The sequence below is a fragment of the Triturus cristatus genome, chromosome 1_1, assembly GCF_964204655.1.
Source record: "Triturus cristatus chromosome 1_1, aTriCri1.1, whole genome shotgun sequence".
NCBI lineage: Eukaryota > Metazoa > Chordata > Amphibia > Caudata > Salamandridae > Triturus > Triturus cristatus.
The window spans coordinates 138,647,363-138,709,366 of NC_140579.1; the positions used below are offsets into that span (position 1 = coordinate 138,647,363).

At 45.7% G+C, this 62,004-nt stretch overlaps 1 protein-coding gene across 4 annotated transcripts; it reads left to right on the plus strand.

Annotated features, from left to right (window-relative positions):
- The first annotated feature begins 24,801 nt into the window (after positions 1–24,801).
- SLC39A7 (solute carrier family 39 member 7) lies at positions 24,802–60,661 on the plus strand. Of its 4 annotated transcripts, none has more exons than XM_085620222.1 (8): positions 24,802–24,821; positions 46,727–47,202; positions 49,742–49,910; positions 50,393–50,473; positions 50,820–50,954; positions 53,205–53,348; positions 53,793–53,989; positions 58,321–60,661. In XM_085620222.1, exons 2-8 carry the CDS (start codon positions 46,729–46,731, stop codon positions 58,570–58,572), a joined length of 1,452 nt encoding a protein of 483 aa, XP_085476348.1. In that variant the 5' UTR covers positions 24,802–24,821; positions 46,727–46,728; the 3' UTR covers positions 58,573–60,661. The 4 variants fall into 4 exon arrangements, with proteins under 4 accessions (XP_085476348.1, XP_085476132.1, XP_085476202.1 ...); XM_085620006.1 differs by lacking the exon at positions 24,802–24,821 and adding an exon at positions 43,090–43,236; XM_085620076.1 differs by lacking the exon at positions 24,802–24,821 and adding an exon at positions 43,115–43,244.
- Positions 60,662–62,004: the final 1,343 nt, after the last annotated feature.

Here is a 62,004-nt window from a genome sequence, read left to right on the forward strand (position 1 = left end):
ATGACTGCTAAAAATAGAGCCGTACTGCCTCCTGCCTCTCTGTGCCATAGTTGTTGCTGGAGGCACTGAAAGACACTGCTTGAGGGCCTTGAGAGTGACCACATGACATACATGCTCTAACTACGATGTAAAAAAATATATAGCATCAGTTGCCTTACCTTTAACACTGGTGTTTGCTGGGTTGTAGCCGGGGTCGGGTGAGAGAGCAGCAAAGGAGGTTGGGGTCCTCTTGTTGTTTGCTGGAAAATTGCCCCAAAATGCGGTAATGTTTCAGGTTGTCAGGTGCTGAAAATGAAAAGATAACAATTTATTTTTGAAACAGTAGGGTAATGAAACAAAGACTGTGGGGAAAAAACATAACGCTCCAATTTTTTCCTAGACATCAGATGAATCTATTGGAGGCTTTGAAAATAAGGAGAAAGTGACTGCCAGGGAAAGAGGTCCCATCACTGCCCTAGAAACAGTTACCAGATTAGAAGGAATGAATTGAGTGCAAAAACCTGCATCCTCTGAGGTCCAGACATCATTCTCATTGTAAGGTCCCTGAAGAGGCAAGTCTGAGTCTGACCCCTAGGTACCAAATATTTAACCTTTGCAGCGGGTGTCATAACTCTGCAGGACGGTCTGTTCTGTGACCTCATCACTTCTCTAGAAAAGTGGCTAGGGATAATGGGGAGATACCCAATCTAGTTAGTAGAGCAAACAAACACACAGAGGAAACAGACAGGGCAACCCTAGTCTTTGTGCTTCTGAAAAGCTGTGCTCTCAGTGTCAATGGGAAATAGGCACATTTTGATTGGTGTCTTGTTTTTTTACACCACTTTTTCCCATACATCAAAAGTGTTCCACCAGAATCAGTAACAAAGCAGGCAATTGGACACTGAAAGAGAATGCAGATCCAGGGAGGCTCCAACACAGAAGGGTGTAGAGTCTGGGACATCTAACGTAGTGCAGTTGAAGTGAGTGATGTGTGTTCTGACAGCAGTGAGTGATGTGGACAGTGAGCCTGATGTCTGGGATGTGCCTTCCGTGACTGATATGAGCACCGTGAGCGATGTCAATGGAGTGCGGGATGTGATGATGTCATTGATGCATGTGAGGGGTGTGAATGTTGTGAGTACTGTGAGTGATGTGAAATAAGTGAGCGTTGTGAACTATGTGTGTAATTTGAGTGATATAACTTATGAGACTAATGATACTGGAGTGATGTAAACTTCGAAAGCCAACCCAATACAGCTGACCCCATCAACTGGTTCACACCCACGAACTCAAATGCCGAACGCCGCTCACCCACTGGGAATCTCTCACCACTCTATATGCTATTGCCATCATGAACTACGTGTACTCTGGGGCACCCACCGACGCATGCCCCCATCACGTCTTCAACAACACCAGCATGACAATAGTTGACGAGCTCAGGAAGGTCCTGAACACATCCATCACTGTGGCCTTGTTCCCTGAGGAATAGAAACCTGCTGATTTAAGGCCCCTCCTGAAGAAACCATCAGCAGACCCGACATGTTTTAAGTGCAGTAACTCAATCACTCAACAAAAGACATTATCGCAAACTTCATACAACAGTGTCATATTTTTAATGTACTACAAATAATCATATTTGATGCCACATGTAACACCTGATATCAACTTGATTGGTGTGCGATATAAATACAGTCGAAGACTGCATAGTTTGTTAAAGCACTTTTAGTATCCCATATTTTATATTTACTTGCATTTGAGGAAAGCATATGCTTATTATTTCATAACATACAAATGAGTTAATGCTTATAAACGCACTCAGAACACATATAATCGTTCCCTGGGTTAAACCTATACACACATCTACATAGTTATGCTGGCTGTAATTCACTCTACCTGTAGCCGCTGTAATGCTGCGGCCTGCTGTCTTCTCATACCTAGAATGCTGGCTGTAATTCACTCTACCTGTAGCCGCTGTAATGCTGCGGCCTGCTCTGTCTTCAAGTACCTAAAAGGCAGTAATTCGCTCTGCCTGTAGCTGCTGTGATGCTGTGTCTTGCTGTATCTGCTGCCTGCACTGCTGTAACATGCTGTTTCTTCAGAGACCTGCATTGCTGAATGTGTTCTACTGCGGAGATGTGCGAGGCTGCCGCCTGCCCCTTGCAGTCACCTGCATGGGTTGGAAAGGGCCTGTCGTTTTCAGCCGGTAGGGGCCTGTGACATGCAGGCTTGTACCACCCGACGCATCCACACACTGTACCGACCGTGTTGCTCCTTAGGGGGCCTCTGATCCTAAGATGTTCTTTGCCTTTAGGGCACCTGTGAAGTGTACCTTGTACAAAGATTAGTTCCTTTCAAATTGCTTTCTGATTGCCGCTGGAGTTTCACATCAATGCACTGTGTTCGACAAAATGTCTGTCTGTTTTCCACAATCATTCTGACCTGACCTTTCTCTGGCATCCGAACCATGTACAGCCTCGGTGTATGTAATGCAGTGACTCACTTTCTGGAAAGCAATCTCTGATAGCAATCTGCTGCTGTCAAAACTGAGCCCGGACAAAATTGCTTCCAAAGCGAGAACATGGTAAAATCCACACTTTTGTTTAACCCACCAGCAGAGCAGTATTTTGTTTTAATCCAAAATCTGCTCTTTGGGATGCCCAAACCTTTCTAAATCACACAAAGTCCAGAAAGGTGGTGGCTACCTACAGCTTTTGATGGACAGCCAATGAGGATAGGCGTAACTCAAGGACTGCTAATTGGTTGAGAGGTTGGCCAATGTGAATTGCTTAAATAGTATGTTGTTTAAGTATCCTGACTGGCCACCCTATCAACCAATCAGAATAGGGTAGTGTGATAGAAATATTTTTGCTTGTAGCTGAGAGGCAAACAAAAAAGTTGTAGGAGGGGCTGTCCCCCAATTATGTGCAGGCTGATGCCACTCATCGCACAGTTTGTGCACTGCTGCAGAATACAAAGTGCTGTTGTGGTTTTTTTCAGTCTTCTGTAAGAAATCTGCTTTTGCACCAAAATTTGCTTCCAATTACAACCGACTGAAAGAAATTAATTTCACCTAGGCCTAAATAAAAAAGGCCACCTAATTTCTTAATTAGAGCATCAACACTGCCACCTCTTGAATAAATTTACAGTAAATTGGTAAACATTGCAAGGCCTGTAAATTTAGTGAAAAGATAATCACCTATCAAGGTAGACCTAACGATCCTAGACCAACACGTAAGATCAAGTTGCTTCTCAACTGCAATTCGGACTTTACTGTTTATTGCCTTACCTGTCCATGCCCTAAACGTTATATAGGAAGAACCATACACCCTACTAAAAAACGTATCCTTGAACATATGCAGGCGATAACAAACAAGCATCCCGCACACCCGGGCCCCATTTATCAAGCACCGGTGCATTACTGATTTATTTAGGGAAGAGTAGGCATTGATGAAATCAACCGTTAGATATATGTTTTGCAAACCACCACATTGGGTATGGAGCCTTACCTAACCCTGGTGAAAAACAATAGGGATGGATATTTGCTAATACGATTCATATTCAATCTGCTGCACCTGACTTTAGCCTTCTCAAGAGGCTGTTATGATTTCAAATCATTGGGTCCCTGCAGTTGCCATAATAGATCCCCGCAGGACAACTGCACTTTATGATGAGTTGCAATTATTTTATGGAATTTAGGAAGAGGTGTGGTGCAACGGCTAGGGTGGCTGACACCTGAGCACAGGGCTCGCGGTTTGATCGCCGGCGGCAGATTAGCCAGCACCATGTGACTCTGGGCAATAGCTCGCTTAATATTCCCAACGGCCCCTAGCGTCTTAAGACCCTTAGGGTTGATTAGTTAGCGCTTCACAAATCCGGGTTTATGTTTATGTTTAGGAGATTTTTTTATAGTCCCTTTATTTAAAGGTAGAGCGTTTTAACAAGTTCGCCCCCCTCTTTTATATTTGCGTATATTTCCAGATGAATTTGTCCTCGAATTGTTGTACACTTTCTAAAAGCCGCAGTCTCTATACGGGGCATACTAAGTTTGATGCATGTGGCCCCTAATGACTCAAATGGGACTTTCTGTAACATGGGAATGAGAAAAATAGGCTATCATTTAGGGTGAAAATCAAATGAAGACTTTTATAAAGGCGTTTGTGCAGGCCTTTTTTAATCCATTTCAAAGTCCACCTTCCCTTCTCGGCCCCATATTCACCTCCCTTCTACCAGACACTTAGCACAACTAACCTCTCCTACTAATGATTTATCTATATGCTGCATTTCAATTCACACCTCTTCCAAATGGAGACGGTTCAACTTCCCTGACACCTGCAGGCACTTAGAGCAGAGATACAGCCCGCTCTCGTCCTCTTGACAACTGCTTTGCATCTCAGTGGACGCCATATTGATCCCGTGGGTGGATGTCAGCTTCAATTCCATCAAACACTGCAACGCGAACCACAATGCAGTCATGCCTGCGGCAACATTATGCATCATTCTCTACCTTTCCAGTACGCTGTACGAGTACATTTTCAATTTATTTACAGCATGCGTTTATCCTTCCCTGCCTGACAGGACATGCAGTGGAAAGTTTCTTTTTTAACCAGTCATCAAATGTTACCTTACCTATTGGGGGGAACTAATGAAGGTCCTGCCGGGCAAGCAGTAGCCACACACACCGTCCCTCACGACCACGAGGCTGGGCTCAGGCGTCGCGCACGAGTCGAGAGTGAAGTGAACCCGACCGTTACCGGATCCGAGCAGCACGCTTACCTTACGTCACGCGCTCGGCATCCAATATGGATTGCCCCTGCGGTGACCGGCCAATCCTGGCGCAGTGGCGCTGCATGCAGCGCCAGGATTGGCTTGGAGGGCACAGTGACTGCTCGCCCTGTCGCCCTTTTGCTGCCAGCGCTGCCGCCAGCAGGTCCTGCACCCCCGTCCCCCCCCCCCCACTAGCTAATGGGGCCGGCCTGGGTGCGCATGCTCGGGCAAGTTGCTGCCCGAAGCATACATGCGGGGGAAAATAAAACGTTTTTTTAAAGACCTGTCAATCCACACCAGCCAGCCCGGCCCGCCCCCCCCCCCCTGCACACTCCCGATAAAGTCGGGTGCTGCCCGGCGCCGCCTGAATAATTTTGGTGCTGCGCAGTAAATGGTAAATTTCGTAAAAGTTTAAAACATTTATTTTAATTATTTAACGCGGGTCCAAGCAGCAGGGCTGGTGGGGCTACGCCCCTATGCCCCAATGGACGCACCGCGGCTGCCAAATAGGTCTGTCCGCACAGTTTAGCAAGCACCCCCTCAGCAGCCAGAGGCCATCACAGGTGAGTGTTGTGCTCCATGCCTCCATTGAATGATACCTTGTGACCCATGTGTGTCCTGTACCAGACTCTGATCCCAGGGTATGGATGGCTGGAGTTAGTTCAACACTCAGGCATAGTTTGACATTTCCACACACATATGTTGTTGAATAATGCAAAATGACAGGAACGTCTCATGACCAAAGTAATATATTTATTTGCGGTGGGGTACGTGTTTTGGTAGATGAAATTAGGTGCTCTACCGGGGGAATAGAATCCAAAGTTCACAGGGGGAGATGGTATCCTTGGCATTGGAAGTCATCAGAGTCCAGGGCACAGTGTTGGTCATCATTGGTCAGACTGTGACCAGCAAGTCCATGTGGCAGAGAATGTCATTGGATGAGGTGCTGCTGTTGCGCCAGAGGGCCAGGTGCCAGGCCAGGTGACCTGGGAGATGTGGATGGTCCGCTGACTCACGGTCTTTTCCGTGGACGACCCACCTTCCTCCGGGGACCCTCAGATGCAGGCCGTGACGATGTTTGGGATGCTCCGTCAGACGAATCCTCCTCCTCCTCCTCCCTCTCTGTGTCTGGTGCTGGTTTACGCCTGGTGGCACAGGGAGGGTTGCCCATGCTTTGGGCGATCTGACGGAGTGATTGGCTCATGTCCTTGTGCACCGCCAGGAGCTCAGCCAGTCTTGCCTCCATCCGTCCTTGGTGTTGTTGATGACTGGCATGATGCTCGACCTGCAGGTTCTTTATCTCATCGAGGGTCCCCTGCATCTCTGAGAGTCTCGACACGACCTGGTTGATGCCTCTGGTGTCACGCCGGTATGTGTCCAGGATGTTGCGTATGTGTGACATACCGGTGTCCTGAGCTGGCTGTTCAGGTTCGCGCTTCCGCCTGCCTCCACTCCCACCACCCCTGCCCACTTGAGCCTGGCCTGCCCTTGTGGGCACATCGGGTCTACGGGACCCCTGAGGGATGGCATTTGCAGGGTTGCCTGCCTCCTCCTGGGTGCCCGGAGAACCTTGTCCCTCCTGGTCAGACTGGCTCTGTTGTTCAGTGCGAGCAGGGCTCCTGGGTGTGTCCTGGGATGTGGCAGGAATGGGGGGGGTGGTTGGCACAGATGTACCTGATGCAGGTGCTGCAGGGGCTTGGGCACCAGAGGGTCCAGGGTGGTCGGGGTCATCCACGGAGTGGTGAGAGTCGTTGCTGCCAGTGGGATCATATTCACGCGGAGCCTGGGACTGTGATTCTTCCCCCCCAGTGTTGGGGGGAGATCGACGACGTTGCCCTGTGTGTGAGAGAGAGACAATGTTAATGGTGTTTCATGCGACATCTATGTTTCATACATATTCAAGTTGACACAGTTCCTCCAGGTAGTTGGATGTGCCTAGCATTCCTCTCAATGTCCACTTGGGGATGGGTATGTTGCGGGGGACAGATTGGGATGTTCTCCTGAGTGTTTGACCTGTAGATTGTTGGCTATGATGCTTATTTGGCTATGGATTGGTCTTGTTGTGTCACATGTCCATTGTGGGAGTGTGTAAATCCGTTGCCTGCCCCGGGGGTGTGTGCTTGTGTTAGGGGGGGTGTGACCGGGCGTGTTGTTGTGTGTAGTGTGAGTTGTCATTGGGTCTCCCAGGTGATGTGTCTGTCCCCTCATGGTGCATGCTGGCATGACAGTGATTGTGAGTTCCTGTGCTAGATACCTGTGCTTGTGGAGTTGGTGTTTGAGTGTACAGTCGTCCCAGGAGGGCCTTGTGCTGCATACAGCAGGGCCAAGTGTCAGCTACCTTGTCAGTACTTTGCCAGTCCCTGTGCATTGTGCATGGGTATGTACCTATGCCATATGGGCTGAGGGCTCATTTTCACAATGTGTTGTGTGAGGCCCACCCTCCCAGCCTCCCGGACATCCAGTCTTGTGTTTGTGGTTGTTGTAGCCTTGGACATGGCCTTGCCCTGATTTGTGAAGGATGCATGGAGACGTAAGTGGCATGAGCGTGGTTTTTGAGTGTGGTTGTGTGCGGTGAGTGCTTGGGGGAAGTTGCGTGCATTTGGTGTATATGTGGTGTGGACCCCATTGCCCCCATGTTACATAAGTTGTTTGTGTACTCACCAGGCTCTGCGACTCCTTCGACTTCGTGTACTCCCACCGGCGGTAGCAGGGCCATCACCTTCTCCTCCCAGGGATGGTAGTGTATGGGTCTGCGGGGCGGCCCACCTCCAGTGATGTTACTCTGGGCATATTCTTCGTTCATTTTCCTCTTGACCGCCCTGCGCAGATCGTACCACCTGGCTTGGCATTCATGCCTGGTCCTTCGGATGGACGCAACAGCATTCACCTTATCGACAATCCTCTGCCACATTGCAGATTTTTCAGCTATGCTGGTCTGTCTGACCAATGTTCCAAACAGCTGTGGCTCGACTCTGATGACTTCGTTGACAAGGAGGTCCAGCTCTGCCGTTGTGAACTTTGGATTCTTGTCTGTGGGCATGGTGTGGGGTGTGGGTGTGGGTGTGGCTGGTTGTGGGTGTGTGGGTGTGAATGTGACGGTGTGTGTGTGAATGTGAAGAGGGGGATGTTTGTGAAGGAGGTTGTGTGAAGGTGTGTGAGTGAAGGTGTAGTGAAGGTATCAGTAATGTAGAGTTGTTTCTCTGTGGGGTCTGGCAGCAGTGGGTCTGTTGCAAAGGCTCATGGGTTGTGTGTGTGGGCCCTTTTTATTGGTCCATTTTTGGGTGTGGCTGTGTTTGAATTTTGGTGGGTGTGTTATAAGAGGTGGTTGTGATTTGGTCCTCTGTTTGCCTGTTTGGATGTGCCAGGTCAGTCATTGAGATGTATTTTGTCATGTAGACGTGTTTTGTGGTGTTGTGCGAGTCAAATTGACCCTCCTTGTGCTGTTTTACAGTGTCCTGGTTCTGTAAGAGTCTTTTTGGCGTAGGTACGGTCCGTACATACGCGATGCTGGGTGAGGGTGCTGGGGTACGGTGTTGGAGTGCGGCGCGTACATGCGGTGGGGGTGCGGTGCGTACACGTGCGGGCCTGGGGTACGGCGCGTACATGCGGAGGTACGGCGCATACATGCGGGGGGGTAAGGCGTGTACATGGGGGTACGGCGCGTACAGGTGCGGGCCTGGGGTACGGCGCGTACATGCGGGGGTACTGCGCGTACATGCGGAGGCACGGCACGTACATGGGGGGGTACGGCGCGTACAGTTCCGGGGCTGGGTACAGTGCGGACAGGGGGGGTAAGGCACGTACATGGAGGGGTACGGTGCGTACATGCGGAGGTACGATGCGTACATGCGGAGGTACGGCGCGTACATGGGGGGGTACGGCGCGTACATGCGGGGGTACGGCACGTACATGCGGAGGTACTGCGCGTACATGGGGGGGTACGCGCGTACATGGGGGTACGGCGCGTACAGTTGCGGGGCTGGGGTACAGTGCGGACAGGGGGGTAAGGCGCGTACATGGGGGGGTATGGCGCGTACATGCGGGGGTACGGCGCGTACATGCAGAGGTACGACACGTTCATGGGGGGGTACGGGGCGTACATGGGGGGGTACGGCACGTACAGTTGCGGGCTGGGGTACAGTGCGGACAGGGGGGTAAGGCGTGTACATGGGGGGGTACAGCGCGTACATGCGGGGGTACGGCGCATACATGCGGAGGTACGGTGCGTACATGGGGGGTACGGCGCATACATGGGGGGTACGCTGCGTACAGTTGCGGGGCTGGGGTACAGTGCGGACAGGGTGGTGTATGCTACTGACATATTGGGGGGTGGGGGGGCTGTACGGCTCGTACACGGGCATAAGTTTACCCATGTACATGTGTGCTACTGCGTTGGCTCCGTACGGGCCATTTTACGTGCGATTGTGTATTCGGACGGACGGTCGGGATCGTACTTGCGCGCTCGGAATTGTGTTTTACGATTTGCACGTAAAAATGTCCGGCTCACTCTCGTACACTTTTCCCGACGATATTCGGACGTAAAAACTTTCCGACACACTCTCGTACACTTTTCCCGACGCTATTCGTAGTTATTTTTCACGTACGAATCGTACTTGGCCGTTTGTACGGTACTTGTACGACTCGTACGTAAAAAAATACGGATACGGGTCGAAGGCAAATTATTTTTAACGGATCGGAATCGGCACCTGAGTAGTGCGATGACTCGATAGTTAGCTGGATTTGTTCGATCACCCCCTTGTAAATTGGATTTAATATGGAACCGTGCCAGCTAGATGGATACTCTTCAGTAATTCTATTTCATTAAATAACATTGAAAGTTGTGTCCCCCACAATTTTATTTCTCCTTTGAATATTGCTTGGGGGATGCCGTTTGGACCCAGTGTTCCATTGCTTCCTCCTCTCTTTATTGTATCAATTGTGTCTTTGACTGCACATTTTTGATCAGTTTTTTCTTTGAGTTGGTTCTGCTGTTGCTGTGGCCATTTTACCTATCTTGTTTTCAATAATTATTTGGTATTCCATTGGCTGCGTTTGAGATGATTCTAACATGACTTTCCCTTCAAATTTTTTTTTTAAGAAGTCTGTCCAGTTCTCCTCTTGCTCATTGTGGTCATACAAGGTTTTGGTTGGCCTATTCAGGTTGTTTATTAGGTCCCAGACAGTACTGGTTTTGGTTTGTTTTGTGTTGAATACTATTTTAGTCCAGTTTGCCTCGCACAATGTCTTTTTCTCTTCCCAGGGAAGTTTTTAGTATTCCTTTCTCAGCTGGCTTACTTTTTCCCATCCCTGTTGGTCTGTGTCCATACTTTTATTATTCCTGACAGCCTTTCACAGTTCTTGTTTTAGTGTTTCCAATTTGTGTGAAATTACTTTCATTCCCTGTTTTTCTCCTTTGGCTGTTTGTAAGTAGTGATGTCAATTTAGATGTGAAGTCTGTCCAGGCACTTATGAAATCATTGTTTTTTTAAATTATTGTTAGTCATTGCTTGATTCATTATTGTGTGATTCAACTCTTGTAGTGATGAATTTGTCCACCTCAGGCGTTAAATGTTTGTTGTGTGCCATTCAGTGCTGGGTTATTTGGATGTCTTCCAGGATGTACACCAAAGGATATGTGCTGTTGACGAATGTATGGCGTTACAACGCATACATTTACAACGCATGCCTTTACAACGCAGTTTTTACATTGCAACATCATTTACAACGCATTATTTTACATCGCATGCCATTACATCGCATTTTTTAAAACTGCCTTAACAACGCATTCCATTACATCGCATTATACCATTATAACACATACCATTACAATGCATACCATTACATCGCATTTAAGGTAAGTGTTGGATAGTGTAGGGGTAAAAATTACTATTCTAACTCCAGTGAGTGCAACAGTAGGGTAAGTGTCGGAGAGTGTAGGGGTAAAAATTACTATTCTAACTCCAGTGAGTGCAACAGTAGGGTAAGTGTCGGAGAGTGTAGGGGTAAAAATTACTATTCTAACTCCAGTGAGTGCAACAGTCGGATAAGTGTTGGATAGTGTAAAGGTACTATGCGTTGTAATGGTATGCGTTGTAATGACTTGCGATGTAATGCCTGCATGTAGTGACATGCGTTGTAATGACATGCGTTGTACTGACATGTGATGTAATGGTTGCATTGTAATGACAGGCGATGTTAAGGATGTTGTGATATAATGACTGCATTGTAAAGGAAGTGCGATGTAATGACTGCATTGTAAAGGTTGTTTCCCGCTGTTGACTATGGTCACTCTGCATCGAAAAGTTGATGAAAAACTGGACTACGTGCGGCATCTGGGGTAGGGAGATGATTGTGTAATCCAGTATTGATTGAACATGTGTACTGTGGAATGTGAATTTTGGCAGAGAATCCTCCATAGTTCTCACGTTAATGACTTGCATTCCTAGGTACTCTAATGTTGTCACGAGTTCCCCACCTGTCTGATCCGGATGGTATGCTGGCAGCTGGAATTGCAATGGGACTTCCCAATATATATTGTCAGATGTTAGTTTATCATCTTCATCCAGTGTGTGAATCAGATTGGAGTTGAAATCACCTGTTGGAATGATGTACCATAGGGGCTGCGTGTTTCTTACCTCTGCGATTGTTGATATTAGCAACGAATTTAGTGCTTTTTTTTTATTGGTGCTTGGATGTATGCATATGTTGATCAATAGTACTGTTCACGCTGTGCGAGAGTTTGATTCGTTGCAAGCCGGGGTCTGGAGATATTAATTGCTTGGATTTAATGTCGGGTGATGTAGACACATAAACTGCCAGACCTCCTTTTGGGCGGCCGTTACACTCTGTATTTTTTTGCTTCTATGAAGTAGTGAGTGTAGCCTTTCAGGGGCAGGTTGTCCAAGGCCCATGTCTCTTGGAGCGCAATTATATCGTATGTTTCCCAGTCTTGTGGCAGTAGACCATCCTCTAGCAGTTTCTTGGCTCCCGCTATGTTCCATGATAGGAGATTATAGTTTTTCCTTCTTTATCTTTATTGGTGTCGTCTCCCTGGCTCATTCTGTCTTGTGTACGTTTAGTGTAGTGGCTAACCAGTGCCACTGTGAATCGGTGTGGTCAGTGTGCATATCGGGGTTGTTCGTCTTAGATACTAGATTGGGGCGCCTTCCCAGCACGTCCTGCAGCACTGAATAGACCTGAATTTTCCTCAGTGTTTTTTTTTATTGAATAGTACTGTTTTTTGAGAGTGCACTTTTGCCATTAGGGGTTGGGGGGTAGCATTTCTTAAGTTGTCTTGTTAGTTTTATGCCCCATCTATCGAAATATTGTGATTTAATATCAATTGTACTATGTCTTCTGACTTCCATGTAGTTAAGGTATGTTCACGGCGTGTGCAGTCCAAATTAGGGAGGAATTCCACTGATAAGAGATCTGTTGATTCTCTGTGTTTCAGTTCTAATATTTCAGCCATCAGTTTTTAATATGTACCCTCTGTTTTGAATGTCATGTCCACCTTGTGATGTATATAGTGGTGTAAAGATAATTTGGCGTGTATCCTTGTTCTTTAGGAGGGGGGTGTTCCCAATCCAGTGATTGTGTTGGGCAGCTTCTAATATAATTTGTGTTTCATCAGTGTGTGTATCTTCCTTAAGGGTTGTATGTAACCTAGATTTAATTGCTTGCAAATTCATGGTGCTCTTCCCTTTTGTTTGAATATTTGTCGCCTTGAGCGATTCCCATTGCACTGTTCATCGGAGGATTTATGATTCTAGAGCACTGAATGTGGCGGCCTGGGTTGCTTTTTTTCCCCTTCTCCACCATTTTTGGTCCGATGTGTATGGTTGTCTTTGGTGGGACTGAATGCTGTATATTCCACGTTCCCGGGACTGTTACCTTGACCTCCGTGACTGTTTGCACTGCTTTGTAGGTACTGACATGATGTTATTGGCAAGTTTGTGTGCCGCTACTGACTTCCCTTTTATTTTTTGTTGATCTTGTTTCTTTTATTGCTGTTTTGCAATCATCATTGGTATTAGCTGTTGTTATTCTACTGTTTAGTACACTTCTTTACTGTGCTTGTGGTGTTGGGCTATCTGTACCTGATTCTTCTGTTATGTCTATTTCGTCTGGACTCTGCTCACTGAAACTTTCGCCATCTACTGTGCTGTCATCCTGAGCAGCGGGCGCGCTGTGTGCCGCCCTGTTTTTGGAGGATTTTTTGAAGATGGGGTATGGTCTTTGTACAAGTTGGTTAATTGCTTGACTTGTTTTTTTCCTTGCTTTCCTATCATGTTTTTTTTGTCTTCTTGATTGCCTATCAGTTTTTCGGTTATGGGTGTTGCCACCTTTTGCTATGAGATCTTCCTTTGTTGGTCCTCAATTCAGTGGTGTTTTGCGGCTGTTAGTGCGTCGGGTTTGCCGTTTGTCCCTGCCCCTGAGGTTCCACCCTCACTAGATTCTTGTAGTATCTTTCCCTGTTTTTCGTTGTCTTTACTTACCACTTTTAGTTATTGCTGTGTTCGCTAGGTGAGCTTTTTTATACATATTATTTCTTCCACGATTGCTGGTAGGGAGCTTAGTTTGTCCACGATGGGTCCACATTGGCAAGTTGCTTGTTTTGAGCTGCAAGTAGCTTGAACTAGGTTTGTGAGTTTTTCTAATTTGGCGTTAATTCCTCAAATGTGTGAGTTCTTTATCCTCCTTTCTGTTGTTGTTTCTAATACTGTTGTTTCTTCTAACATGTATTTTCCCCATGTCTAGACGCTCTAGTTCCATCCTGATGTCAGCCGATAAATGGGCTGATGCCCTGGAGTTGGTTCACTCATCCGATGATTCCATGTCGGCTTTAGTAGAGTAGATTCTAATTGTACTTGCGTTTTGGTTTGCTGAGCTTTTTGTTCTAGGTTCCTGATTGATCATTTTTTCATCCATTACTTCAAGGAGTTCCCTGTTACCCGAGAGGGATAAGGAGCTTAGCCACCTAGTGGGTATTCCTGCCTGGTCAGGGATCGCGGAAAGACCACAATCGCGAGAAGTAATCCTTTTACAAGAGACATCGCTGGAAAGGATAGAACCTCCCCTTTCCAGCGTTGATGCCTCTCCGGCACCTCTACTCCGCTGCAGGCAGGAGTTGGGGACAAGTTGCCAAGGACTTGTGGCCGCAGCATTCAATGATACTCTCCCACAGCCGTCCAGCAGGCCAATGACGCAGCTGAACCATACAGCGTGCTGATGTCATTTATCAAGGACGGGCTGATGCAGAAACGATTGCGCCTCGCCCCATATTTTTTTAAAGGGAGAAGCCTCCAGTGGAACCGTCAGAGGTTCCCCCAAAATCCCCGCTCCATGGTAAGCCATTTAAGTCAGCCGCACTACGATCTAGTGCTCATGACGTGAACATCTCGTCAACCGCCCTAAAGAGGGTAATTTAATTCAGATAGCTACCCTATAGTCCATTTAAACACCTTCAGAAAAGTCCTATGCATACAAGCCCCAGTGGTTTAGCCTCATCCACAATCAACACATGTCCTTCAAAGTTGGACTCCAACACAAAGGGAAGATTCTTTTGGTCTAACTACGCTAACACTCAGAGTCCCTTCAAGGCAATGTATAATTTCCCAATCATTCGTCTATTTTTGTTCCAGAAATCCAAACCCAGGTTTCCTAACTGCACCCTTCTGGATGAATGTCAGGTGCATATCCTGCCAGTTTTACCCACAAATTAATTTTTCTAAATCTGTTCCTCAAGAATATTGAACGGTGACCCGGAATCTGCATATACCTGCATCCGAACACCACTAATAGTCATATAGGACTTAGTTTATTTCTTTTTTCATCTCTGTTACTTACATTTAACACAAAATTCCGCCTCAAACTCATGACATTTTTTTCATGGTAGACTTTTTGCCACTAGATGTTTGTTCCTTCTCCTCCACCGTGCATTTAGCCATATCCCTCACCTTTCTTCTTCTACAATCTTTGCCAAATTGCCCAATCACTCCACCCAAAATAAAGTTTTATTTATCAACCAAACACACTTTGCACAACTCCCAGATATCTCAGCCTTCCCTACAAAAGCTAAGATGTCTTTCAACTGTGAATCACCATTGATACATAATCCCTCTTGTATTGAGGGATTACAAGCATGCATAACTACCTGCTCTCCAATGAGTTCATTGTGTAATATTCCAAATTTGCAATCGATAGCCAATTTTTTGAGGGCGTAACATAGTCATTAAATAGATTCATACTTCTGCTTCCTCTGAAAAAATGTATATCTTGTGATGTCAATGCAATGGAAACCCCGAAACCGGTCCTAGAATGCTTGTTTCCGGTCCAGGGAGGACCTGGCTTGGCAGTTTGGGCTGGACTGTTCCCATGAGGCACAGGGCCAAGACTGATTTGCATATGGCCAGGTCTAAACTGGGGTGGCATAGTGAGCAAAAGAATGATGGATTTAACCCAGATCTCTTGACTGGGGGTGAATATTTTGATTTGTTCTGCATTCCGTCCAAAAATTGTGTGTCTTTAACTTGACTAGATTGGTGACAGGGTTTTGTTAACATGACTAGGTTGGTGATAGGGCTTGATTAACATGAATGACCGCCCTCATCGCAGCAACAGACGACATCAGATCCCTACTGGACGACGGGGAAACAGCGGCCCTCATCCTCCTAGACCTCTCCGCAGCGTTCAACACTGTCTGCCACCGCACCCTGGTACAACGACTGAACAACACCGGAATCCAGGAGAAGGCCCTGGAGTGGATCATCTCATTCCTCGCCGGAAGAACCCAGAGAGTCCGCCTCCCCCCGTTCCGGTCAGCGGCCACCGAAGTCATCTGCGGCGTTCCACAGGGGTCATTGCTCAGCCCCACCCTCTTCAACGTCTACATGAGCCCCCTCGCAGCCATCGCACGCCAACACAACCTCAAGATCATCACCTACGCCGACGACACCCAGTTGATCCTCTCCCTCACCAACGACCCGGACGCCGCCAGAGCCAGCCTACACGAAGGGATGAAAGACGTCGCCGAATGGATGAAGGACAGCCGCCTGAAACTGAACTCAGACAAGACGGAGGTCCTCATCCTAGGATCAGCACCCTCCGCCTGGGACGACTCCTGGTGGCTCTATGCCCTTGGAGCCACCCCCAAGCCAATGGACCACGCACGCAACCTAGGCTTCATCCTGGACTCCTCCCTCTCGATGACCAGACATGTGAACGCCGTCTCGTCTTCATGCTTCAACACCCTGCGCATGCTTCGCAAGATCTTCCGGTGGATCCCCTCCGAAACCAGGAAGACGGTCACCCAGGCCCTCGTCACCAGCCGGCTGGACTACGGGAACGCCCTTTACACCGGCACCACCGCCAAACTCCAGAAGAAACTCCAACGGATCCAGAACGCCTCCGCACGACTCGTCCTGGACATCCCCCGACACAGCCACATCTCCGGACACCTGAGAGACCTTCACTGGCTCCCCGTCAGCAAGAGGATCACGTTCAGACTCCTCACCCACGCACACAAGGCCCTCCACGACCTGGGCCCCGAGTTCCTCTACAACCGCCTGAGCTTACACAAACCCATCCGCCAGCTCCGCTCCGCCAGCCTCGCCCTCGCCGCCGTTCCACGCATCCGCAGAGCCACCGCCGGAGGAAGATCCTTCTCCTACCTGGCAGCCAAGACATGGAACTCCCTCCCCATCCACCTCCGGATAACCCAGGACCATCTCGCCTTCAGGAGGCAACTCAAGACCTGGCTGTTCGAGCAGTAGCATTCCCCGCCCCAGCGCCTTGAGACCCTCCGGGTGAGTAGTGCGCTATATAAATGCCTATGATTGATTGATTGAATGACTAGATTGGTGATAGGGATTGAATAACATTACTAGATTGGTGATAGGTCTTGGTTAACATGACTAGATTGGTGATAGGGCTTGATTAACATGACTACATTGGTGGTAGGGCTTGGATAACATGACGTGATTGCTGAAAGGGCTTGGTTAACATGACTGGATTGGCGATAAGTCTTATTTCATATGACTAGATTGTTGATATGGCTTGATTAACATGACTAGATTGATGATAAGGCTTGGTTAACATGAATAGATTGGTGATAGGGGGTTAACATGACTAGATTGGTGACAGAGGGTTAACATGACTAGATTGGTGATAGGTCTTGTTTAATATGAGTAGATTGGTGATAGGGCTTGGTTAACATGACTAGATTGGTGATAGGGTTTAGTTACCATCGCTAGATTGGTGTTAGGCCTTGGTTAACATGACTTGATTGGTGATAGGGGCTTAACATGACTAGATTGCTGTTAGTACTTGGTTAACATGACTAGATTGGTGATAGGGCTAACATTTGAAAGAGTAGCGTGGCCTAGGTTAGTCTTTGTCAAAAGATAAACAAAGGTTCTTGTTCTTCCTTTATGGGGGTAGGGATGAGCCCTTCCTAGAGGGAGCTAATAATGAGTTGGCAGGTGAGTGATGCTAACGCAGTAGCCTGCTCTCTATAAGGCCTTACTTGTGTAGGGTCCATAGGTGAGTCTGTGAGTTTTAAAGTTCATAAATGATTCAATGTGTACCTGAGTGACTGCCAGGGGCCATGGAAGGATCCCAAGCAGGTGGAGGACCCCTTTGCATCCATACCATATTACAGATGCAGCTCAAAGGCAAAGAGACCGTCAGCAGGCCACCCACCAAGAGGTAGGGGACACTTAGTGGATCCCCCTAAATGCAGCTCCTGGCAGGGTGTTGCAAGGTCCCAGGAACACCCCAGACATCCACCTGCAGGCGGATGCAGTCACTCACTCCACTTAATTGCAGGGGAATCCTAGCTCCCTTCTCAAAATCAGGCCACATCACCTGGAAGAGATGGGCAGACGCAGATAGCAGAGCAGCCACGAGATTAATTGTTTGGGCAACTGGTAGGTTGAAGGAGAGAAACTCAAATCCTAGAAGGAAGTCTTGACTGGTGGGATTGAAAAGGCAAGATGATTTTTACATTAAATTGCAACTCTGCCACCCTTACCCCTTTATCCACCCTACTGCAGAGTAAGGTGACCTGCTTCTAACCAGAAGATTGCGGATCCACTGCTGCAAGTCAGCTGGGACTCAACCAAAAAGAATCAGGTGTCTGGATGAGACTCTGTTATTAGAGTCTGCAGTTCCAGCTGGTGTTTAAAGAAATAAAAATTGAAAATAACTCTTTGATAATAACGAATAACACATTTAGTGAACTTGAAGGTATGGGAGAGAAAATTATCTATGAAGAACACTAGGGTCATTTGGGAATTATTGCAAAAAAATATATATAAGCACTGGCTTCTGGTCAGACATGGATGTACAATATAACATTTACCATGCTACTTTTTACACAGCGCACATGCTGAATTACTTTAAGAAAACATACGTTTAACAGAAAAGAAACATCCCTCTGAACCATGATATAAAAAAACAAAGTTGAGGTTTGCAAGTCGCGCCTTGCTGTAGGTGTTATCACGGTTTTGATATATATTACAGGCCTGAACATATATTAGCATAATTTGTGTTTGAGAGTTGAGTGAGTTAACTTAGCATCAGTTTCAAAACAACGTCTTAAAATGAATAAGGGATACTTGCTCTGGTGCGCCAGTGCCCGTGGGCCTGAGCAGAGCTTTGGGCACCAGCACTTATTTTTCTACAAATGAAGCACTGCATCCCACCCTGGGAATCCATACGAGGTCTTACGACAGACCTCTGCTCTGCTAGAGATGCAGAGGTTTATGGTGTGTGAATCTGGGGTTTAGCGTACATTAAGCTAGGTCAGGATCCTGTGATTTTAGTCAGACTTTGAAAGATGCGACGGAGGTGTCCAGTCTTATCTTGATGTACATGGTATTCCAGATCTTCGTGGGGAAGGAAGTGGGTGAAGACCAGGAGGTCTTGAGGCAACATTTGCTTCGAGGTGAAAGCTATTGCATATGCCTTCTTGCTGTGGTAAATTTGTTCCTCTGGTAGCCTGGTGTGTTTAGTTTCAATGCATGAAAATTATACAAGCTGACGTAAGTGTACACCAGACTTGGAGAGGTAAACATTTAAATTTGACTAGTATATAGGAAATGTTGTCTAATTTGTTAGTGTTGGAGATCCAGCTTGCCACTCCACTAAAACAACTGCTTTTAACAGTCCCTCAAATTGCATGGAGGCCTTGAAGTGTGATAATATCTTCTCAAATTTCCTAAATGAAGATGAGACACCAACCTATGGAAAGAGGTTTGTTGGCCAACAGAGAAATGCCATCATCATGCAGGGAACTCCGCAGCTAACCAGCAATCCCTTCTGTATGTTAAGATTCAGTCGAGAATAAAGATAAAAAGCGGATCACTACAAATCCCCTCTTGTACAATAACATGACATACCTTTGTTGTTTGGCTTAGAGGAGTTTAAGAATTACAAGCAATGCAAGAGAAAGCACTCCTTGATGAGAAAGAAATGATCTTATGAAGGGTCAGAAAGATATAGACAGATAGGTGCTTCTCAACAGCTTAGTACTTTTACAATTATCATCTCCTTCATATGCTTTAACTCTTGTCTCTTCAGGGAAAAGGAGCTAAATATTATCACCCGCAGCTTGTCGCGTTCACTCCGGTTCAACTTGCGGAAGCATCCAGTTGAAACGGAGTGGACGTGATAACGTGTTGCATGATTGATAGAAGAGACAAAAGTTCACTGTTTGCAGAAAAATGCATGATACCAGCATTAAGACTTTTGTTTGGCACTCACAGTATGCTGCTTTTAAATGAGTTACTGCTGTACTTTTTTTCTTACGGCGCAGGCCAAGGAAGAATACAACCAGCGTCTTGAAAATCACGTGGTCATTTCAAAACGGAGAGACTCACCTGTGATCAAGGCTCACCTGTGATCAAGGCTCACCTGTGATCAAAGCTCACCTGTGATCAAGGCTCACCTGTGATCAAGACTCACCTGTGATCAAGGCTCACCTGTGATCAAGACTCACCTGTGATCAAGGCTCACCTGGAGCCGAAACGCGTAAGGAGTTGAGCAATGTGTGAAACTTTGGGACTGGTATCAGTATCGGCGCTCTTCTTTTCTTATGAGAAAAAGAGTTTTGCTTGGATGTATTACTGGGATGCTCCGATCCCAGACGCCGAGGCCGCCCTGCTTAAACTTTGTGTTTGTATGTATATATATATATATACATATATATATATACACACATATATACATATATATATACACACACACAAATATCTACATGTATACATATATACATATACACACATCCCAGAGCCCCTCCAGCATGCCGAAAGGAAGAGGCCGCACAAGGAATCCAGGTTAGGGCTTTATTGGACAGCAGAAAAAGCGTGATGCATTTCGGCCGTGTGGCCTTCCTCAGACGCCGCTGCTCACCAAGAACATAGCCACGCCTTCTCCTTTAAATGGTACTGCAGTCTCCCATTGGTGGGAGCACCCTCCTTCCCCAGTCATGTGCTCGCCCACCAAGTGCAGCGCTGTAAGAACTGCAACTCCCAAGATGCTTTATTTTCGGGCAGGTGTTGCGTGGGGAAACAAAGTTGAAACCAATGTGGCTGGTGTACTGCAGGGCAAGGCGTGGTGAACCCGGTTGTTGTAAGTCCTGAAGCCTCCCTGGGTCCCCGCATACATTTCAACCAAGCAAGTGAAAGTCAGTCCGGCTGTAAGTTGACTGTAATAAGTCAAATAAACTACGTGAAGTCACGAGCTGCCAACCGGCAGCAAGCCATGCTGAACAAACACTGCGAGGTGTGCTGGTGTCAATCCAATCCCTTGGAAAACGACGAAACCTGCAGATGCAGAAGCCAGTGTGGACACCTGCCAGCTTGCGAAACGGGGCCTCTTAACGCGCCTCTGGCTGGCGCGACAAATATCCCAGAGCCCCTCCAGCATGCCGAAAGGAAGAGGCCGCACAAGGAATCCAGGTAAGGGCTTTATTGGACAGCAGAAAAAGCGTGATGCATTTCGGCCGCGTGGCCTTCCTCAGACGCCGCTGCTCACCAAGAACATAGCCACGCCTTTTCCTTTAAATGGTACTGCAGTCTCCCGTTGGTGGGAGCACCCTCCTTCCCCAGTCATGTGCTCGCCCACCAAGTGCAGCGCTGTAAGAACTGCAACTCCCAAGATGCTTTATTTTCGGGCAGGTGTTGCGTGGGGAAACAAAGTTGAAACCAATGTGGCTGGTGTACTGCAGGGCAAGGCGTGGTGAACCCGGTTGTTGTAAGTCCTGAAGCCTCCCTGGGTCCCCGCATACGTTTCAACCAAGCAAGTGAAAGTCAGTCCGGCTGTAAGTTGACTGTAATAAGTCAAATAAACTACGTGAAGTCACGAGCTGCCAACCGGCAGCAAGCCATGCTGAACAAACACTGCGAGGTGTGCTGGTGTCAATCCAATCCCTTGGAAAACGACGAAACCTGCAGATGCAGAAGCCAGTGTGGACACCTGCCAGCTTGCGAAACGGGGCCTCTTAACGCGCCTCTGGCTGGCGCGACAAATATCCCAGAGCCCCTCCAGCATGCCGAAAGGAAGAGGCCGCACAAGGAATCCAGGTAAGGGCTTTATTGGACAGCAGAAAAAGCGTGATGCATTTCGGCCGCGTGGCCTTCCTCAGACGCCGCTGCTCACCAAGAACATAGCCACGCCTTTTCCTTTAAATGGTACTGCAGTCTCCCATTGGTGGGAGCACCCTCCTTCCCCAGTCATGTGCTCGCCCACCAAGTGCAGCGCTGTAAGAACTGCAACTCCCAAGATGCTTTATTTTCGGGCAGGTGTTGCGTGGGGAAACAAAGTTGAAACCAATGTGGCTGGTGTACTGCAGGGCAAGGCGTGGTGAACCCGGTTGTTGTAAGTCCTGAAGCCTCCCTGGGTCCCCGCATACATTTCAACCAAGCAAGTGAAAGTCAGTCCGGCTGTAAGTTGACTGTAATAAGTCAAATAAACTACGTGAAGTCACGAGCTGCCAACCGGCAGCAAGCCATGCTGAACAAACACTGCGAGGTGTGCTGGTGTCAATCCAATCCCTTGGAAAACGACGAAACCTGCAGATGCAGAAGCCAGTGTGGACACCTGCCAGCTTGCGAAACGGGGCCTCTTAACGCGCCTCTGGCTGGCGCGACAAATATCCCAGAGCCCCTCCAGCATGCCGAAAGGAAGAGGCCGCACAAGGAATCCAGGTAAGGGCTTTATTGGACAGCAGAAAAAGCGTGATGCATTTCGGCCGTGTGGCCTTCCTCAGACGCCGCTGCTCACCAAGAACATAGCCACGCCTTCTCCTTTAAATGGTACTGCAGTCTCCTATTGGTGGTGCTTTATTTATTTACATATATATGTATGTGTGTATATATAGATATATATGGATATATATATACACACACACACACACACACTCTGCAGCAGCCTAATTAACTTAGCCCACCATGCAGCAGCACAGACAGAAAAGGATGATCCAGGATTCTCTGAGACCTTCAACCAAATGTCTTTTATTTATTTATCCAGTAAAACGCATCTGTCAATATGATGTGGTCTACGACAATTGCAGCAACTGACCACGACCGATGCGTTTCGGCAACCGCCTTCAACTGGGTCTCTACCATACTTACATTTTATCTTCACAACAACTGCATTAAACTCAAAGTATAATGAAGGATTTGGATTATGGGCCTGATTTATATTTCAGGGGACTGGTTACTCCATCACAATGGTGATGGACATCCCGTCCGCCAAAATATAAATCCCATAGGATAAAATCTGTCCCCGTTGTGATGGAGTAACCCGTCGCCTAAAACAAAATCAGGCCCTTATTCTTCACATTTGGACTCTTTTTGGAAGAATTCATCTCCGGGAGAGCACGCAGTGAGGCTGTACATCAGTTGCATATACAGCATCTGTGGGAACTAACACATATAGTAAAAACCCACTTAGACGTGTAATCAACCAACAGAACAACGGTCTTCTCTGATGACTACTGATTATTGATGACAGTTGGGAAGAGGGGAGAGATATGAAAGATAATATCTCAAAGGGGATGATAACAATTGTATGGTGAAAAGGAAAATGAAAGAATTTGTTGCACCTCAATCTAGGCTCCCTGGCATCCTTTTTCATGAAGCCCAAAAAATGTCAAAATTCAATCTGTTCCAGGGCTTCTCTGCTACATCCACTGGTGACAACAGGCAGGCTCTGACCACTCTGGGTTTATAACTCCACTTACACTGAATAGAATCCTTCACCATTTCAACCTGTCAATCCATGTTAGCCCACCAATACTGTTCTCTACCCGATGCACTGGAGAGATTCCAGCCCAAGTGGCCTTTGAGAGCCAAATTAATTGTCTTCTCCGCAAACCCATTAGGAGGAATCCACCTCTTACCTCTCCTCAGTTCCCACTCTAAGATGCACAGCTCCTTCCTCGTTTTCCAGAAATCCTGTTCCTGTTCTGTTAGATCCTTCAAACTAGGCCCCCCTTCAACGACGTGATCAAAAGTAACTTTTGACATTGAGTCCAACTTCTTAGCCTCAAACCAATCCTTCGCATCGGGAAGTTCTCACCACCCAGGACACAGGTAACTGTTCCTTCTTGCAGTCTGAAAACTTCAACCGTGAGAGACAAACTGGTCTATGTTTTATACCAGATATGTACTCCGAGCAGAAATTAAACACAGACATCCATCCACGTTCTTATCATAGGAGTAGCTTTATTAGCATCGTTATGTGTAAACATGTAGGCCAGCAATTAATCCTCCATTCTTACCATAAAGGGAAGACGTAATAGGAGGAACTTGAAATGTTTAACTTCCTTGTAACAAGCAAACACTACTCGTTCCATCACTGAGAAATGTCCCTCTGTCCTTTGAATGGGAAATGAAATCTCTTTACAGCGCATAGATCTCTCAGGCTAGCATATGTGATCATGATAATTGTCTTGTGCGCACAAAAGTGCCCTAACATTGGCATGCTGTCCATTTGCTCCTTCACTTTGAGGCAGGCCTCATCATATTCAGATGGCCACCTGTATTTGGTTCCACTTTAAGTAACACTCTCAATGATTGAATTGACCTCCCGTATTAAAACCTGATGAATACTGAGGACAAATCCATCACAGTGGACATTCTGGAATCAGTATCGAGTTGGTAACCTTTAGAAATTAAAGGTGGGCTTCCTATCAATCCAAATGTTTTCAATTAGGTCCTCCAAATCCACGCATATCTTTGTACACTAATCCTTTGCCGCCAAAACCACAGACACTAGCCATGCCAAGCCCTCGATTTCCTTGATCATCCCCAATCTCAACAACGTATCCAATTATCCCTAAATAAAAACGAACCCTGTTTCCTTTGTGAACCACTGGACTGGCCTTTCTTTGTGACACAATCCTACACGCACATTTTTTAACAACCAGAGTCGGTCCTCAAAATATTTGGGGAACTTTGTACTACTTCCTATCGCCATGCTTGGCAATGTAAACCTTCCCAACTTTTTTATGTCCTTGAATCTTATTCTCATGACAATAAAGTTGATCAATGGATAGGAGAACATGGCGGCCAGCGTCTAGCAGGTCGCGGAGGCACCGCCAGAGCGTTACAAAGATAGCTACGGTTCCATGTCTTGGAAAAGCTAAAATAGCAAGTAGAGTTTTGTGAAGACCCGAATACCCTCTCTTTAGTCTCTAGTTCTTAGTCTTATTTTAAAGATTTTCCCTCGTTTTCTCTATTCCCAACACTCACAACGGACCTGCTGCTCGGCGATCCCGCTCGCCCTAAACGGAGCGGTGGAGCGGTGGAGCAGTGGAGCGCTCTCCCTAGGTGGGGGCCTCTCGAGTTCTTGAGATCGGCGCTTCGGCATCAGGTTGGAGGAGACAGTGGAAACAGTGGAGCGGCCATGGGGGAGGGCGGCCCTGGAGCTCCGAAAGGGAAGAGGCGCTGCAGCTAGAATCTCCTTCCGGGGGAAGGGGGGTCACGGAGCCAGTGGGCTGGAGGGTCTGCCGGGGAGAAGAGTTGCGAAGCGTGCTGAGGAGGTTCTGGACACAGTCATTTGCAATTCGGGTGAGTTGGTTGATTCGAATAAAAGTCAGTCGCAAGAGGTACTATCTGGAAGTGGGAGTTTCTGTGGTATTAGCCCTGTGTTAAATGATTTCCAAGGAAAGCCTCCTTCGGTTTTGCCTCCCTGCCTACATCCGCATCCACACCCACGATATCTTTTAAGGAAGATTAAGAGAGAGAGGGGGGTAAGGGAGGCGAAATAAAATTAATATCAGGAAGTGAAAAACTGGAGGGAGAGGAGGACAAAAATAAAACAGCGAAGAAAATAAAAGAAAGGAAGACTGCTGTTCAAAAGGGAAAATCTAGGCAGGACGTAAGGGTTACTCCCTCCCTAAAGACTTTTTTTAAGGCTATACCTCAAACAGTTTTCCTAGCAGAGAGCAGGATGGAGGGAGAGAAGGGAGATAAAGGAGAAAAGGCAATAGAAAAGAAGAAGAAGATCATAGAAAGTGAGATTTCTAATAATTCGCCTATAGAGGTCAGCGACTGGAGTGAAAACATCTCCCCTAACAGATACCAAATTCTGGCTGAGTCTCCTGCTGAAGAGGATATAAATATGCACACCCAGAAGCCCCTTGTGTCCCAAAATAAATTACAACAACTGTTAACGCCCAAGGTTCTGGTTCAAGACCTAGGAGCCCTAGGAGCGTCAGGAGGGACAGCGAGTGAGGAGTTGTCGCTGAGTGGGCTTTTAAAGGCTCTCACAGTAGAGATGAGGTCTAGGTTTGAGACATCAGAAGAGAACCAGAAAGAGATAAGACAAGCTTGTGATAACCTGGAAAAAAAGATAGACGACCTCAGCAGTAGAACAGCCCAGTTGGAGGGGGAGGTAAAGGAGATGAGGGAGCAAGTTGGCCTGAATACTACTGAGATTACGAAGTTAAAATACTCTGAGGGAGAGTACTTGGAGAGGGTTGAGAGGTTGGAAAACTTCCAGAGAAGGAATAACATAAAACTTCTAAAGGTCCCGGAAGGCAGAGAGGGGGAGGATATAAAAACCTTTGTAGTACGTATGATCAAGAAAGAACTACAGCTGGATGAGTCTGAAGATGAAATAAGTAAAGATATCCAGCATGTACATAGAGACCCGTTCAGGCTAAACACAAATAGGACAAAACCTAGGAAAATTTTGATCAACTTTCTAACATTCTCCCTAAAGGAGAAAATACTTTCTAAAGCTTTGAGTTTTAAGTCAGTAGAAGTAGAAGGAGAAAAGTATGAATTTCGTTCGGATGTCTCAGCTGCTACCTCAAACAGGCAATGGGAGTTAGGAAAAAGGATGGATCAACTGAGAGGCCTGGGAGCGGTGGTTCAGTTAAGATTCCCTGCTTATTTAAAAGTGATGATCAATAATAAAATGCTTATCTTCCATTCTGCCGAAAAAGCAGACGAGTTCTTAAAGGACTTTCAGGCGACTAGAAAATAACAAATTTCTCCTGGTTATACCAGTAAATATACATGCAGCCGTAAGGGAAGAATGGTGATGGGAAGAATGGTGATGAGAAGAATGGTGATGAAAAGATGAAAAGAGAGGGAGAGTGGGAAGGGAATCAGTTTTTTTTCAAGGGTGAAGTTGTAAAATAATGAGAGGGAAAAAAAATATATATATATATAAAAAACTTCACAGGAGTTTGGGGTTAAAAAAAAAAAAGAGGAAAATATATACATTTGTATAGACAGGTTCTTTTCTCTAGGTTTCTTTCTTCTTTCTCTCTCTCTCCCTAAGGGTCTTCTTAGGACATGGAAAAACACTTTTTTTTAAAAAATTGGGAAGTATACGCTCTGGGGGAAAATCCAGATGACCTATTGGTCATTGAGGATGTGGGGCGCGGGTTCTCTATGGGTTGGAAATACACAGGGTGGGAAGCAGGGGGAAAAAATTCAAAAAAATAAGTCCTCTATAACCTCTTTTATTTTTTTCATAAAATTTGGATACTTAATAGTATTAGAAGATGGGTAGTAAGAAAGCTGGTAACATAAATGTTTTATCTTGGAACGTAAATGGCCTACGGGTTAGAAGTAGGAGGATGAAAATATTTCAGTATTTGAAAGATTCTCCAGCCCATATTATCATACTTCAGGAAACTCACCTGACCGAGAAAGAGGCAGTGGAGATATTTAAGACCGTGAAATGGGTGGTACAGTTTGAATGTACAGCACAAACAGCAGTGACTAAAGGGGTGGTGATTCTATTGAAGCATGGGGCTCAAGTTAGTTTAGACTCCTTTTCATCGGATAAGGCGGGCAGATGGGTAGTTGCTAAATTTAAGATCTCAGCTAGACCATTTACAATAGCATGATATTATGGGCCAAACCATGATGATGTGATACCCTTGCAAGATCTGTGGGAGAGGCTTTTAGACTCATCTGATCCAATTATTCTGGCTGGTGACTTTAATGTGGTGTTGAATAAAACATTAGATAGGTCTATATGCAGCAAAGCTCAAACCAACCCTAATATGTTTAGATTAATCAAACAAATTATGGAACATTTAGGGTTGCTCGCTATTTGGAGATGGAAAGCGGGTGAGAAATAGGACTTTACTTTCTTCAACAAAAAGTATAGACACCGGTCCAGAATAGATAATTTTTTGGTGGACTATAAGATCAAAGATGAGGTACAGCAGGTTGAGCATATAGGAGCCCATCTGTCAGATCACTCGGCAGTAATGCTTGTATTAGAGTTCAGGAAGGCTGTGGTTCAGTCTAGATGGACCTTAGACCGCACACTTTTATTGGAGGAGGTGATACAAACTCTTAAAAAAGAAACAGAAGAGTTTTTTTAGATCAATTGGGGATCAGTGGCCCCTGGTATTGCTTGGGATGCTTATAAGGCGTTCCTGAGGGGGAGGCTAGGGGCTTTGGCGGCTGCGAAAAGGAGAAATTATTATAAAGAGGTAACAGCACTGGAGGAAAAGATCCATTCTTTAGAAAACGAATTGAGGAACTCTAGTATAGACGAGCAGACGAGGATTAGTACGCTTCAAGAACTGCTACAACAGAAGGTTAATGTGTCCATGGTAATACAAGAAAGGGTAAGAAAGAGATGGGAAGCTAGTCAAATGGCACATTTTGAGTATAGTGAAGGGTGTGGGAAACTCCTAGCATGGAAAACAAAGAAAGAACAAATGAGAAATAGGGTTGAGAGAATTATTTGTGAACAAACAGGCAGGCTAGTTGAGGATAGCAAAGGGATTGAGCAAGCGTTCCATAATCATTTTAATAGAGTATATCAGGAGGATCTTAAGCCATCTAAAGATACTCTCAGTAAATGGGTAGGATCAGGTATGGGTAATTCCTTGTCAAGGGAAAAAGCGGATCTTCTTAATGGTAAAATAAAAGTTCAGGAAGTGGGAAACATAATGGCGCATCTAAAGAAGGGAAAGGCCCCAGGGCCAGATGGCATTCCACAAGAGGTTTATAAAATCTTGGTGGACACCTTAGTTCCCATCTTAACTAAAATGTTTAATGAGCTGTACATTGAACATAAGGTCATGCCAGCCTCCTGGAAGGAAGCCACGATAGCCTTGATCTTGAAACCTGGAAAATGCTCTAAAAAATGTAACTCATATCGTCTCATTTCCTTGCTAAATAGTGATTATAAGATCTACACGAAGATTCTGGCGGATAGGTTAAACGGGCTGATGGTGGATTTAACCCATGATGACCAAAAAGGTTTTACTCGGGGGAGGTTTTTGAAAGATCTGACCTTCTCACTGATTGCCACGATTGACCTAGCATCTACCTACCTTCTGCCTTTAGCCTTGGTGGCCTAGGATGCTACATCCCTGAACTTAGGTATACACTTTAGTAATGCTTTGGCTGGTCTCTATCAAGCTCCTCAGGCTCGAATTTTAATTAATGGCTCCTTTTCTCAACCAGTAAAGATCTCAAGAGGAACGAGGCAGGGGTGTCCCCTATCGCCCTTGCTTTTAAACTTATATATAGAGCCTCTGGCAAGGAAGATCAGAGAAGATCCAGAACTTCAACCTTTTAGATTTGCTGGTTGGGAGAAAAAACTGGGGCTTTACACCGATGATGTAGTGATCCTCTCTACAAATGTAAGGGAAACCTGGCCGCGTTTAATGGCCTTAACAACTGACTTTGGGATGGCCTCAGGTTATGAGGTTAATGAAGATAAGTCTAAAGTCATGACTTGGAGTATAGAGGAGACACCTGGGAAGGATGAGATTAGATATTTGGGAGTAATGATACCACATGACATTGACAAGATAGCAAAACTTAATTTTGATAAAGTTCGGAAGGAAATTGTTAAACTGTTGAAATCCTTGTCTCATCTCCAATTAACAATTTTCGGAAGAAGTAATTTGATTAAAATGGTAATTCTTCCAAAGCTTACGTTCCTCTTTGATGCAATACCTTTACCTTTTAAAACGCTATGGCTCAAGAATCTACAAGGAGACTTGAGTTCTTTTATTTGGGCAAGTAAAGGACCAAGAATAGCTTGGAAGAAGCTATGAAGAAGGATTGAGAAAGGAGGAATTGCCTTACCAGATCTCCTCTTCTACTCATGGGCTTTTCTTTTGAAGAATGACAAGTATCTCTTTAACTCACCTAACCCCCCAATTGTAGGAGGCTTGTGGTATACAATAGCAAACCTAGAACCGGGTGGGAAGGAAGGTTTTATTTTTAAGCATGCCGACCCCAAATTCTTTAAAAAGGTTACGTTGAAGATCTTGAAAGGGTTTGCAGAGACTTGGTACAACGTGAGAAGAACCTTGAAAATTCCTTACTATAGTCTTCTAGCCCCTATCTGGGATAGCCCCGGCTCTCCAGAGTGGACAAAAGATAGCTTGGCTAAACCCCTATTACAGGGAGGCCTTAGACAATGGGACCAGCTAATAAAGGATGGGAGACTTATCTCTTGGGAGAGCTGTAGCCAGATCACAAATTTTAGGCTCTCCAGATTTAAATACATGCAAATTCAGAGCTGGTTCGCTGATCCACGAACAAAAATAGGGGAACAGAATGAGTTAGAGTTTCAACTTAAGCTGCAACTGCGTCGAAAAAAGGAGGTGGCGATAATCTACTCGTTACTGGTGGAAGCTGAAGATGGAGATTTTACGCTTCCAATGGAGCTGTGGGGAAAATACTTGCCGGAATCATCGCTGGAAAAGTACTGGCAAGTATCTATGGCTATGCTATTTAAATCAGTTAATCCCGCATACCTGAGAAGGAACCATCTCTTTTCCATCCATAGAGCATACTGGTCACCTTTGAAGCTGTCAAAGTTTGGGAGAAGAGGAGAAGTTCCTTGTCCAAAATGTGGTAACATGAAGGCAAATGATGTCCACATGTTTTTAGAATGTGTCAAGTTGCAAACTTATTGGAAAGAAGTGACTGAGATGTTATCCCAAACGCTTAAGCTGCAAGTCAAGGTAAGTGTCTTACTTCTCATATTTGAGCAATTGGAGCCTGAAGTAAAGATCAGGCGAGACTTACTTTTTACATTGCATTGCTTGCACAAAGAGTAATTTGTAAACTGTGGGTGGCTCCTCTCTCCCCAAATATAGATAACCTGCTACAGTCTGCTAATTATATAGTCACTTTAGATGGAAAGAGCACTAGAGATGTACATTTTTGGCTCCCTTTTACTGAATGGTGTAATAATTTAAATAATAATAGGTAATCTCTTAATGGTCCTATGATTATGCCTACCAGCCTCGCTAGGCATTCGGGTTTATGGTATTTGTGATTTGGTCCTGCTTGGCGGAAAGTGAGAAAGAAATAAGCGGACAAATTGACACGTTTCCTCCTTCTTTCGTCTTTTTCTCTTACACATACCTACCTGTATTGCCAAAGCATAAGGGGGCAGAGGTGTCAGGTGCCCATCGAGATGTGCAAAAAAATGAAGAACGTTTGCTTTGTCTTCCTAATAAAGAGGCTTATGAGGACTATAAAAAAAAAATATTAAAAAAAATAAAGTCGATCAAATTGATCCTGGTGCCCACGTAACCACCAGAATTTATATCAGGAGCTGATCAACTTTGTCCATGCCTTGTATTTCCAACTAGTTCTTATCACCAATCAATGTGTATGGCGATCCTGAATCAGCTAAGACCATCATTTTCTTCCCTCCAATTTCCACTCTGCACTTGGGCACTACTACCTGTACACCAAGTGCATCACTCCCTTGTACTCACTTCTTGACCTCATCTGTAGTTTTCTCAACACCACGTATTTTCTCATTCTTAACACGCGTACCTATACTTGCATAATGGACTCATCTGCACACATCTCTCTTGGCAAAACAATTGGTACTGTTGACATGGGTCCTCAACTGCCACACACGGCACATGAGCCTGGTACCTTTGTTCTGTGCCATTTTCTCACTCTTCACAACCACCCTCAGTCAGTGTTGGACTTGGCTTTTTCAGCAGGTTCACCCACAGACTTTTTTGCTTTTTGACCTCCTGTTTTTGACCTTGTTTTGTTGGTTTTAGGACTATGGACACTTGTGGTGATCCCGTACTGCCCGCACCTCCAAACAAGCCCGATACTTCCAACATGGCCGCCGCGCTCCGCCAGACCAGAAGTGAGGGAAACAGTCTAGCGGACACGCATCGACCGAGTACGGGTGCAGCTGCAAAGAAAGAAGGCGAGGCAAGTGCGGCGTCAGAGGAGTCGGCGCAGCGGATCGGAGGGGAGAACGCGACGACAACGGACCCCGAGGAAGCAGGGAGAGAGCACCAGGAGCAGCGGAGCGGGGTGAGAGACGGCAGGAGCAGAACCAGGAGTGCGAAGACACAGAACGGCGGAGGACACCGAGACCGCTCAAGGAGCACCGCCTGCAAGACCACTGTCTCCCACGAAGACTCAGGAGCAGGGTTTTCCATCACCACAGCCCCGGAGGGTCGTGGAAGCAGGCAAGTGCCCGGGGCATGCGCTGTGGTCGTGCAAGGGTTGTGGGCACGTTTGAAAGGCACCAGGGGGGGGAGCACCAGGATCCCCACACTAGGCACCGGCACAGAGAACAGGGCTCTGGTGGTGGTACACTTCCCTCCCCTTTATGTTGGCATCCTCAGTGATATAGTAGCCTGAGTTCTTTTTTTTCTTTCATTCCTTTTTGGGTCCTACCCAGAGTCTGGAAAGAAGACCGGAAGTAAAAGAGAGGCCGGAAGAAAACCAGAACCAGCCAGGAGAATCTTTTTTTTGGATTTACATATGGACCCTTACTGAGTTCAGAATGGACGGAAGTTTTGTGACTGTTTTGTGTGACATTATTAAGCCTCTCTTTAATAAATAAGGAAGAATCACCAGTCGTCACTTGTCTAACCTATCTGAAAAAGAAGGAAGGGAGGATCGGGTTAAGGGATACGACCATAACACTTTACCACTGCTATTCAGTACTAAAGTGCGTATGCTCTCCATGTAAATTGCCTTTATGGATTGGTATTTCCATGATTGGCTTTTTAGATTTACTACTAAGTCCCTAGTACGTTGCACTGTGTGTGTCCAGGGCCTGCAAATCAAATACTGCAAGTGGGCCTGCAGCACTGATTGTGCCACACAATCACCCACTTGCACCCACTTGCCAGGCCCAAACCTTCCCTTTTCTTACATGTGACACACCCTCAGGTAGGCCCAAGGTACCCCCATGGGCAGGGTGCAGTGTATGTGAAAGGAAGGACATGTACTGGTGTGTTTTACATGTCCTGATAGTGAAAGTCTGTGTATTTCGTTTTTCACTATTGCAAGGCTATCTGTCCCACAGGCTTTCATGGGAGTTGCTTTGTAACAACTTACAATCATAAATTTTCATTAGGACAAGATAGAGAAATGGAGTTTAGCCTTCCTGAATTCAGGATTTTAAAATACATATTTTAGTAAAGATGGTTTTGCTATTGTGTGTTTGAAAATACCACTTTCAGAAAGTGGGTATTTTCTTGTCTAACCATCTATGTGCCTCTGCCTGTTGTGTATTCACTGTCTGGGTCGGCGCTATCGACTTCAAGGAACTGTATATAAAGTCCATTTTTAATTTATTGGTATTGTGGATTACTGTATGTTGTTTTTTTATTGTTTTGGTCCTGTTTCACACAGATAAATATTGGATATTTTTCTAAAACTGGTGTGGTGTTTTCACTGGATTACTGTTTGTTATGTGCAAATGCTTTACACACTGCCTCTAGGATAAGCCTGACTGCTCGTGCCAAGCTACCAAGGGAGTGAGCAGGGGTTATTTTAGACGTGTAATCTCCTGTATTCTGCCTGGCTTAGGTGCATACCCTAGCCAGCCAGAAAACCCATTTCTAGCACTCAGCTCCTGTCTTCAACATTCTCTTTTTCCTAATCACAGTTGCTGTGTTCCCATCACCATAGATTTCCATCCCCTTATTTGCTATAGCCTCCTTCAGTCCAGTTTTCTTAGCCATTCATTTTTGCTGCGTCCTGACGGTGTTAGTATGGGAAACAACCATTACAACGCAGTCATTACAACGCACTACCTTTACAACGCAGTCATTACAAAGCAACATCCTTTACATCGCATGCCATTACAACTCAGCCATTACAATGTAGGTCACTACAACGCATGCCATTACAACCCTTGCCACTACAACGCATTATAAGGTAAGTAATGGGAAATAGTCATTTTTACCCCTACACTATCCAACACTTACCCTACTGTTGCACTCACTGCATTGGAAATAGTAATTTTTACCCCTACACTATCCAACACTTACCCTACTGTAGCACTCACTGGAGTTGGAATAGTAATGTTTACCCTTAAACTATGTAACACTTACACTACTGTTGTCCTGAAAGTATTATGCGTTGAAATAGTATGTGTTGTAATGGAATGCATTGCAAGTGTAGTTTCTGAGGATCTACGCGGCAAGAAGGAAAGATGGCGTCAGTGTGAGCGGTCGCAGCGGCGGTGCTCTGGGACACTGGGCTGGGCTGTTCTACTCAGAAAATGCTTCCTACAACCTAACCGAGTGATCAAGACCCCCCGCATCCTGCATCCTACATCCTACATTCCACATCCACATCCAGCATTTTTTGGAACTACCTGTGTATTGATTTCATCGGCTGGGCTGGGTCTGGATTATATTAGCCTGGATTATATCAGCCTTGCTTTGAGACACTGTGATTCGCTATTATATATCGCAGCATCGAGAGCTGCAGGGGTAGAAAGAAAACCGGAGGCGCTGATCTATGCTGCGCTGATCTGTGCTGAACTATGCGGCGCCCCACATGAATATCACCACGAATATCGTATACTGGACAATAAATTAAAACGAAAGTCCCAGCTTGACCTCGATCTCAGCTCGACCTCAGCTGCAAGTTGCAAGTAGCTTTACATTTGATATTTGGCATTTGGCATTCAGATGGTACTGCTTTCGTAACGAATTGCGTAGCAGAAGGGTATATTTGTTTGTATTACCTGTGTTACCTGCTATTGACTATTTCGCTGATTGCTACAGTGCTTGCCTATCCTCTATTGTTCGGAGCTATCCTCCTCAATCCTCCCCATACGGCTTTTGGGCAGAGCCCCCGTGGTTATGTAAAAGTGTTGATTGTCTATTTGTGATCGACTGTTAAAGACCTCTTGTGCCTAATTTCCTGGCCGGTGCTCCTTTGTTAAAAACCTTGTGCTTTCATACCTTCAAAAACTTAACCATCAAACTTAAAACCCACTGGCTGCAGCAACGTGCCCGTATCACTTTTACCGTCCTTCTCTACGCCCGTGACGCCGGAGCTTCTCCCCTGTCCGCTTCCCTTGGCTCCCAGACGTCATCTGCAGACGCGAGAATACCGGCCTCTTAACCTCACGCGCGCTGCGTGTTTCAGCGCGTCCCACGTGTCCCATTGCCAGGGAGACGCTCTGCGCTGGAAAAAAAAAAGGGCTGGGAAAAGCAAATGGTGCTTAGGAGTGGAAGCAGCACTAGAAACAGATTAAAAACGAAGGAGAGGCGGTGTATTTCTCAATCGCTCCCTGCAATTGAAACTGGAGCTGGAGCTGGTACCCGGGTTTCTCCATCTGTCTCATCTGCCTCATTGTTTTTATCTGGGACTGGGACAGTGATTAATACTGTTTCTGTATTTGTATGTGTGTCTATATCTTTATCTGGCATACCGGCAAAACCTCAAGTGAAATTTCAAATAGGGGAGAGCTACCCTCTCAATACTGGCTCCTCACAGAGAGAGCTGAAAACTTGTCTAAAGGAACTTAAGGGCACGAAAAGTCAGAAGAGACGCAATACTGTCCTGAAAGAGTTCTATTGCAGGTACAAGAGAAAGTTCCAGGGAGGAAGTTGGTGGGGTGTACTGACGCCAGTAATCTATCAGAAACGGATTGTGACGCCCTCTAAGCCCTCTAAAGCCTCAGATATGGAAAGGAATACCAGAGAGAACCGGAAGGACAAGGAGGACAGAGGGAAAGGGCTCACCCTGGAAAAAGAACAAAAAGGCCAGAAAATAGAAACAGGGGCAGCAAATAACGCCGCTTTTAACAAGGAAAAAGGGGACGAAGCAGGCGAGCTTTTACAGGGAGAGATATCGAACCTACAAGACCTTGAGAATGCAGAAATTGAGCTGACACCTGCCCAACATACAACTAACAGACATAAAGGCCCCGAAACCAGAGGAACCACAGCAAAGGAGAAAGACCTGGCAAAAGACTCGGTAAAAGACCTGGCAAGAAATGAGGTTCAAGAAAAAGGAAAAATTCAAGATAAAAATATGGAAAAAAAACTGGAAAAAGAAAGAGAAAAGACCAAACGAAAGGAGAGGGAAAGAGAAAGAGAAAGAAAAGGAGAAAGAGGCTGGCAACAGGAAGGAGAAAGGGGGGGAAACAGAGGAAGATGCCAAATTGGAACTAATGGCTAAAAAAGCGCAGAGATTACAGACGATAAAAAACTTAAAGGCAACTGCAAAAAACACTGGCATAATTGAATCATCACAACCAAGAATCTCTAATATATTCAGCCCTCTGCATAAGGATTGCCAGAGTGATGCAACAAACAATGGGGAAAAAATACAGATCCAAATGCAGAATAAGAACTCTGAGGAGTGGAATGTAAGCTGCAAGGATGTTCAAAGTATGCCCCCAACCAACTTGGAGGAAAGTCGAACTATAGTCACCGGCGAAGGAATTTGGAATGCTGACTCAAATTTGACCCAGGAAGAGACAAGGGCATCTATAGAGATAGACGCAGCAACAATAAATCAGAGAGAGAAAATGGAGCAATTGGATCCAAAAAATCTGAACCAGGAAATGAAGGAGCTGATCCCCTTCCCCAATTCTCCCAATTCGCAAGATCCTCCGGGGGGGAAGAAGTACATTTAGCTAATCACTCTCTCTCGGATGAAGACTCTGAATCAGAGGTATACGAAACAGGGATGTCTATCTCTAGTGACTCAAGTCAACTGAGCAATTCAAGAGAATCAAGTCCAAGCGCGCGAAGGGGAGCCGTATCTCTGGAGATCTCTGGCTCCAATGATTCAAGGGGTTCAAATTTTTTGCCAGACCGGACTTCTCTCACGCCACCGTGGAGCGAAGATGGAAAATGCGTCAGCTACTTGGACCGTTTGAAAAAGCTGGAGCAAAAGTATTCCTGCAAAATCCGGCACGCCTGAAAATTATATTTAAAGGTGCAACAAGAAGCTTTAACAGTGAAATACAGGCGGAGGACTATCTTCGGGAAATCTCAGAGACAGCCTCTCGAAATCCAGGGAAATAATCTAAATCAGATATAAAGACTCGTAGTAAAAGGAATATATAAGATTAATTAACTATTGCAATTTGTATCTAGTAGAAGGTATACCTTGGGGAAGCGTGGACTTTTAGAAAATTTAGGCTTTGGGTCAACTATAAAAGATAAGCATATTATTTATACTAAACTAGCCTAGTTCGCAGGGCCCGCTTGCGCAGATGTCGCACCCCTGGTCCAGACAGGCCCAGGTAACCTTCAAAGGTGGTGGTGGGTGGGGGGGGAAAGGGGAGGGGGGAAGGCCGGACAGGTTAGACATAAAGGGTAGCAAATCTATGTCAAAAAGGAATAGGGAAATACTTACAGAGATCACAGGAAACCAGAACGTCTGGGATTTAAAATATGGCACTTTTTTATTAGTAGCATGGCTGGGATAAAAAGATTATCTCTGAATATTTGTGGTCTGAACGATCTTAAGAAAAGGCAAATGGTTGCAATTGGGCTACAAAACTGGGGAGCTAATGTTGTATGCATGCAGGAGACGCATATTGAAGGGTCCCAGAGCTGTTAAATACACTAGGGTATAAACTGGTGTGTGCTACTTCACAAGGTGTTAAAATTCGGGGGGTTGCTATTCTGGCTAAAGGGAGTGGATTGGTGTTTAATAATTCTAAAACTGATAAGTTTGGCCGTTGGGCTATCACCGAATGCAGTTATCAAACAGGGCAAAAAATGACAATTTGTGCTATTTATGGGAGCAATACAGATGACCCCGGGGTTTTCGATGAGGCATCTAACGAACTATCACACTGGCCTCTTCCGGTTTTGGTCTGTGGGGACTTCAATATAAACCTCCCGATCAACTGGTCCTTAAATGATGACTGGGTCTATAAAGGACGTAAACCTAAAGTATTCCACTCTCTTAAAGATCTGTGTCTTGTACATGGACTTGTGGATAGCTGGCAGACTTCAAATATTAACACCGGTGACCTTGGCTATACCTTTTATTCAAATCCACACCGCACGCATGCCAGAATCTACTATATTTTACTCTCAAATTCACTCATCAGGAATTCCCAACCTGTTAAATTGCCCCGGGTACTATCTGACCACAACCCCCTTTTCTGCACACTGACTATTAGGCTAGCTAAATCAGAGCCTACTCTGTGGTCATTTGAAAAAGCATTACTGAAGGACCCTCAGTATTGTATCCACATGAAAGACTGGATACCCAAGTTCCTAGCAGAAAACATTAATAGTACATCAATAGAGGTTGTTTGGGATACGTTGAAAGCAGGGGTCCGGGGTGAGACTATTTCATATTCACTCAGAGCAAGCAGACGAGAGAAAGAGGAGTTACGGAGGCTGCAGGATGAGCTTATGTTAGCAGAAGTAGGACTCATTAGTGTCACTAGCAATATAGACACAACTGGGGATATCTCTAGTACCTTAGCCCAAGTAGCAGTTGCCAAGGCAGCAATCACTAATATGTTTTCAGATAAGGCAATCCGGAAAGCCACGGCACGAAAAGAATTAATATATGAAGTCAATGAGAAAGTGGGCCATCAATTGGCGACGCGATTGCGACAACAGGTCAATGCTAATCTAATAAGGGAGATTGTAGACCCAGTGGAAGGCCAGTTAAAAGACCCAGAGCTGATTAAGCAAGCATTTTGGAGGTTCTATAAAGAACTATATATACGGACAATGGCAATGGAGACACCACAGAAATAGAAAGGTACTTAGAGAATTGTGAAGTCGTAAAGCTTGAGGTAAACACACAGCTGGCTCTAGAGGAAACTCCGAACATGGAAGAGGTATTGACCGCAGTCAAGAGCCTCCCTAAAGGAAAGGCAACAGGTCTGGACAGTATACCTTCGGAGTTCTATGGCACATTTATAGACGAAATTAAACACATATTTAGGGATTTGATTATTCATATTTTCTCCGGGGGGGAACCTCCCAGTTCCTGGTCCAGGGCCAAAATTGTGATTTTCGCCAAAAAGGGGAAACCCCCAGAACATTTAGGATCATATCGTCCAATAACCCTTATAAATGCTGACTCTAAAATATACTCCAAAATCTTGGCAAACCGAATTGCACCCATAATACATAATGTTATCGTCAAAAGCCAGCACGGTTTTGTTCCTGGAAGGTCAACGATAAATCATATCCAGAGGGTTATTACACTTTTTGACGGAACAGAAACTACAGGAGACCCTATGGCCCTGATCCTTCTGGATGCAGAGAAGGCCTTTGATAGGGTCTCCTGGCAGTTTCTCTGGAAAGCAATGGCAATGATGGGATTTCGAATCAAGTTTATTCAGGCGATACAAAAAATGTATAATAATCCTAGGGCTGTTGTATCTGTCAATGGAAGCCTAACTAAGGAAATCGCCGTCTCCAGGGGAACTCGCCAGGGATGCCCTTGTTCGCCATTGCTCTTTGCAATATATATAGATTCTTTTATTCGCTATTTAGAGAAAAACAATCATATAACCCCCATTATATCACAGGGGTATGCAACAAAAACATTAGCATACGCTGATGATATTGCTATAGTTACTGCAGACCCCATAGTAGCAATGCTGACCATTGAGGCCGAGGCCAGGAAATTTGGGCTGGTCTCTGGCTACGCGCTAAATCAAGGAAAGACACAAATTGTTTTAAATCAAAAAATTGTGATGGATGATCCTAGGGTGGTGAAGGGAGCGACATACCTGGGTGTCACAATTTCTTCCAAATTAGAGGAAGTTGTGGACATAAATCTTAAGCCAATGCTGAATACGATACAAAAGGATCTACGACGGTTAGACAATCTCCACCTGTCCATTATCGGAAGAGCAAATGCAATTAAAATGGTGTACTTTCCCAAGATATTATATTTATTCAGGGCAGTTTGCCTAGAGTTTTCTAACCAGTGGTTTACAGTAATGGAACGTACTTTCTCTAGGTTTATATGGTCATACGCTCAACCCCGTCGGGCATATAAATATCTTACCCTTCCTAAGGACAGAGGTGGGTTAGCACTTCCCAACTTAAGGAGATATTACTGGTCATGTGTACTACTCTACAGTAAGGAATTATTGCAAGGGGGGAATAACACAGAGGTACATACCGCCTCAATCTTTCAGCTATTGGTGGGGAATTCCTGCTATGGCTATTTTTGGAGGCACATACACGACAGTTACCACAAAAAGGTCAAATTTAAGACTCTTTATAGTTGTTTTAAGGTATGGAAGGCTGTAGAAAAAGCGCTAGGAATAGGACGATTCTCATATTACACTCCGGTACTAAATAACCCAATTCTTCCACCAACAATCTTTAAAGATACCTGCGTTAATAAATGGTATAATTTAGGAATAACACAATTAGGGGATTTTTATACTAATCAGGGGATTAAATCTTTTGATGTTTTGAAGGGAGAATTTGGTTTAGACTGGCGGGATTTTTTTAAATATCTCCAGATTAGGGACTTCCTAACTCACAAATCTGGAGTAAGAACACTCTGGGAAGAATCTTCTGTAGTAGAGAGAATTATACATTCTAAGAAACATTCGATAGGTGGAGTTTATGTGTCATTGTTGGACATGTTCCCTGATGATCTAGATAAAATGGCAATGAGGTGGCAAAGTAAACTCGAGATTTCTAAAGAAGGATTTTTATACTCCTATCAGCTAGCTCAAACCATTCTTATTTCTACCAAACTCCAGGCACAATTTTATAAAACCTGTGTTTTTTTCTCTATTATACACCTGATAAGATTGCAAAATGGGGAACCGGTAATGGGACTTGCTGCCCGAGATGCAACCTATTTAAAGCAGACTCCATCCATATCTTTGCCTCTTGCCCAGTGCTAATACCTCTGATACAAGATATAGAGAGGTTCTTAACTTCTGTTCTTCACAGAAAGGTTGTCTTGTCACCAGAGGCAATGGTACTTGGGGTGGAAGATTCAGACAATCTTGAGAACGGTCACGATTTTATATTTGTTGCTATGGCCATTTGGCGGCTATGTCTAGCCTCGGCTTGGCTAGACCCGCTACCACCCATTTTTCAACAGTGGCTAGCTAGGCTTTTAGCGGTGCATAATATCGAGATAGCTATATATAAGCGGAAAGGCAGAAGGCGACGTGAAATGGGCATGAAAATCTGGACTCCGCTCACACTCTGGCGAGATCTACAAATCTGATTTATTATCAATGCTGTAATGTATTTATGTTATTGCGTTAATTGGTTTTTTGTGAAGCATGGAATATATTTTGCAAAATTTCCTATAATGTTTATTTAAATATGACAAACACAACGTAAAGTTCATGATGATAATGTACAGAATGTTTACCTGTCCGAGGGGGGGGGGAAAATATGCTAAAATCAATAAAAATATTTAAAAAAAAAAAAGCAAGTGTAGTTTCTAAAAATGCGTTGTGATGGCATGCACTATAAATCATGCGCTGTAATGGATGTTGCGATGTGAAAACAGCATTGTAAAGGCATGCGTTGTAAAAGTTTGTGTTGTACGTGTTCTATTCGTTAGTACACCAACTAGTCTCTAATTATAGACTCACCAAATTTGCATGTGCAAATCATTTTTTGCAGACTTGCCTACTTTCCTCATTTTATCATGAACCCAGGCAAAAAACGTACATCTTTGTAACACCAATTAATTCTTATACCAAAGTGTTTCTCCAGCATTCTAAATATGACACTGTGTTCTCCTCCCACCTTTGCAACTGGTAGTTCCTCAACGATGATGCAATTGTCCCTTCCCTTTATAATAATATAATCCACATTTGTAAAGCGCGAACAATCACCTGTAAGGGTCTCTAGGCGCTGGGGGCCGTCGGGAAGATTAAGCAAGCTATTGACCAGAGTCACCTGGTGCTGGGCTAATCTGCCGCCGGCGCCGGAGATCGCACCATGATCCCCAGATTCAGAGTCAGTCGCCCTGGCCGCGGCGCCACACCTCTTTATTGCTAGTTTACATTGGGGAAAATGTCTCTTCTCCAATCATGATCAGGTAGGAATCATACATCTTTTCTGATCCTTTCCAACGCAGATGCCCTCTAGCTAACAAGAAGAAGAAAGGAGTTGAGACATGCTGCTTGCCGCCATTGTAAAAACTATAATTCAATATAACAGACTAATTTATAAAAATAATGTTCAACTTCAGACTGTAACCATCTGTCTAAAGAGGGTCATTTGCTCTAAAGAAAGCCAAAACGGCTTTGTGCTTAATCCATTCTGCTATATTTAGCTGCATATAAATTAAAAGTCCAGCTAACACCTGGGTGCATCACCAATAAATGTTGCCCTATCATTCATGCACAAGAGAACAACTTGCCCAACGCAGTGGCAGTTGGTTCAACTTGGAAACTGCATTTCACTGCTGCTCATCAAATGTAAGACTGTGCCACTCGAGGACCAATAATTGCCAACAATGCAACACCTACACTGTCGCACAATCTCGTGCTGGAGTGGAAGGCAGACCACAACATTTTCCAAATTGCACCATCGAGATGGTTAATGCTTGCACGACTTGTTTTAGAACTCAGCATGTATTATTTTTAATGACTTTAAAAAATAAATTAAATCTCTCTAGAAAACCCAAAAGGTTTTAAAGTCCAGTTTGTCCCACGCTTTCTCAGGATTTGCGTACAGGGTTTTGAAAAAGACACGAAGGGAAAGAAGACAAGTTCAATATGTTTTGTCCTCTAAGACAAATGAAGGAGCGCCACCTCTCTATTGACTAATCCACTTCACAGTAACACCAGGCCCTAATCTGACCTAGACTGATCATTGTATGCCAATGGCCTTCAGCAGTTGCCATATATATGTGTTCACACACCCCTTCCAGAAAGATTAGCATAAACTCCAAAGCTTTAAATCCGATACCTCAAAGTCGACTCAAGCAAAGTTTCAAATTTGTAAGAGAATCCAAACCAGCACATCAAAGGTATCGAGTCAAAGACAAAACGATTTGTACTATTCTTAATATCGTGGTATTCAGGCGCGCAACACCCATTGGACTCAAAGGGCTTCACCCCCCCCCCCCGTCGTGTGCGGCAGCCCGGGATGAGACACCTTCCCGGGCAAAAAAGCAGCCGCACCCGAGCACTTCACAGGTCTTTAAACGACCATTTGCATGTTAATGAGGCCTTGCTGTTGTTTCACCCCTTCTAAGAGCCCCTACAGCTCCACTCTGACAATTGCTTAAAGTTCAGCCCCCCCCGAAATTTTTGCTCAGCCGCCCCCGAAATTTGGCTCTAGTTGCGCCTCTGGTGGTATTGCCTCGATTGTGTCAGACAAACCAGTCCGTATTATCTACTCCTGAATTTTTCCCTTCTGTTTCGAGTACAAACCATTTCTCATCTATCAGTGTTTCAGATTATGTTAAGAGTTGGGATGTCCTCCGGACTATGTTCATAGCACATATAATAATAATAATAATACATGATTAAACATGCTGGAATTTGAAAGCGCAATTCGGTGAGTCAATAATTGACAGGGGTCTTTAAAGTACAAGACACATAGACCCGGATGTCCGGGTCGAGGTCACTTCCGGTCTTTGTGACGTGTTGGTTCTATGCCTTCGCTAAACTGGCATGGAATGAATACTTCCGCCCCGCATTATCGCCACTTCCGCACCTGGCCCCGCCTCTATCCCCGAAAGCCCCGCCCCTTGGCTGTGTCTGATGTGCTGCTGCCACGTCTGTGTGCGAGAAAGGGAGCCGGAGCCGGTGAGAGGGTACAGCCGGGGCAACGAGAAAGGGGTGGGAGCCCTGAGCTGGAGGGGGGCACAGGGCAGGGAGAACACAGGGAAAGGCCCAGGAGGGTGTGGGTAAATGGGGCTCAGACATGGGAGGGGGGGGTAAGGCTCAGGTAGGAGGGGGTGGCACGTGCTGGCCAGGAGCAGTATCTTATAGGAGTGTACATTGCACCCCCCACCAGATCATGCGATCCCTCAGCGACGTGACCCCTGTGCATCCATCCCTAGCCTTGTGGACCGTAAGAGTTCTCTCTCCAGCTATGTGACCTGTGTGCATCCTCCTTCCAGCCATGTGGCCCTTTACATCCCCCCGGAAGCCATATGGGCCCAGCCTTGAGGACTCTCTGCTACCCCCCCCCCCCTCCAGCCGCTTGCCCTCTGTGCATCCACCGTCCAGCCTTGCAGAGCCTATGCACCCCCTCCAGTTATGTGACCTATGCCCATCCTCCTAGCAGCCATTTGAGTTCTGCACAGCCCCCACCAGCCTTGTGCAACCCCAGCCATGTTGACAATGTGCAACCCCACTCTAGCGACGTGCCCCATCTAGCCACGAGGGCTCTGTCCATCCCCATCTAGCCACGAGAGCCCTGTCCATCCCCATCTAGCCACGAGGGCACTGTCCATCCCCATCTAGCCACGAGGGCACTGTCCATCCCCATCTAGCCGCGAGGGCACTGTCCATCCCCATCTAGCCACGAGGGCCCTGTCCATCCCTTTCAAACCACATGGACCCAGCCACAATATCCCATCATCTCTTTGACACGTCTGCTCTGTCGTCATAAGTGCTTCAACGCCTTGTCAGAGGTGGTAAGTGCCATGTGAATGCAATAACAAAACAATTCAACAAGCGGCTCATCTTTGCCATATGTCCCCTAGTTGTAATTATATTTATATAGTGCTTACTACCCCTGATGAGGCGTTTTAGGCCAAATAGCACGCTACTCCAGAACCCAAGGTTAGTGGTTAAGAACGTTTTTATTGTTGGTAAGTGCAACTAGTCATGTGCTGTCAGAAGGCATGCATTTACTCCAGTTACTTTGTGATAGATTATATTAACTCCAGTTGTGTGCTCACTAGTGCTATTTGGTTTCAGGTTTATGATTGGGTGAGATAGGCTGGCGAGATTAGGTAATGTTGGGTTTCAGGGATAGGGTTTAAAAGCGGAAAGATTGTGGTCTGTGAAATGACGTGTGACAATTGTAAAATTACAATAAGAGACATCAAGGCAGATCAGCATGAGATTGAGAGGAGGCTATACCCAGAAATAGAAAGCATGCTAAGGATGGAAAGTAAGAAGACGGTCACTCTAATGAAAAGGAAGGCGAGGAATCCAGCAGGATTAAGTCGAGGTCAATTTTTCATGAAGGGTTTTGGAAATATAGTGGGAAAAGGCTGTCTAAGTCAGCAAGTAATCGGAGAATGTAAGCTATAGAAAGAAACATGATATATAGCTCTCCAAATCCGAAGCAGACAGCGTAAACATGTGATCGTGTGTGTGCACATCATTTAAAAATTAAAAGCCCTAGCCTGTTGCGTCCCAAGCCTAGAACAGCTTGGGACGCACGGGAGTTTGTTCTCTTGCGATTCACGGGAGTTTGTTCTCTTGGCTTGGTTTATAGGTGTTGGGCTTTTTAATTGGCACTCCTTTTAATTGGCACTCCTTTTTTGGGTGATGGAACAGATCACACCTGTTTTCCTTTCGTGTACATTTAATACAAACTTGTGAACTCAAATATATTAATAGAATATATGTATATATTTTAATAGATTCATGGTGCAACTCCGGTCCTGAGGATGGTCTCGGTGATTGTTCTTCAAGAGTGAGACCGAAACGTCGACGCTGTGACATTTTTTTACATAATTAACAGGCATTTGAAGCCGTGTAAAATCTTTTTGTTTGTATGGATTAAGTTCAATACATAGCCAAATGTGTCGTTGGCTTTGATTTGTTTGTAAATAATGTCATTGACTACTGCTAAATGAGATCGCAAATAAGACAGTAGTTCTATGTTGCCGTACATGAAATGTAAAGTGTATTGTTTCACCACTTTACTGGATGAAAATATTGAAAATATTGAAAATACAAATTTATTTTTGTTAAAAAAAGTACTAAAAATGAACTTGGGTCATTTTTGAAAGTATATTTTGTGAGTTTCTTCCTTTTTTTGAGTTCAAAGAAATTGAGACATACCGTTAAGACACTGCCTTATACATAACCAGGGTGTTTTCTTATTACTATAGGGGCTGTTATATATTCTTTTTTTCACAGCCTCGCTGCCCAATTTTGTTCTTTGCAATCTTGTTAGCTGTGGTTTTACTCCTAAAAACTTTGTTTTCTATAGTTGAAATTCAAAAGAATTAGCCACATGACAGCAATACCTTAATTATAGATGTCAGTGAAATCTTCGTAAACTCAAATCAGTTACTAATCATTTGCAAATTCAAATTGGGTTGTTGGTGGACGTCCTGTCCTGGTGACATCCCAGGTACAGCTGAAAATGCTGTAGAAAGTTATTGGTCACCTTTCCTAGACCTGCAGAATCTGGGGTCCTAGATATAACCGCATGCTCAAATAGTCGTGACACAGATAAATATCTTCGTACTTGGCATTATTTGAGGAGTGTGGTTTACCGCGCTCTTTGTAGGAATGTAATGCCCATCGCAAACCTACCATTGGTCATTATGTGTACCATGTAATGAGTTTGAACAGACATTACTTTGGCCCTTGCCTCAGCGAGTTAAGGGCCTGGTGCTGACTTGTGATAGGCAGTGCTCAAGTTTGGCTACCTAATATAGCCAACGTAGCCTGTTATTCTTCCTAGCCAATGCACTGAATAACATTTGATTATTTGATGGTAACACCTAATAGCAAGACTGTGCTGTAAAAGACTGTATTGTTAAAGGTCGGATTGTGATTCCACACTAATGCTATATTGTGCTCTAAACAATCATGGTAATATGTTCAATGCACCTTCCTTGAGTCCAGCCCGAGTTCCTCAGTTTGAGGATTCCACGTCTCACTGCACTCAGAGCTTATTGTGTAGGCGTTATGGGTACCTTAGCACCAATTAATGGCAGCTCCTAGGCAGTGGGGTGCCATCCTGAGCTTTAGTTGAGCTGTGCCAAATATCACCTATCTTAGCTGGCTCGGCCTGGAGTTTTCTGCTCCTGGCCATTGTCATTGTGTTTATAGCCTTCACTGACAGGCATACGGTGCAGTCACCTATCACTATGGGGTACTTTCTTCACTCGGATCTTCCCGACCACTGTGGGTCAGTGGTAATTTGCCTGTTTGCTCATCCTGAAGTCCCTTGCGCTTTAGGATCAGTTCATGTTATGTGTAGTCTACTGTGCATCAGGGTGGCCTTTTACAGTAGCCGGGGAATTCGAAGGTTGGGACTTGTTCATCAATTTCTGGTACTGCTCACATTTGCTAATAGCTTCTTTCTCTCCACTCTAAGGAATGGCAGCATCAGTTGGCAGAAGGAGAGCGTGGCTGTGTGCCATAGGTACAGTCCTTGTGACTTGTGCTGTGCTGAGTCAAACTGCGAGCGGACAAGGCCACTCCCATGAAGATCTTCACCACGGACACAGTCATGCCCACCATGGTCACGCTCACGCGGAGCCACACCATGGACACTCCCACGAAGACATGCACCACGGACACAGTCATGCACACCATGGACACTCCCACGAAGACATGCACCATGGACACAGTCATGCCCACCACGGCCACTCCCATGAGGATCTTCACCATGGGCACAGCCATGCCCACCACGGCCACTCCCATGAGGATCCTCACCATGGGCACAGCCACACACAACAAGGGCATTCTGATAGGGCGGACGCACCAAGTCGCAGCAGAGCAACTTCAGAGGAGACTACCCAGAAGCTCACCGGGAAGGAAAAGCTGGACCCAGTGGAGCTATGGACACATGTTAGTATTGCCTCTCACTTTATTCGTATTTTCTGCTACCTTCATACATTTACTTTCTGTCCTCTTTGTGTCCCTGTCTGCTCTCCTTTTGTGCATGTGCAGTTCATGATCAGTAAAATATGTGGGTTGTCTCAGAGTTTGAGTGTCTATTAGTGCTAATTGCTGGTTCTAACCCCATGCAAGAGGCCTAAATCCAGCACTGCCTTGTATCTGTTCGACACCCAGAAAGAAATAATTAAGTGATTTATGCTGACGGTATGGCTCAGCGAGCTGACCTCTGACAAAATGCTGTGTTCTGGAGTTTGGATCCTTCTGGGCAGACTGCCTTCCAATCTTCTGAGGTTGGCAAATTGATTAACATAAATGAGGTAATAGTAACATTTGTTTTTCCCATGTTTTAGAAGCGGTAAATAAATAGCATGCAGCACTGTATAGAAAATGTGGTATTTTGAGTGTGTCCATGTTACACTGGATTAGAAACTGGTATGAGATCAGGACTCCAACTGACTCTGCATCGGGCACAATAGCAGCAGGTGCAGCCCGATAACCACCAGGGCCAGTAGAGCCGAAACGTATACACTGGCTCCTTGCGGTATAGATTAAAGATATTCGGGAAGAAGTAAATGTAGCAATCATTAACTTCTGCATCTGAAGGCAGTGAACTGAGTGTGGCAGCGCTGTGGGCTCTGTTATTGAAGCAACTATTGCGTGCAGTATTCAGATTTATGCCTGGAAGGTATTTAAGTGTTGGTTGTGAAATTTGTGTACGCTTCTTGCTGTGGTGCCACTGACTATGATTTTCATTGTTCCAAGACACACTGTGCCCCAAATTTGGTGGATGGTACAGTTAATTCAATATATTAATTCCGTTGTTTTCTTTATTTTATGCTCCTTATCACTGGGACAATTCGCCCTTTTACCTTCACTTCTGCACAATGATCTGTTGTTCTGATGATGCCCCTTTAAATCATCATTAAATCCACATGGATCCATGAAAAAAAATCTGATTTGTTTGGATTATACTGTGATACTACTGATTATTTCTGTACTGGTACTTTGAGCCTGTGGGGTCCATTTTCATACTTTGCATGCACACGTCTTGTACCTTTTGCACTTCATACACGTGAGATCACTTGAGCACTTTCCCTTCTTCTCCTTGTGTCTGAGCAGCTGAGTTACTTATCACTTTATAGCTTTAAGTGCTGTGTCTCACCACATGGCCTAAGTTTACATCTACATTTACTGTTTTCAAAATATGTTTTACCTATACCACAAGGAACCACTGTATGTCTTTGGTGTCTCTGAATTGCGCCAGAAGATGGAATGAGTCGAATCTGAACTCTTTAGTCTCTAGATGTTATGTCTAAAGATTTTGTGGTCCAGACTAGCCTTTGAGAGAGAATCTGCATGTAGTGTCCATTAAAAGTTCATCTTTCAAAGGCAGCCCAGAAATGTCTGGGAAACATTGACAGACCGTCTTCAGTGGCCCCAAGTGCACTGCTTTAGAGGGGAGACTGGCTGGAATGACGGTACAGTTCTGTGTTCATGCTTCGAAGTGGCTTCTCTAGAGGGCACCGTTCAGTACGATTGGTCATGTTGCCCTTTCACCATTAACTTCTTCCTGTAACACTAAGGGGTGATTTCTAGACTGAGGCCTTGCATGGAAGTGCACAGGTGCTTGTGTTCTGGTGCAGATATCTGAATAGTCAGCCAGACTGACCTCCCCTCGCCTCGAAGGACTCTTTGGCTCTGTCACTGTATGTGTGGTATTCCTTGGACCTCCCCTCGCCTTCGAAGGACTCTTTGGCTTTGTCACTGTATGTGTGGTATTCCTTGGACCTCCTCTCGCCTTCGAAGGACTCTTTGGCTCTGTGGCTGTTTGTGTGTTATTCCTTGGACCTCCTCTCGCCTTCGAAGGACTCTTTGGCTCTGTCACTGTATGTGTGGTATTCCTTGGACCTCCCCTCGCCTTCGAAGGACTCTTGGGCTTTGTCACTGTATGTGTGGTATTCCTTGGACCTCCCCTCGCCTTCGAAGGACTCTTTGACTCTGTGGCTGTATGTGTGGTATTCCTTGGACCTCCCCTCGCCTTTGAAGGACTCTTTGACTCTGTGGCTGTATGTGTGGTATTCCTTGAACCTCCCCTCGCCTTCGAAGGACTCTGACTGTGTGGCTGTATGTGTGGTATTCCTTGGACCTCCCCTCGCCTTCGAAGGACTCTTTGACTATGTGGCTGTATGTGTGGTATTCCTTGGACCTCCCCTCGCCTTCGAAGGACTGTTTGGCTCTGTTGCTGTATGTGTGGTATTCCTTGGACCTCCCCTCGCCTTCGAAGGACTCTTTGGCTCTGTCGCTGTATGTGTGGTATTCCTTGGACCTCCCCTCGCCTTCGAAGGACTCTTTGACTCTGTCGCTGTATGTGTGGTATGCCTTGGAAGCACTCACCTGTGTAGCGCAAGAAACCATCTGCCTTCCTTGCTCCTTGCCTTTAATATACCAATGGGCCTATCTTCGTGCTCTACTTTTTTCCTCTCCTCAGGCAATCGGTGCAACGTTGCTGATCAGTGCGGCCCCCTTCTTCATCCTTTTCCTCATTCCGGTGGAGTCCAACACTTCCAAGCACCAGTCGTTGCTGAAACTGCTGCTCAGCTTTGCCTCCGGGGGGCTCCTGGGCGACGCCTTTCTCCATCTTATCCCACATGCCCTGGGTGAGTACCTCCTGTGCCAGATGGCTTCCCCCCAAGAAGTGTTTCCTGTGCAAGGGAGAGTGTCTGGGAGCTGGAACCTAGAAATATGGTGGCCCTATAGTACAGGCATTATAGTCCTATAGTCGCCACATTGAAGACCACTCTGTCTGCTTTGTATTGGTAAAAAAAAGTAACCCTCTGTTGGAAAATTACTAACATTTCAACAACCTGTTTCTTATATTTTTGGCATAGAAATGTGTGTGTTATAGTCTTATTACCATAGGTCGCCCTACAGGTTGTCGTGATTAATAGATGGTTAGAAACCCAAGCTAGCCAGAGGCTTCTGGAGTTCAAAGGATCGTCCACCCTTTGCACCACTCAGCAGAGCGCCTTCCTCGGTGTTTGTAGACGGGATCAGGCGTTGTTTGCTGAAACTCTCTTGTTGTGGGAGTTTTCTTTTAGGTAATACACCGGTCTTGACCTGATTGCCTGTCTCTTCCTAGTGCCGCACTCTGTCCAGGAAGAAGGTGGCAGTCACTCCCACGCCGAAGAAGATTCCCATGGCCATGGACACTCTCATGGAGGTAAAATGGCTGACCGTGGCACTTGGGCTCACAGCAGCAACACACAGAGCTCCTCTGGTCCTGTCAGTTTCCTTAAATGCCGCGAGAATGCAGATCCGTATCTGCTCGTCCCCCTTGGGTCTGTTGCAATAGGTGGTGCTGCCCCATGTGCACAGAGATGTTCGTTTAATGTGCAGCAAAGAGATGAGGGTGGGTTAAGTAGCACATCATCGGCCCAAGAAGTTTGGCGGGTGGGTACCCTTGTAGACAGACCGGGGAGGTGGTATAATTTACAGTCCTTAAACTGGGGTCTATTTTTCTCTTGTTTTTTCATATGAGGTTTTCCTTTTCCTCCAATCCCCCTCAGGTCATGATCACCTCCAGATGATGTCAGTGGGTCTGTGGGTTCTGGCTGGAATCGTGGCCTTCCTTGTGGTGGAGAAGTTTGTGCGACATGTGAAGGGCGGCCATGGCCACGGGCACGGTCATGCCCATGCTGATGGTATGTACTAAAGGCCGCAGTGCCTTTGAGGAAACAATGCACCTGTTCTATTTGTAAAATAGTTTAGGGATCCCACCTGCGACAGTCCTCTCGGGGTCGCTTACACTCCACTTCTCATCTGAGTACCGATGTTAAAGGGTGCTTAACTGCAGCACCATCTCAAAGCTAGTGATTTGGGCTACCCAACATCTCCTCGAGAGGAGGTTCTCTTAGTTTCTCCTTTTTGTTCATGGCTTAGAAAGCTGACGGCCTATTTCTTCTATTATTATTAGAATTGCATGAAAAGCAATAGTACAAGAACAGCGAAATGCGAGACATTAGTGTGTACAGTCAAGTGAAGTCCGCTTTCTTAGTCAATTCATGCAATCGTCTACATCACTAATTTGCATTTCCAAATTTAAAAAATATTATGCGTGGAGGGACTGATCTCTGCATTTCAAAACAGTCTCTGCAAACTGCAGGGAGCACAAAGAGGGGTAAAGGAAGTAAAAGTGAGAAGGAATGTGGGGGGGGTGCTGGTCTTCTAGGGGATGGGACACTGCGCCCTTTAGGCTGTCTTAGTTCTGTGCACTGGTCAGTTGTTTCGAACACTCTGCATACATTCAGTGGGGCTCTCATCTGGGCCCAGTGGGTGAGAATGTAGATACCTTTGCAACGGTTCCCAGATGGCCCTGGGCCGGGACTGTACGGGCATCAGTTCCCATTCTGCTGCCCCTGACCTAACGCTGCGTCGCTCAGCCAGTCATCAGCCCGGGGACAGCGGTGTCTGGCCCAGCGCATGGCCACCCTTCTCTTAGCAAGCAGCTGAGCAGCACGCTTCCTGCGTGGGGCCGGCACCGACCGCACATGTCCCAAAGAACTGTCCGAGGGGATCGCTCAGATTCGTACTCCAGCATTACATTCAACGCAGCAAAGACACGCACCCAATAGCTTGCAACATCCAGGCAGGTCCAAGCTAGATGCAGAAAGTCAGCCTCCGGTGCCTGGCATCTTACACACCGTCTGCCTCCGGTGCCTGACATCTCTCACCCCTCACGTCTTCAGTCAAACCAGCCCTATGTAGCCAGACAGGGGTTCTATAGATGCGATGGAGGAACTTAAAATGGATTAAACACAATCTATAGTTAGGAAAGAAGTCTCTAGCCTGCACACTGCAGTAGGCCCATTGCCCTTCCTTCAGGGGGGGGCACCTAACACCTCCTCCCATCCCCTGCATGCTGCCGGTGTGCACATTGGCGCCTCGCGCTGCATCCCCGCACACAGCCGGGTGATGAGTTTACGTGGTGAAGTGTTATTTACAAAATCCCTGAGGACCTGAAACGCGGGTGTGCTGCCGGAAACGAGACGTATCTCGCTCTCAGTGCAGCGCGAATCTGGAAGTAATGTAATGTAAGGGTATATTTATATAGCGCGACTATCACTCCGAGGGAAATCTTGGCACTGAAACGGAAACCAGATATGGAAACCCAAAGCTGGTTTACTGCTAACGGTAAAAAATAGGAGCTCAGATCAGAGTTTTGCAGAGTGTGTCCGGTGCACCGAAAATCCAGGTTTTTAGTGCCTTCCTAAACAGGGACTCGGATGTAATCTGGCGAAGTTGTGGAGGGAGTTTATTCCATGCCTTTGAGCCTATAACTGTGAGCGATTTTCCTCCCTTCGACACCAGTCTGAAGGCTGGTATTTTCAACAGATTGGCATTTGCTGATCTTAAACTTTGGGAGGAAACATAGCGCTTAAACCCAGTTCGAAGCTAGTGGGGGCCTGAGGAGGTGAAGTCCCTAAAAGTGATAAGGATCTTGAACAGGACGTGTTTGTGAATTGGCAGCCAATGCAGAATATCTAGTGCCGCTGATGCGGATGACCTCCTGGGCCACTTCAGTACCAGCCGTGCAGCCGCATGCTGGTCCATCTGAAGCTTGCGCAGGACTGATCTATTAGTTCCTGCATAGAGGCTGTTACAATAATCTAGCCTGGAAGTAAGTCATTCTGTCAAGCAATCCGTTATCCTCATCCGTAAGATCTCCCTCAAGCAGCGTGAAGGGCCCCTTGGGGAACACATCCCCCATTATACGGATTTGGAGCTTGTCCAATCTCCGACACCCTCCTGCATCCTCAAGGAATGGCAGTTCCAGGTGCCGCGGTAAGGACAGGGAGGCGGGGCCTGTTGCTTTATTTAGAGCGTTGTGGTAGTGTTTCTCTGGTGCAAATAAAATGCACTGTGTGGACTAATTACATGCCTTACCCATACAGGTGCAAAGGTGAGCTCAACCGAAGAAGATGATGGCGATGGTCCGGATAATAAAGCAGATGGTGTGAGACAGAGGAAGAAGGGCAGCGGCACAGACAAGTCCAAGAGAATCTCTCCAAAGTCGCAGGAAGCAGCGCCAGGAAGCGGTGAGAGGACTGGAGTCGAGGCCTAAAGCAGGGCTGAATTTTACAATGGGGCCTTCCCTTGCATACCTCTGTACCAAAAGGCATGTGAAGGCAGTATGTTAGAGGTCTGGATACCAGTGACAGTATATGGCTGTTTGGAGTGTGATTGTTGGTGGGTGGTAGATTGTCTCATTGAGTAGGCCATGCACTGGGGAATTAGTGGCTGGATTGTGTTGTAGTGACAGTGATGATTTTCAGCACCGGGTACTGAGCCTACAGACGGGACAAGGTGAGGTAGGTTGTTGGTTCTAGCTGTGATAGGTGACGTCTGTGTAAGGGGCCATAGTGGTGATATTGATGGAATGGTTATGTGTATGAATGTGTTCTAACGGGGACCGTGCAGCAGGGCAAGTTTTTTCATGATGTGAAAATACATCTCATAACCGCTGTTCTTTCCCACTTCAGAAATGAAGGTATCTGGATACCTGAACCTTGCTGCTGACTTCACCCATAACTTCACCGACGGCTTGGCGATTGGCGCTTCCTTCTTGGTCAGCACCAACGTTGGCATTATCACCACTATCACCATCCTGCTGCACGAGGTTCCCCATGAGATCGGAGACTTTGCTATCTTGGTGCAGTCCGGCTGCACCAAGAAGAAGGTAAGGATATCTGGAAGTCTTCAGCTGTGTCTTGTGTGTCCTGTGTACTGTCTCACTTTGGTATGTACAGACCTCCCAGTATGTGTTTCTGTAGCTCATGCAGTACCCGCTCATCTCTCATCCTCTACAAATTTCCCTAACTTGTTTCGGGCATGCACCTCAGTCTGAATCCTTTTGGTTATTCACTTACAGCCTTACTCGCACTTTAATCTGGTTCTCCCTAGCCTTCATATAAGGCGCCACATCACCTCTTTCTTACTCCTTCTTTTTTGGTGCCATACCAATGATCACTTGAGACCAGAAAGACTTTTTAGCAGTAGAATCCTTGCACTTGTGTGTTATACTATCCTGTTAAAAATACTTCTGAAGTCTTCATTCACCACTTGAACTTATTATCCAGAGCCAGTTCCTTCATAATGAGACATACAGTGAGGAAAGGAAGTTAGAATGCCCAACAGAAGAGCCATTTCTAAACTCTCAACCTAATTTTCTTAAGGAAGCATGGTGCACTGGAAGAGAATTCCGGTTTTGGCTGGTAACGCCAAGAATCTACAGCTGGCCAGCCCATTTTGGCAAACTTGAGTATAGTCATGAGTGTAGTGGAGGAAGAACACCAGCTCTGGAAAGTTGACATGGTTTGATAGACCCCTGAATGAAAGACCACTTGTGATCCTTCTGATGGCCCTGAATGAGAGGCCACTAGTGATCCTATGATTGTCCCTGAATGAAAGGCCACTTGTGATCCTTCTGATGGCCCTGAATGAGAGGCCACTTGTGATCCTATGATTGGCCCTGAATGAAAGGCCACTTGTGATCCTGTGATGGCCCTGAATGAGAGGCCACTTGTGATCCTATGATTGGCCCTGAATGAAGGGCCACTTGTGATCCTATGATTGTCCCTGAATGAAAGGCCACTTGTGATCCTATGATTGTCCCTGAATGAAAGGCCACTTGTGATCCTGTGATGGCTCTGAATGAATGGCCACTTGTGATCCTGTGATGGCCCTGAATGAATGGCCACTTCTGATCCTGTGATGGCCCCTGAATGAATGGCCACTTGTGATCCTGTGATGGCCCTGAACGAATGGCCACTTGTAATCCTGTGATGGCCCTGAACGAATGGCCACTTGTGATCCTGTGATGGCCCTGAACGAATGGCCACTTGTGATCCTGTGATGGCCCTGAACGAATGGCCACTTGTGATCCTGTGATGGCCCCTGAATGAATGGCCACTTGTGATCCTGTGATGGCCCCTGAATGAATGGCCACTTGTGATCCTGTGATGGCCCTGAATGAATGGCCACTTGTGATCCTGTGATGGCCCTGAATGAATGGCCACTTCTGATCTTGTGATGGCCCCTGAATGAATGGCCACTTCTGATCCTGTGATGGCCCCTGAATGAATGGCCACTTCTGATCCTGTGATGGCCCCTGAATGAATGGCCACTTCTGATCCTGTGATGGCCCTGAATGAATGGCCACTTCTGATCCTTTGATGGCCCCTGAATGAAAGGCCACGTGTGATCCTGTGATTGCCCTGAATGAATGGCCACTTTTGATCCTGTGATGGCCCTGAATGAATGGCCACTTTTGATCCAGTGATGGCCCTGAATGAAAGGCCACTTGTGATCCTGTGATGGCCCTGAATGAAAGGCCACTTGTGAACCTGTGATGGCCCTGAATGAAAGGCCACTTGTGAACCTGTGATGGCCCTGAATGAAAGGCCACTTGTGATCCTGTGATGGCCCTGAATGAATGGCCACTTGTGATCCTTTGATGGTCCCTGAATGAATGGCCACTTTTGATCCTATGGTTGTCCCTGAATGAAAGGCCACTTGTAATCCTGTGATTCCCGATATAGCAAATATTTTATCGTCTTCATCCAGACATAACTTTGTTCTTCAGAATCTTCACATGATGTGAGCATTTACAAACAAGTACTGAAAATGGATTTCTGTGCCCTGACTTGCACAGAATCATTTGGGGGCCCATCCAGAAGCCCATCTAAGCCAAGCCACAGGTTTGCCTCCCGAAGATCTCCGTTTTATCTGCATTGATTTTTTTAGTCAATTGCTGCCCTTCGACTACATATGTGGATGTTACGGAGTGTTGGAATTGCACGCCACACAAAGGATCTCCTCCCAACTGAGTATCATCAGCATACATAAAGGTTCATACCTCTTGAGGAAATGAGCTTGGCCTGAAGACTTTCATACAGATTAAAGAGGTGTGGTGAGTGACCACACATTTGAGTGAGGTATTTATGGCAGAGAAAAGTAGTAACCTAACTGATTAGCAAACAGTGAATTGAGTCAAAGCAAGCAAGTGTTATCCGTGAATTTTGCCTCCTCAGACAACTCAATAGGATGCTATCGTTGACAGTGTAAAATGCAGCTGAGAGATCTAACAATCCCAGCCTGCTGATACTGCAGCGACCAGCAGCTAGCCTAAAGTCATCAAGGATGGCAAGCAGCACAGACCATGCAGAGGGCTGGGTATACCCTGCCTGGATAGGGCAAGGTATATCTGTGAATTACATACAGCTGAGCAGCAACATGATCTTCCAGAACCTATGCTTTAGCAGGCACCGATGATCTAGGCCTAAATCGACAAGATGTACAATAGTCACTCCTTCACATTGTTGTCCTTCAGAGATTAGGGTGACAGGCCAAGGTCCATTGGTGGTGTCGCATGAGTTTCCCCTACTATTTTTGAGTGCCTTTGTGATGTCTCATTCTATCAGCGTTGGGGCTCTTGCTGATTCGAGTCATCTTGGCCCTTTGTCTCTGTCTGCTCTCCCTACGGTTGAGGTGCTGCAGATTCTTAATTGTTACTGACTCTCTGCCTTGAACTTCACACAGGAAGCTAGGGTACTAATAGGACACCTTGATCCTCTGACCCCATTTTCCTTCTGCCCAAGCTATAATGCTGCAGCTGCTGTGTCATTCTCCTACCAGGCTAAGGTTCTTCAGCAGCGTGCACTTCACCCTGAACTTTCCTGTTTCCTTTTTTTCCTTTTCTTCTTGGCAAAGGCACTGCAGCGACTCACAGTAAAACCTGACACTATATACATTTTTCCTCTCCGCTGGCCCTGGTGCTGCACCGACTCACAGTAAAACCTGACACTGTGTACATGTTTCCTCTCCGCATGCCCTGGCACTGCAACGACTCGCACTAAACCCTGACACTGTGTACATTTTACCTCTCTGCATGCCCTGGCGCTTTAGCGACTCACACTAAACCCTGTCACTGTGTTCATTTGACCTCTCCGCATGCCCTGGCGCTGCAGTGGTTCACACTAAACCCTGACACTGTGTACATTTTTCCTCTCCGCATGCCCTGGCACTGCACCGACTCACACTAAACCCTGACACTGTGTACAAGTTTCCTCTCCGCATGCCCTGGCGCTGCAACGACTCGCACTAAACCCTGACACTGTGTACATTTTACCTCTGCATGCCCTGGTGCTGCAGCAACTCGCACTAAACCCAGACACTGTGTAAATGTTTCCTCTCCGCATGCCCTGGTGCTGCAGTGACTCAGTAAACCCTGACACTGTACATGTTTCTTCTCCTCAGGCCCTGTTGCTGCATCTGCACACACAAAACCCTGACACTGTGTACATGTTTCCTTTCCTCTTCCCCTGGCGCTGCAGTGGCTCTCACAAAACCCTGACACTGTGTACATGTTTCCTTTCCTCATGCCCTGTGGTGCTGCAGTGGCTCTCACTAAACCCTGACACTGTGTACATGTTTCCTTTCCTCATGCCCTGTGGTGCTGCAGTGGCTCTCACTAAACCCTGACACTGTGTACATGTTTCTTTCCTCATGCCCTGGCGCTGCAACGACTCACACAAAACCCTGACACTGTGTACATGTTTCCTTTCCTCATGCCCATGGCGTGGCAACGACTCACACTAAACCCTGACACTGTGTACATGTTTCCTTTCCTCATGCCCTGTGGTGCTGCAGTGGCTCTCACTAAACCCTGACACTGTGTACATGTTTCCTTTCCTCATGCCCTGTGGTGCTGCAGTGGCTCTCACTAAACCCTGACACTGTGTACATGTTTCTTTCCTCATGCCCTGGCGCTGCAACGACTCACACAAAACCCTGACACTGTGTACATGTTTCCTTTCCTCATGCCCTGGCGTGGCAACGACTCCCACTAAACCATGACACTGTGTACATTTTTCCTCTCCGCATGCCCTGGCACTGCAGCGACTCGCACTGAGCCCTGACACTGTGTACATTTTACCTCTCCGCATGCCCTGGCGCTGCCTGCAGTGGTTCACACTAAACCCTGACACTCTACATTTTTCCTCTCCGCAGGCCATGATGCTGCAGCTGACCACGGCGCTAGGGGCCCTGGCGGGCACCACTTGCTCCTTATTGGCAGAAGGCATTGGTGAGGCTGCTACAGTCTGGATCCTGCCCTTCACAGCCGGTGGCTTCATCTACATTGCAACAGTGTCAGTTATCCCAGAGCTGCTCAAGGACTCGCGGCCCTTGCAGTCCCTCATGGAGATCTTGGGCCTCTTGCTGGGCGTGGGCATGATGGTGCTCATTGCTCAGTATGAATAAGAACTGTACGCCCTGGTTCTGGGCCTGTGACAGCGCAGAGGCCAGAACTGTATTGTGTCCTTTCGCGCAGGACACTGGGTATAAAGCTGAACTCTTCCCCTCTCTGAGGAGACTGAGGTTACATGTGAGGGTTTTTAATGACTTTTCGCTAATATTTTTGGAATCAGGACCAAATGCTTGCCAGCGGTTAGGCTATCATGACAAAAATTAAAGGAATACTTGCCTCTTTGTCTTCTACCCCTAAAACAGGTCCTGGAGAGAACGTTTGCGCAACACGACGTCAACCCTGGATCTTTGGGCTGATGGGGTCAAGTCCTGGTTGTAAGGGACTATTGTGGATCATATAGTGATATGTAATATTAATTTTCAGAGAAATGTGTGTTAACTAGTTTTGGGGTTTCTGTGTTAAGTAGGCTGAAGCTTTCCTTTAACAGCCAGGAACCCAGGGTGAAATTACTTTCTTAGAAAGTTACATTAATTAAACTACCAACACTGTTCCACATTTAGGTGGGTGAAGTGGAGGTTTGATGGGGAAACCTGTTTTCTTTTGGCATTGGGAGGGAATGGTATTTTTTTACTCTTTATTTTTGTTCCCGGGCGACCCACATTTTGTACAACTCTAGTCTAGAGCCCTTGTGAAATGCATATGATTCTGAAATCTGAGAAGGTGGTGTTAATAAAAAAACAAATAACTAATAATAGTGATGTTCCTCGATTGTAGATCAGAAAACCTCAACAGGTTTGAGCAATAGTTCAATTGACGTTGAGGGTTAGAGCTTGTTTTTAATACAGCACCTATGCCACTACCAGGCGAGAGCACTGAAGGTTGCAGAATGTGAGTGATTGGCACAGGAACAGGGCTGGGGTGACAGCTGGCTGCTCCTGTTTGTGTTCTGTTGTATTTAGCACTATTTTCCTAGCGCAAAATGCGTCCTTGGGCCCACCCCTAGTGCGAAACACGCATTCACACTTAAACACACACATAAATTAAAACACACGTAAAAAGGCGTGCCTAAAATCATGGACACTTAGGTGAGATAATACTTGTCTGCTGTATAACTTACTCACAACACATTACCTTGCTGTTTGTATACTTTGAGTACCACATAAATATACTTTTAGGTTAATACACGGTTTATAACAGAATCTCCATACCATTCTTTTTCACAGACCTTCCAAGACATGATACCTTACATAATATATTTCCCTGTTATTGTCTACGGAATTAATTCAAATTAGCAACCAATCAACCACCACAACTCTGATCCTGTTGAACTAGAAGTCAACAATACTTGTCCCTGCATTCATACCTAAAACCTGACTTGCACCAAAAAACCCACTTCCATAGTCCAATGTTTTAATAAACTGAAGGGAATCTAGCAGCATTTAGACTTAAAAACATTTATTCTTGATTTTTTTTTTTTTGTTCTCTTTTAAAACTGTAAATGTAACAGTTTAGTTTCTGAAATTTTAAGCCTTCATTGGGATTACTATTCTAGTATTATTTATTTTTGGCGTTTGGATAATCGGATACTGCTCAGTACTCCTTATGTGTATACACAAGATGAGGAGGGCAGGAGAGTATCTATAGGTAGTCTTTGTGTGTATGCTGTTTTCTGTCTAGATCTTTCATCACTTGGAAGAGGTGGGGAGTCAGAGAAATCTCTTTATTTTAAACCACATGGGCAAATACAATTTATTTTAGGTAACAGCAAAAATTAAATAATGCTTGAAACTCCTCAATTTCAAATATGAGTCTGTGTATTTTAACACCATTTATTTTTTAATATTATGGGCGTATGCAGAGAGTGCAGCAGCTAAAAAACACAATAAGTCTTGTATGTCATTGACTCCATGACCCCAGGAGAGCTTACCATCTTTTTTAAAGCATTCCAAGCTGGAGCTGTATACTCTTTCGCTGGTGTGCAGAGACCCCCAGTGGTTGGTGTGATCTCTGCGCTTTGTAGCCTGAAAAATTGTTTTTTTTAAACTTGAAGACATGTTTAATGTTTTTTTAAATAATACTCTTATTGAATTGAGTTTGTGGCAATCACTATTATTAAACATTGCACTGTGTGAATTCATGAAATATACAATTTGACTATATTTATTGGTGACTTTTTGTCTAAGTCAATCGGTCTGCTTTATGTTATTTGCTGACCCCTTGATAAGCCCACCGCTCTTTATATTTTGACCCTTTCACAAAGCCAGTAGGTCTACCTTACTTAAAATAACACCTTTTATGTAGGTACATGACATACCCTTGTGTGGTGGCAGGGTGCTGGGCCTGGCCCCAACCCCATGCCATGCACTACCGGGAGTGGGTTTCTGCAGGTGTTTGGACATAGAACAGGCCAGTCCCTCTATCCCTCGCCACCACACACTGGTTGCTCGGATATGAATTTACCTTGGAAAAAATGAAAAGACAAGAGGTGTTTGGCAAAACAGAAACAAGTTGTTTTATTTAAACGCAGCGGCCGGGAGAGCAGCGTCTGAGTTGTGTCTGAAAACAGTCTCAATGTACAGATGTTTTGGCCGGTAATATATACAGTTTTCGGGGTACAATATAACAATTACACATTCTTGTAAAGCATGTTGACCCGTGTCTAGTCATGAACCGTAATTGCACTAATCTGATAAGGGGGGCACAGGTGGCTCTCGACCTCGTGAAGAGCTAGTGTGGGCCAGTGTATATGTGTCCAGATGTCTGCATGGGGAGCGTGTGATCACTGTGTGTGGTATGCATGCTGTGTTCTGATTGACTAAGTGTTCCTAACTACATGTGGCATCTGACTTTGTGGTATCTGACTTAATGGTATTTTGGGAACGCGCGCCTTTGGCCAAACGTGTTCTATTGGGGCAAATCTGGACCAGTTTGTGGTGTGACTGCCTATCTGTCTGATCGATCATGGTTCTTCCTGTCTTCGGGCTAAGTGTAACCCCACCTGTGACCTATCAATCAGTGGGCTTGTGTTTGGGTTGCAGGGCCAGTCTGACCACGTATCTCTGACTCGGGGTTGATGGGGAGGTCATCTCTGGTGAATTTGACAGCAATTATCCAAGTTTGTTATCACGTGTACATATAACACGCCGGTTATTGATATCATATTTACCGACATTTTTATTATGCATACATATGTCATAGCGTACATCAACATCACTTTGACTGATATTGTCATTGCTATGCGTCCAGAGATTATGGCCTACATTGACATCGCATTCCCTGACATGAACACGCTGTTGCCTAATATGTAACATTATTAATGGTGTCATATTAAGTAAGGTAGGCCTACTTGTGAGGTTGGTAGGCGCCCAACTCCTCACCGCGTACGGTGATGGACATCTTGCTTTATAATTAAAAGAAATTAGAATTCACCAAAAAAACAAAGTTTAAATTGACATTATAGTTAGGAATTGTAAAAATATCGAACT

Excerpts from the sequence above, each read along its gene's own strand:
- SLC39A7 (XM_085620006.1), top strand. The coding sequence starts at position 43,107 with ATGAATACTTCCGCCCCGCATTATCGCCACTTCCGCACCTGGCCCCGC. Across the intron at positions 49,911-50,392 it reads TCTTATCCCACATGCCCTGG|TGCCGCACTCTGTCCAGGAA; the intron begins GTGAGTACCTCC and ends GTCTCTTCCTAG. Across the intron at positions 53,990-58,320 it reads CCGGCTGCACCAAGAAGAAG|GCCATGATGCTGCAGCTGAC; the intron begins GTAAGGATATCT and ends TCCTCTCCGCAG.